Raw genomic sequence first — 72,089 nt, forward strand, 5'->3', positions numbered from 1 at the left:
AAAGAACCTGAATCATTCATATTAATATTGTGAATTTCTTATAAATAATTCATTAGTCTAAGGAGTCTAGGCAAAGCCAAGCCATGACATTAATTATACAAAGTACCACACCTGGAACTTGTTCTGACTTATTGAACACAGAGCACATTTTTGATGCAATAAATATTTACAAAATTTACAAAATATGAGCCTAATATTTAAAACAAAACAGAAAATGACATAAAGAAGTTTGTGCCATGTATTTTTACAACTCAGGCCTTTTCAACAAATTTTATTACCCAAAATTCTGCTGACTTGGACGCAAGAAAGGTTGTGTTTGAATCTGTTAACCCCAGGTTACGGGGGTGAGGGGGGATTTTTTTTTTTTTTTATCACTTTTACTTTCATAATGTTATACATTATCAGTATCGATATATCAATAGCACTGGCTAAAACTTAAGCAAAGTGATGAAAAAATACGGATTCACAACAGTCCTAAATTGTATAATGTACCTTGAACACTGAAATCCCGAGGTATACCAAAATTTTCAAGCTCATCTGGGAATGAATGAGGTGTTGAATGTGTGAAGTTTTACTGTCCATTAAAATGATCCTTTTAAAAGACCCTAAAATTATGCGAGTCCTGCCATGTCATTCTGTGGCTCTGGGAATGAATTTTAAATTTGGAGGAAAAAAGGAAATAATCTTATCTTCTAGAATGTGAGCTGAGAACGGGCAGAGAGACGATGGTATCTATGTTTTCAACAGGGCACCTAGGGCTAGGCACTCAGATGCCCCAGTGCATACCTGAGCTCATAACTTAGTCCAGGAGATATCTTTCTGTTAAAGGCTATTCTTATAGCCTGGGTCTCCAGGCTTCCAGAAGACCATCTGCTGTCATATCTTACTGTTTGGTAGGGGAGGGTGGGAATGGGGAAGGGGTTCTACCCCTTCCTGACACCTGTTCTCCAAAGAATCCGAATTCAAAGAAGGATGTCTGGATTGACTGTTCTCACTCGGGTCTCTGTATATGGCTGTTTGCCAAGGTTTTTTTCCTCCTTGGTTAGTCACCGAACCAAGTGGGAAATTCTTCCCAGGGCTTCCAGTTGCAACTGCATTGTGTCTCTGGGGGCAACCAAACGGACGGACTTCCTCGTCCACCTGCTCTGTGCTACGTTTCAGCCTCTGCCTGCCGAGTCCTTCACTTCCGTGCTCAGAAGCACCTTCCATGCCTTTGTGTGTATCCCTGAATCAGCCTCCTGGGTAGCTCGTGCCTCTGGACAAAGCTAGAGTAGGGAATGGGGCTGTGAGTAACTGTGAGCTTAATTTCTCGCATGGGCTGGATTTGGAAAGCGGTGCTGAGCAGTGGAATGGACAGGGTCTTGAGAGAGATCCAGGGCCACGTTAATACTCTGCCATTCCACTGTGCCATGTGACCTCGGGAGAGTGACGGGATCTCCCTGAGCCTCAGCTTCGTCATCTGAACACTCTCCAGGGTGCTCGTGAGCGAGAATGGGAATGGGCTCAGCACCGCATTCGGCACATCACTGGTGCCTGGTGAAGTCGAGCCCCCTCCTTTCCAGTACTTCTTGAGCCACAGAGCTCCACTGAGGTTCCACACAGATACTGTGTGTGCTGTGGCTTGTGTTTTTACTCCCCAGGCTCCCGCCCTTCGTCTCTTAGACTTCTGCTTCAGTGTCGTCAGCGCTGGTCTTCGGTATCACAGAATGGCCGTGAACACAGATGAAATCACATGACGGCGGACCATGTGAAATCACCCTTTTGTAGGTGGAATATGGTTCAACATCTGAGCCTCATCGTTCCTGGGTCTTTTCATCTAATCTAGATGGTCACTAGTAAATGCCATTTACAGATTTCCATAGTGAAGGATGTTAAGCAACTCTTTGGTGAGCAGGGAAGGCTTGGATAAATAATCGTGGACATGCAATATTTTAACCAGGGGCTCTTAAACTTCTAAAAAATCAGATAAATTCCACTGAGTGCACTTCTAATGTGGTTTCAGAAAGGTCTGTTCCTGTGCGCAATTTGTGGACTGTGCTGGGTGTATTCCGCTGGCATTCATGCTCGGCCCCTGCCCAACAAAAGGATGTCTTTGAAGAACAAAGTTATGGTGAGAGGTGGTTTGATATTAAAGTTATTGTGTTTGTGTTGGGGGCTGGGGGCTGGGGGCTCTGTCGGGGTGGGGGCCAAGAGGAATGACAGTCACAGGCAGGATAAACTTGAGCTTGTTAGGGCTTGGTTTCTTTGAACAGCGGACACAAAACCTGGCCCCAGGAGAGTGACTGATTTCTTTGTTTTCAGCTGTTAATCCATTTTATGAAAATTCAGCTGAACTTGAGACAACGTGCAAAATGTGCTCCACTCCTCCCAGCAACTCAGGGTTAGTTCAGAGCCACTGTCTAACAACAGCTCCTCTGGGACCTGGATGTGAAGGGCAGAAATGGCAAGAAAGTTTGCCACCATCAATTCCCCCACCCCCCTCAAACTCACCACCACAGAAGTGAGCACCGCTCATTCCGCTCTCATACGGTCCCGGTCCCGGGGCGATCATTTCTATCTGACTTTTAGGAAAGTGACTTAGCCACCTTTTAGTCCACAGATTGAAGATGTCATTCAACGTGTAGTCCCCAAACAAAGCTACAGTCTATTCCTAGAAGACATCTGGTACAGGATAGACTCTGAAACCACTAGCCTCCTCTACTTTGGGTGTAAATGAAAACTGTAACTTCAGTGTGCCCGTGTCCCATGGCCAAGTTCATTTACTTCTGTTCAGCGTGCGTTTTCATAACAAGCTGAGTTTGGGTCATCTGAAGCAGCCTCTAAACTGATTCTTTACCTAAGGGTTCTCCATCCTTCAGGATGAAACCAAATTGTGTGGCAAAGAGGGAAATCCAGGGCTCGTTAATGAGGCAGAAAACCAGGTGCAGTGGGGGGAGTGAGGGCAGCCAGAAGAAGAGGGTTAGGCCATCCACATTTACGGGGACTCATCAGATCGCCAGCAGGGAGGGGTCTCATCTGCGCTAAGCGGGGAGCATCATCTCGCTGTGGAATATCGCTCCTAAAAGCCGCGGCGCCTTCCCTGCCGGTAGCAGCCGCTGGTGGGAAGGCTGCCTTGTTTATTGCTTAATCTATCACTGTTGAGCTGCCTGCCTCAGGGAGGCTCAATTTAAGATAGATTGAAAGGTAGTGTCTGTCAATTGAATAAACACAGATGGTTTTCCACAGCAAAAATTGATTTTTTTTTTCCTCGCCAAAGACATAAGTGCTAAACCTGATTATCTCTGGAAGCCAGGCGTGAAATGTCTTAGCTCCAGCCCCTGCCATGCTCTGCCCTAACAGGGAGGTGATATCACTTGGGGGCTGGGGTGTCTCTCACCATAATTTCAGGTTCTTGAGGTGGAATAAGAAGTTGCTGTCCCTAGAGAAGGGCCCGGCTCAGTCCAACCCAATAAAAACGTTTGGGTCTATCCATCAGTTGATTCACAGAAGTTTTACCAGTCCTGGCTCACTGGCGGGCAGAGGCCTTCTCCGACCCTTTCATTTTGGAGTCCCAGAGAGGTGGTAAGATTTGCCTCGGGACATGGAACTTAACCTAGACTTCAGTCTCCTTGCTGTCTGCAGAAGCTCGGGAGGAGGCCGACCGACTCAGTCTATGCCACGGTGTTCCCTGAAGGAGACATTAAGACAAGTCCTACTCCCAAAATGTCTTTGAAAGCAGGTCGATCAGAGATGCTTGAACAAGTCACACTACGCACCCAGAATGCTAGACACTGCAGCCCTTAACTAGGTACGAATCTATGGACCTTGGCTTCATACTCAAGAGTTTTGAAGAAATCCAAGGGTAAAATCGTGGAGCGTTCGTTTACGATGAAGGGGGCACGGAGGTTGGAGGTGAGCGGGAAGACGACCCTTTGTGCAATGAGGAGATCGACCAATATGTTTTCTTATGTGTCTTTCAGCTTTAATTCCAAAATGTAATAAGCTAATGGGAGATTTTTCACACAAATGGTTCCAGTGAGCTCCTGGAAGTGACGGAATAGTCGGTCTCCTTCCGTTCCACTAACGGAAACAGGACTGTAGCATGCGGGTTGAAGGATTTCCCAAGAGGAGTTGTTGCAAAGGTAGCAGAAGCCGGGCAGGTGTGAGCGGGAGGGCTGTATAAAAGGCTTTAGAGACAGAGCTAGAAACAACAACAAGACCCAAGGATGTTGGCAACAGAGGGGCCTTAATACTGACCTCTCCTGCTAGAGATGAAAACATGAGTCGAGAACAGGGAAACTGATAGGTAAACTCATAGCTAGAGACAGAGTTGGGATGCCTAGCTAAGAATCTTGGTTCTTTTCAAACTGTCCAGTGTTGTTATGGAGTACCAGGAAAGCAGGTGGGTACAGAAGTGAAGAGGTCTCACTCCAACTGACAGTTCCTTCTCACTTGGACAGAGAAAACCAGAACTAAAATCATCTTTGGATGTGAGGGATACACCTTAGGGCACATTTTGCAGAATGTGGGTTAACATGTTTGCCATCTGTCAGAATCAGCCCTTTCCTGGAGTCAAGAAAAACTTGGTTCAGGGTTTCCAAAGTAAGATTGTCAAATCTCTTTGCTCAGAAAAATAATAAGATTTCAGTCCAGTATTTTTCTGCACATGACCTTTTCATAAATGCTCCTCTTAACTAGAAACTTAATGTAGCTGTAGTGTTTTATGACTCTTTCTGAAAGCTAAGCCCTCTGTAAATTACTTAGACATATTCAAACAGAACTATATATTACATACATTTATTCATTTCCTCCCACAGATTTTAGGTAAGCATATGTTAAATGTAAACATGTTTCTGTTTCCACTGAGATGTGATCCCCCCCCTTTTTTTTTACATAAGAAATTACTGCTTCGGTAAAGTAAAACCTGTTGTACCAAGTACCATGTACTTGTAAATGATGCATTGAAAGCATGACCAAATTCTTCCCCACAAGGACTTCTCTTTTATGGTAGAACTAACTATACCATGGCTCTGAGTTAGAATTCAGAGTCTGAGATACCAATCCATAGCCTCGTGTGGATCTTGGTATATGTGTCTATGTGTTTGGTTGTGTTTTTGCCTTAAAACGATGTGTTGAGTGTTTCTCCGATGTCCCCAGTAACATCTTTTAAAAACAGTCAACACTCAGGGATTTGTTTTAAACTGGCTTCCAGTGTTACCAGTTTGGGAATGGTCCCTCCTACACGGGACTTTTTCACAGGGTTGGCTTTCATGTTAGGTGTGTAAAAAACAGTTCCTTGCTTTGTGATTATAAATATTCCTGAAAAATTACTCAAATCATATTTTTAAAGCACTAGTTTCTGCTTCAAGAAACGATAAGGTGAAGTCTTTCACTTCACTTTTAAAAGTGAACATTTTTTTTTTTTCCAACAGAGATCACAAGTAGGCAGAGAGGCAGGCAGAGAGAGAGAGGAAGGGAAGCAGGCTCCCCACTGAGCAGAGAGCCCGATGTGGGGCTCAATCCCAGGACCCTGGGATCATGACCTGAGCCGAAGGCAGAGGCTTTAACCCACTGAGCCACCCAGGTGCCCCTAAAAGTGAACATTTAATACATAATTGTTCTGCTATATAAATCTGGTGGTTCATATAGTTTCTATGACTTAATTGGCCATACTTGTATATCAGGGCTTGATGCTTAAGATAATAATTTCTCAGGCGCCTGGGTGGCTCAGTGGGTTAAAGCCTCTGCCTTCGGCTCAGGTCATGATCCCAGGGTCCTGGGATCGAGCCCCACATCGGGCTCTCTGCTCTGCAGAGAGCCTGCTTCCTCCTCTCTCTCTCTGCCTGCCTCTCTGCCTACTTGTGATCTCTCTCTGTCAAATAAATAAATAAAATCTTTAAAAAAAAAAAAGATAATTTCTTATTCCCTTTTCTAAAAAGGGACAGTTGGCTCAACATCAGAAGAACATTCAGAAGTTGAAATGGAAAATATAAGCCTTGATGGGCCTTTCAAACACCACAGCAATCCATTTGAGCTTCTCTGCAACTTGCCTACAAATTCATAGCCTTTCGAAGGGTCTTTGGAGGGTATAGAGACAACAACAGATGTTGTTACTAGCCATAAAGCAAAAGCGGGGCCCCCGGGTGCCAGGGTCAAGGATCAGCCTAGACGTACCCTTCATGACAGATGTTTCCGTTGATGAGGCTGAAGGTGGCCACAGAGGGGTTGGTGCTCTTGAAGGAGGTCATGCACGTGGTACTTCTGCCAGTGCTGTGAGAGCGGGTCATCAGGCCAGGCCGACAGCAGAGGAGCTGGGTGTTGAATTGTTTCCTGAAACTCTTGCTCAGCATGTAGAGGGCGAAAGGGTTCACACAGGAGTTGGTGAAGGCCAGGAGGCGGGCGCAGATGCTGGTGATGAAGTGGAGCATGGAGGTGTCCACCTCAGAGTAGTGGTAGGAGCGGTACAGGTAGATGATGTGGTTGGGGAGCCAGCAGAAGGCAAAGAGGCCCACGAACACCAGCACTGTTTTGGCGAGGCGCTTCCGGGATTCAATCTAAGGAGACAGTCACACACACGGAGACAGAGGGACCGAGGGACAGTGTGGGATGAATGCAGAGAGACAAAGATGCAGACAGAAAAAAATAGGGAAAAAGAATCGGGGGAATAGAAAGCCACAGAAAAAGAGTTCAGTGGGAGAAAGAGGACAGGAGAAAATCCGGTAAAACGAGAGAAAAGCAACAGAAACAGATGGAGAAAAGGGGGGAAAGTCAGAAACACAGAGATGGAAAAGCCAGGAAGTAGAAACCCATGAAGTGGAATATAGTTAGAATGTGCCACTGAGAACAGATCTTTAAACAAAGTTGATTACATGCTTGAATGGATTGCACAATGAAATTTTAGTAAGTGACCTCTTTTTCCTCAGGAGAGCCCTGGTACAGTTTATCAGCCACATGACTTCATGTCTTTATTGGCTCCACAGTTAATCATTTCTTATTTCCTCTGATGCTCAAAAAAGCAGCCAGCTTTGTTCTTTCTCATTGGCCAAGCCAAAATAACTTCGTATTATTATTTTTTTCCTATTATTATTATTTTTTAATTTCAAGTTATTTCTGGGCTATACGATACAGGAGGGTTCTTAGAACTTTTTGTTCCCAGCACCCTCTGCTAATTACTACAAGGGAAAACATCTTTCTCGTTTAAGCATTTGAGGTACAATGGACGTTCACTATTGAGAGGTCTTTCGAATGTAGAGACAGTTTCACTGAGAACTGCCACTCTCTCCTCATAATGGAGGGGGAAAAAAAGAGGGGTACTTTAAAGGGTAAAGCCACCAACTGAGTCAGCTGTACATTTGAACGGATGGGGAGTCTTTCTGCTTTTTCTCTCATAAATACCCCATGATCTACGTTTTGACGAGAAAGCAAGAACTGACACAGTAGAGAAAGCCGGAGCCCCGGGTTTCTGCTAGTCATACCTCAAGTCTGACATCATGCGGTGTTACGGGGAATGGGGACGGAGTCTAACATGTATGGAGGGCATTCTGCATTCTGTGCTCCAGGTCACACAGCCTCACAATCCAGGGGTTATCACCCTATATCATAGGATATATCACCCTATATCACCCTATATCAGAGTGTGTAAGCAAGTTAGTCATTAAGTTTGGATTTGAACCCAAATCGATGTGAGCCTGTCTTAATCAAACTACTTCTGTTTCTTCAACCAGCCTCATTTTCCTGTTCCCTCTGCTTTGTCCCCTTGTGGTAACCGTCTTCCTATCCAAAGAACTTGACTGGAGTTTAAAGAAGTCACATCCCTAGGAGTCTCAATATTTTATTTTGTTAACCATATTTATTCAGTTGTTTCTCAAAAAGAAGCCCACACTTCAACTCTTCCAGAGTCTCAACACCTCCCTAGCTTAGGTCTTTAGTAAGAAAACAAGATTATAAAGAACGCCTGAATTCCTGGGCTTCTGTGACTAGGAGTTTCCATTTACCATCACCCACCTCCTCTAATTACAGAATCAGGTGACGTGACCACCTAAATAATGTGGTTGTCCGTGGAGTGCAAAGGGGACCAAAGCCCTGAAGAGGAAGTGAATCAATCCTAAACACTCACCTGCTTCTTGACATGTATATTCCCTTCCACAGGCAGATTGTAAGCACTCTGGATCAGATTTCTAGCAATGAAGTAGTAGTAGACAGAGATAATCGACAGTGGGATGATGTAGAAGACCAGGAAGGAAGCCATGGAGTGAATTTTGGGGTGCAGCTCATTAGAGTGTGGGTATGGGGCACAGCTAATGAAGGTCTGGTTGGTGCTTTCCTCATGGAAGGGATGTAGATCAGAAAACACAGCCTCCGGGATGGCCAGAAGCATGGAGATAATCCAGATCAATGCGGCTTTGAGGCAGATCTTCATCAGAGCGTGAGAGGCCTGGATATCCATTGGTCGGACGATGGCTTTGTACCTGGGGCAGAAAAGAGCCAACGTCATGTATCAGTTACCTAATATTATTGTGGATGCCGGGGCTGGGACTAGGGTGAGGCCAGCCAGGCAGCTGGGCGCAGCATTTAAGGGTGTGCTCGCTCTCAAGTTCACGCAAATGCTGACTCTGTATTCATACAACCGCGACAGCGAGTGCCTCCTTTAATGTTATACCCGAGTACCTTGCTCTCCTTATCCTAGTCCTGGCTCTGAAGGATGTGTTCCCGTTTCTTCCCACAGTCCCTCCTGAGTTTAAGAATGCTTCTCAGGAAAGCTGAAGCTCCTTTTCTTTTCTTTTTTTTTTTTTAAGGTGTTATTTATTTGTAAGAGAGAGTGTGCGCACAAGCAGCAGGGAGCCCGATGCGGGGCTCGATCCCCAGACCCCAGGATCATGACCTGAGCCGAAGGCAGAGGCTTAACCGAATGAGCCACCCAGATGCCTCACTCCTTTCATTTCTCTTCTTAAATCATAGAAATTAGTAACAAGCATGTTTAACGAAGGACACAGCAGGCACCGGGCACCTGGGTGGCTCAGTGGGTTAAGCATCTGACCCTTGGTTTTGGCTCAGGTCATGATCTCAGAGTCAAGGGATCAAACCCTGAGTCAGTTTCTACCCTCAGCACGGAGTCCGCTTGAGACCCCTCTCCTGTCCTTATGCTCTGCCCCTGCTAGCACTCTTTCTCTCTAAAATAAGTAAATAAAAATCTTTTAAAAATATAAAGAAGGACACAGGGGCAAGAAGGTTGGGGGGTTTTGTTTGTGTTTGGTTTTCAGCAAAGCCTTCATTTTGAGTATTCAAATGCAGTTTAGGAAACCTGAAGTCACTGAGTATTTACATATACCTCTTCGCTTTTTCAAAGGGTGCAGAACAAACAGCCCATGGAAAAACTTATACCAGGAGCATCACTGTAATTGTCAAATTAATCTTCCCCTGCTCTCCTTTCAGTCTCATCTTCTCTTGGAGTATTTAGGTCCCTCCTGGGTTCTGTGCTCTATGTGCCCCGTTTTAAACTGAGTGCTCAGGGAAGCAGACACTGAGATGGAACCAGGGGGACAAAAATTTATTGGGGAGTAATACCCGTGAAAGGCAAAGGGAAGGAAGTAATATTGGATGGTAGAGAGCTTTCAGACTCTGATGCAGACATGACAAGGTCTACACCAGGGAAAGTGACCAACCACCTTAATTTGCCTGGAAATTTCCCAAGTTTAGCACTGAAAGTCCTACATCTTGGGAAATCTCTCAGTCCCGGCAAACCAGGACAGCTGGTCACCCTATACCAGCCTAATGGGTAGCTTGTGTTAAAACTGGTTCTACCACTGATACTCTTTTATGTGATGGACTTTAGTGATGGGGGAACACTTGTTTCTACTTGCTTCTGTGTTGATTAAACTTCCATTGGGTTACCACTCTTTGCTGCATCCTGATTCCTCACTCTCTCTGCCTCCCTCCAGGGAACGGGGAGTGAGTTATTAAGAGGTTAGTTTGAGAAAAATAACGTGGCCTATACACTGGGCTCAGAGAGGCCTATGGTTGTCTAATTGTCCCTGACTAGGGGAGTGGCACATGGAATATAGGAGATCAGGTGTTTGCAATTCATTATTGTTGTGGACCTAAGTCACAGTCTCCAAATAGATTTATCAGGCATAGAAGCAATTATTTGTATTGTTCTCGATTTCTTTATCTAGCTCTCTGTTCCCAGCTCAGGTAGAGAAGAGAGGGCTCTTATTTCATGGGTACCCCCAGCACTCCCAAACAATACTATAGTCCTGCTTCAGTGTACCTCAGTTTGCTTTTTCCATTCACAGACTATATTAGTTCATTTTTAAAAAGATGTTATTTATTATTTTGAAAGAGAATGAGAGAGAGAGCCTGAGACGGGGGAGGGTCAGAGGGAGAAGCAGACTCCCTGCTGAGCAGGGAGCCTAATGCCGGACTGGATTCTGGAACTCCAGGATCGTGACCGGAGCCGAAGGCAGTTGCTTAACCAACTGAGCCACCCAGGTGCTCCTGTATTAGTTCATCTAAAACAATTACAGAAAAACATAAAAATTTCAGAGGAAGTTTTATTTTCTTTTGGCACTTTCTCTACTCGCTAGTCATCTCAAACATTTGTGTTCCTAGTTTAGAATGTAGGCAAGGAATTTATCTTTAATTAAAGGTATGTCAACATCTTCAGCCAAAGATGTATACGACTAAAGCTATCTCTGATAGATCAATTATAGATAAAGTAGTAATTACGACTTCTATCTGCATTTTCTGGCAGAAAGCAGTCATAAGTACTATTAAGTCTCCAAGTGAAGGTGATTGACTTCTGCATGAGTGACTCACTTCTGCATGAGGCAGAAACCAGAGTGAATGGCTTACCTCCTTTTCCCTTGGGAATCTTGTACTCCCAAGTGCAAATGCCATGGGAACTGTTGAGCTGCTATTTCAAATTCACAACTTTTAAAACATAAAAGATGGTATAGGGATGCCTGGGTGGCTCAGTTGTTAAGTGTCTGCCTTTGGCTCAGATCATGATCCCAGGGTCCTGGGATGGGCCCCACATCTGGCTCCTTGCTCTGTGGGGAGCCTGCCTCTCCCTCTCCCTTTACTTACTACTCCACCTGCTTGTGCTCGCTTGCTCTCTCTGTCCAAAAAAAAAATAAATAAAAATTCTTTAAAAAAAAAAAAGATAGTATAAGAACATTACTTTTCTAGTTTTGCCAGAAAAATAATTTGAATCTAAATAAGCCTCTATAGCTGTGTACCAGTTTTCAGAAAATGTGGGGATAAAAGAATCTGCTAAATGATGAAGATACAGGGGCGCCTGGGTGGCTCAGTGGGTTAAAGCCTCTGCCTTCGGCTCAGGTCATGATCCCAGGGTCCTGGGATCGAGCCCCGCATCGGGCTCTCTGCTCAGCGGGGAGCCTGCTTCCTCCTCTCTCTCTGCCTGTCTCTCTGCCTACCTGTGATCTCTATCTGTCAAATGAATAAATAAAAAAATCTTTAAAAAAAAATGATGAAGATACAGTCAAATCCCAAACTGGAAAATTCTACAGAAATGACTCCATTTTTTCCCCCAACAAATATATGGCATAAAAAAGGAGAAAAAGAATTTTTAAAAAGGAAGGAGGAGGGGCACCTGGGTGGCTCAGTGGGTTAAGCCTCTGCCTTCAGCTCAGGTCATGATCTCAGGGTTCTGGGATTGAGTCCCACATCGGGCTCTCTGCTCACAGGGAGCCTGCTTCCCCCTCTCTCTCTGCCTCTCTCTCTGCCTGCCTCTCTGCCTACTTGTGATCTCTGTCAAATAAATAAATAAAATCTTAAAAAAAAAAAAAAAAAGGAAGGAGGATGTTTATAGACCTACTGGGATGTGTAATACATATTAAGTGCAATGTGTAGGCTCCTGTTGGATTTGATTCAAACCAAACAACCATATAAAAAGATATCTTTGAGATTATTGAAGAAAATCAAATATAGATTTACTACTGGTAATATCAAAAAGTTATTTTTAATGTACTGGGTGTGATAATGGTATTGTGCTTCTGTGTTTTTTAAAAAGACATTATTTGTTGGGATGCCTGGGTGGCTCAGTGGGTTAAGCCTCTGCCTTCGGCTTAGGTCATGATCTCAGGGTCCTGGGATGGAGCCCCGCATCGGGCTCTCTGCTCAGCAGGGAGCCTGCTTCCCCCTCTCTCTCCCTTCCTGCCTCTCTGCCTACTTGTGATCTCTGTCTGTCAAATAAATAAATAACATCTTAATTAAAAAAAGACATTATTTGTAAAAAGCACACCCTAAAATATTACCATGAATATATTTACAGTGAAATAATATAGTGTCTAGGAATTGCTTTTAAATATCCAGATACATTTCTGTATCACTTGTGCAATTAAAAAGCAAGTAAAAATGCACTGCAATTTTCTGTTAATGGCATATTCATAAAATATCAAAAGTAATTAAATAAATCTCATTTACTAAGCTCTTGCTTTATGCCAAGCAGAGAATAGCATCCACATTATCTCATTTATGTTTCAGACAACAGATGGGTGCCATGATCCCCATTGTCCACGTGACAAACTGAGGCTCACTTTCAGAAGTGAGCATTCAGTTGAGGACCAACTCCTTTCAGGATATCATAGCTCTTTCAGAAGAAAGCTCCAGGTAAATCCTTCTTAGAAGCGGAGAAACAAACCAGAAGTTTCCCAAATGGGTATGGAACACACCAAAGGTTCCCTGGAAGTCTTATGGTTCTATAGAGCATGGGACATGTCAGTCTGTTTCTTCTTCTGGTTTAGATAGCTCTCCCCAGAGCGCCCAATGCAGGGAGACACCACTGGGGTGGGGGCGGGGGTGGGGGTGGGGGTGGTGGTTCTTATTTAGGAGTGATGGCTGGTTGGACTGGGGTGGATACTTCATCTAAACCAGCCAGTGAACTGCCTGACCAGCTACTAAAGAGCCTCTCTTTCTCTTAAGCATTTAAACTGAAAAAAAAAAAAAAAAAAAAAGGAAAGAAAAAAAAAAGAGAGAGAGGATGTAGTTAGTCAATAACAGATGCTGGAAATAAAAGATTTTGATGTCAAGAAAGGGAGTGGGCATATTTTAACCATGTGCAAGATAATAAGCAGAGTAGGTAGATTGAGAGAGAAAGAATGAGGCACACTTGAAAGAAGCTGATGGGGCGCCTAGGTGGCTCAGTCGGTTAAGCGTCCAACTCTTGATTTCGACTCAGGACATGATCTCAGGGTTGTGAGGTTGAGCCCCAAATAAGGCTCCTCGCTGAGTGTGGAGTCTGCTTAAGATTCTTTCTCTCCCAAGGGGCACCTGGGTGGCACAGTCAGTTGAGCGTTTGACTTTTGGTTTCGGCTCAGGTCATGATCTCAGGATTGTGAGATTGAGTCCTGTGTTGGGCTCTGCACTCAGCGTGGAGTCCGTCTGAGACATTCTCCCTCCCTCTCACTCTGCTCCTCCCCCTCCTCCCCAAAAAGAAAAGAAAAAAGAAGCTGAGACGATGTGGCTCTAAGTCAAATGGAGGACCCCTGGTTCCTGGCCCATGAACTGCTTATGAATGTACAAGAGGTCTCCTGTTACAGTCTTAAACTCTACCATTTCCTTTTCACTTGAGTTAGTTCGAGTGGCCTCTGTTCTTTGTCAATGCAAGAGCCTTATCTAGAACAGTTAGACATGATGGACATTTAAAGTTATCATCAGATTTATTTCCAGCATCATTTTGCATGCATTATCCCCCACTTGCTGCCCTCTGAAAGAATGAGCTATCAACCTTAATTGTACCCAAGAGATGAACTAGTCTATAGTCTGTTCCTAAATTGTCCGTCACTCTCCTGCCTTCCTCCTTTCTTTCTGCCCAGTCCCGGAGTCTTCATTCATCAGAATCCTATCCTTCCAGATTCCAGCTGATAAGTACCATCTTGATGAAGCTTTTGCTGCCCAATCTAGGCTTCCATAATTCCTGTTCTTTCTCCTAACCTGTTTAATTTTATGACAGGATTATTGATTTTTTTTTCATTTTATGTTTACTAGGCACCATCTTAAATTCTCTGCTAGCTTTCCATGGGTATGTCTTTTCTACCTGACTTCCTAATAAATGTCCTGAGCTTAGAAACTTAAACATCTGTTCCTCTTCTTCTGTCACTAAAAATGCTCCAGGTTCCTTGTTCTACGTACCATTTAATTCAAAGTAGAGGCTCAGTGCATATTGCTAATTAATTAATAATCTGTGACTTGCAGGTGTGTCTCTTATTCCCAACTTCTCAAAAATAAGAGTAGATTCACTTTTACATATTGAGTAAGAATCATTCTTCTACAGACTGACAGATTCACTCCTCTGATACCATGGGGCTTGAGACAGTTGCTTCCACTCCTAAAAACATCTGTGCTTCATTTTTCTTATGCAAACATCAGAAAGGTCAGAAACTTTCCGTGTCATAAGATTAAAATCTCAAAGAGATTTTTGGCAAGTAGCAGAAGTGGACTCCCACATCCAGGGTTAGAAACCTTTGCCCACAGAAGCATATGTCTTTTATTCAAATATGGGCAGTGTGTTTATTTTTAAGAATGCTGCATTTCAGCCCTCCTTTGTCCATAATTACCTACTGAAGTCTGTAGGAATTGTTGAACAACAATATTTTAAAATCTCCTGAGGAGCGGACTGAGGGGAAGAGAAAAGTAAAGGAACCAAATGGTCTAGGTCATTGGCACATTGTTAGCATTTAAATTAGAATCCCAACACCTAATCAGATTTGATGAGGCTGTTAAACATCAGCTTTATTTTATCCTGAGAATAACGTCAGGAAGTCTGCTGAAGAAATGTGAGGTGATTATTAGCTGACTTGTAAAATGACCATAATCCAGAGCAATGGCATCTTATCTCCCTTTGAGCTATTACTCTGCCAGTGCAGAACGTGCTGGTCCTTGGTGCACAGCCAACCATTATCTTTAAGTGTATAACACATTATAGTTATCCTTTTCTGTTCTCTCCAGGCCAAAGAGCTCCAATGCTCTTTTTTCACTCCTTCTTGATATACTCTGGTTCTCTCTGGCCTCTAATGTGGACTTGGGAGCAGAGATCTGGTTCCTAATGGTGATACTACCAAGTAGATTTACGGTCTTGGACAAATCATAGACTCTGCACTTCAGTATTCTCATCCCTCCACAGGAGATGATAACTGTAGTCTTCAATGTAATAACTGATTCTGGCAAAAATGATAAAACCACTGAAGGAGAGGTTTTAGGGGAACAGGATATTCACATAGACTCAAAGAGTCTCCCCATAGACTACTAGCTAATTGCAAAGAGGAAAATGTACCTTTATGTTGGGGAGATCCAGAAGTCACTCCTTTCACTAGGTGGCCAAACCCTGGGTGAACTTCTCTACTAGTTAGAGTAGGCACAAGGCCTATGGCCCACGATACTTTTAGGGGTTTAGGAAAGTGTTTCAATTTCTTTTGGAAGTAAAAGAAAAAAAGATGAATATAATCCATCTTGGATTATATTTATCTTTATGCTGAGACAATTATAAAATATAGCTATTAATTTTTTTTATGGAGAAAGGGTCCCGTGAAGGTAAAAGTGCCAAGGGCCCATGAAATTCATAATATGGCCTTGATTAAATTTAGCATCACCGATAATGGGACCATCTGAGATCATGTGCCTCCTCATAAAATGCAATGGGAGGAACACAACATTGCGTATGCAGTCATCTTCCCAAATTTTTAACCTGAATCTATATATGAGGAAATAATCAGACAAATCCAATTCTAGCACCTTCTACAAGATAAGTTGCTTAGATTCATCAAAATAGTCAGCATCATTTTTTAGAAGAATATAGGGGAGCTACTGTTAACACCTTAAAGGAAATACAAGAGATAAAACAAGTAATCCTTTTCATAATATGTACATACAGCGAATTATGCATCTTAAACGTATACAATGTTATGTGTCACTTGTATCTCGATAGGACTGGAAGAAAAGAAATATAACAAACAAATGCAATGCATATGCCTTAATTTGATCCTGGATTTTTTTAAAAAAGTAGTAACTTCTGGGGCGCCTGGGTGGCTCAGAGGGTTAAAGCCTCTGCCTTCGGCTCAGGTCATGATCCCAGGGTCCTGGGATCGAGCCCCACATCGGGCTCTGCTCTGCGGGGAGCCTGCTTCCTCTTCTCTCTCTGCCTCCCTCCCTGCCTACTTGTGATCTCTCTCTCTGTCAAATAAATAAATAAAATCTTTAAAAAAAAAAAAAGTAGTAACTTCTTTTTTTTGAAAGTGGGGGAAATGTGATTACATATTACTTATGTAATGTTATGCATGTATGTATAATATTACTTATGTAATATTCTTTAATACATAGATCATATTAAGGAATTCATTGTTAATTTCGTTAGGTGTGATAATGGTATTGGGGCTCTGCAAAAGACTGTCTGTGTTCTTAGGGAATGCACACTGAAATACTCAGGATATCTGCACCTTACTTTCCAGAGTTCAACAAAATAAAATAAAACAAACAAATGTGTGTGCACATGCATGCACACACACACGTACATACCACACACACTGGATTGCCAAGAACAAAGTCTAGGAAATGTTAATTGTTGAATTTGGGTGGCTATTATACAGAAGTTCATAAACAAGGGAGAAAACATGTTAAAATACAGAATTTTAAAAAGATAAACTAGAAAAAGAGATAAACTAACAGTAAAATAACAAATTCAAAATAATGTGTTAGGGGCACCTGGGTGGCTCAGCTCAGGTCTTGATCTCAGGGTTGTGAGTTCAAGCCCCGTGCTGGGCTCCATGCTGGGCGTGAAACCTACTTACATAGAAAAAAAAAATAATGGGTTATATAATTTATTCTGTTTTACTAACTGTCAACCTGTTTGTCGTCAGAAAAACTTTATTGTAATTCTAATGTGCTTGAATGTGTCATATCTGATTAGTGCCTGTACCAGGAAGGAGGGAACGATCTTCTTTGTTATATTCATATTGTTGTCTTAGGCTTGCAATTTTATTTTATTTTTTTTTAAAGATTTTTTATTTGACAGACAGAGATCACAAGTAGGCAGAGAGGCAGGCAGAGAGAGAGGAGGAAGCAGGCTCCCCGCTGAGCAGAGAGCCCGATGCGGGTCTCGATCCCAGGACCCTGGGATCATGACCTGAGCCGAAGGCAGAGGCTTTAACCCACTGAGCCACCCAGGCGCCCCATTAGGCTTGCAATTTTAGTATCGTTGACAATCTGTGGGGTTTTGTTTTGCTCTCTTTTGTTTTGTGGGAATATTTTAAAGCTGCTTATCCATTTGGGGATGTTAGTTTAATTAAAAGTAGATCATGCCAAAACCCAGCAATCTGGGAAGCCTCTCCAAAACCCGAAAGTGCGGGGGAGAAGAAGGTGCCATGGTTGACCCTTCTATATGCTGGGCCTTGTACTCCTGCTGCCTGAGCTGCACGCGATAAGGGATCCTCTGATGTGGTCTCAGGGAGACAGTGAGCCTCAATTTCAAGAGTACATATTTCTAATGTTTAATTCATCTTTGTTATTAAATAAAAATCAGTATAAATAGAAGTTTTGATACCTTCCTCCCTTATCTGTTAAACCAGGTTGCGCCTCTGCTGAAGGGCATGAACCCCACTTTGCAGTCCTCGCAGATGAGAGTTCCCTTATAAATGTCAGTGTCTCTTCCAAAAGGGTAACTTTAAGATTTTCAGAGCCTGTCCTGTGTCTGCTGTTTCTTAAAAAATTAATCAGCCTAAAATAAACCTAACGCCAAAAGGGCACATTTGGAAGTGGCGAATTCTGCCCTTCGGCTGGTATCGAAATTAAAGGAGAAGAGCAAAAAAATTATGAGAATGTCCATTCCCCACCTGCTCCATCCATGGTGAAAACATGGTGGTTCGAGGCAGAGACAAAATTCCTTTCTTCCTTGAGTCTGTTACACGGACTCTCCGGCCGCTCTCACTGCCATGTGCACACCCTCAAGTTCGCTGTGGCCTGGGCCTAGAGTGAGGTCTGAGCTCGGTCATCAAGTCAGAGGCCGCTCAGATGAGACTTGGGAGCCAAGCTGGAAGTGGCATCAGGGAAACTGCAATCCAGAGGCTGGCACGGGGCTAGAGAAAGGGGGACTGACACGGAGAAAGTTCAGAAGTGCAGGTACTGTTTTTGGGCTACGAGGGATGCAGAGGCTGAGGTCGAAAATGGAAAGAGAGCTGCAAATAATTGTTGGACATCTCATGGTGCCGTGGCAGAAGGAGTTGGGAAAATATTGACGCTTAGGGCCCAAATGAGTTTCAGCAGGATGACCTAATTCCAAAGCTCCGTGCTAATCCTATAAGGGAATTTGTCAGAAGGGGTATAAGCAGGATGAAACACTACAGTTGCCGGGGGTATGTTTCAAATGACAAAGGAGAGCGGTCACCTAGTGCGGTTTCAGTCGCCGTACACACATCCTGGCACAAGCTGTTCGTAGGCCATTCCTTAAAAAATGTTACGGAGGGAAGAACATATATTTATAACTTGTTAAACTGTTTCAGTAATTTATAAGCCCCAAAGTTTGAAGAATGTTTATAAATCCCACTTGCGAGTTGTAGTTAGACATGGCCTGCATTAGCTCAACTGAGTAACAGAGAAGCTAGAGAACAGGGAGGACTCACAAAGAAGAGAAAAATCACCCGTGCTCTAGGGCAGAAGGTAAAATAGACTGGGGGCAATAAACTGTCTCCAAAAATGGTCATTCACGGCCCAATAGGCCCCGAGACAAGGATTTAGGGGGAAGTAGTTTGTTTGAGGGGGGGATCCCAGGAAGCACAGGGAGGGAATGGAACGGACTAGAAGCCAATGAAGGGTGCCATTCTGGGCAGCTGGAGCACAGGCCTGCTGGGGACACCCTGAGAGACTGGCGAGCCCATTCCAGAACTGTGCCACCAAGGCATGAGGAGGCTGAGGTGTTTCTCACAGACTCCCATCCCTCTTTGGTTGAGAATGGTCCTCCATTGTTCATTCTGGAGCACTCCCGCCTGCTTCAAACCCTCCCATGGCCAGGTATCACTCTTGGTCCGAGAAAAACAGCAAGTCTGGGTCTGTAAGGGACCTCCAAGGAGTGCGAGGGATATGGGTGGGCCACCAACAGCAACGACGATGCAAATTCTTCTCCCGGTCCCATCAGTTTACCAAATGCATACACAGAAAATGAAATATCAGAGAGAATGCCGGTTTTTTAATATATTTCAAATTATGGGGGATAAAAAAAGAATTTCTAAGTTATCTCAATAAAATGCATTCTTTTTTTTTCAAAATAGGAATTATTATTAAAGCTCAAAAATAGCATCATGGGATATGACTCATTGTATCTAAGTATAAACATTTAATGGCACTATATTTAAATAACCTTTTATGAGAGGCTTCATACAGGGTGAAATGTTGACCTAACTTTGTAGCTTCTTGGGTCCTCTGGCCCAGAAGGTTGATCCTGACGGTGTTAGCAAGGTACCCCTGGGTGGTAAAGGAGCCCAAGACAGTGAGACGGAGGGACCGGAGGGAGACTGGGAGCCCTGGCTTCTACGCCCACTTCCATAATTAGCTATTTTTGCATAAGCATGCTGTCTCAGTTTCCTTTATTTTATTTTATACTATTTATTTAACAAAAACTTGTATGAGACTATGTGCCTGATATATCTCTTAACACTTTTCAGGAATTAACTTTCTGAATCCCTTATAATGACGCAAGGAAGTAGGTACTATGGTGGTCATCGTCTTCTTACAGATGGAGAATCTACTGCACAAGATGAACTAGGTCACCGGAGCTCACACAGCCGGCAGGTGGCAGAGCGCAGGTTTCAACAGAGGTCCTGGGCCCAGACCTTAAACCATGAGACTTTCAGATCTCCATCTCCTAACTAATGATATCAACCTTACTTGCTATAACGAGGAGCTAAATGAGGTGTTTCAAAAGCACTTTGGAAACTAGGAAGCACGATTTAAATAAAAGGCTATTGCATTCCATGAAAAGAGATGACTATCCCGGGACACCTTGTTGAGATTTCAACAACATCCCCTCAGCTCTGTTATGAACAGAAATAACAATCATGCTAATGGTACACTCACTTTTTTGACTAGGAATTCTAACATTTCATAAAGAAGTCAATACATTACCTCATTTCATCATTATAAAAATTATATTTAATATATCACCGGAATCTGTGATATATTAAAAGTAAATATCCTTGTCCCCATTTTAAGATCAGAAAACTGAGACCGTAGAGTGATTTGCCCAAAGTCACACAGTTGACAATGAGAAGAGCCAGGACTCCCAATTCAGACACCATTTCAAATTTAGTGCTTTTGAACTTGTCCTCACTATGAATAGTGCTACACTAAATGTGACCTCCAAAAATTAACAATAAAAGAAAGAGCAAAGAAAAAAATACAATGAAAGAAAGGACAGTGATTATTTAATAGGGAATTTCAGATTGGGAAGATGAAAAAAATCCTGGGGGTGCATGGTGGTGATAGTTATACAACCATGTGAATGTACCACAGAATGCCACAGAACTGAGCACTTAAAAGTGATCAACATAGTCAGTTTTATGTTATGTATATTTTACCACAATACACTTAGGAAGGAAGGAAGGAGGAGGGGAGGAAAGGCGGGAAGGAAGAAAAATTTAGAAGTTTGTCACCAGGCAACTTCGGGGGCATCTTAATTAAGAACCAATTGAAAAGTTTGCTTTGAGTCAGCAAAGCTATCATCAAAGAAAATGGTCTAGACAGTGCATCTGAATGACTTTTTTCAGTTAAAAATTTTAGTATAAAAGTGCTAACAGCCTTCTCCCAAGACATCTGCCATGACCCAAACACTTCCTATTTCTCTAACCATTTCAAGCCCAGACACATCCCTGGATATATTGAGGAAATGATTCTCCCTGAGAACAATTCTCCTTTTACATAATTTTAAAGGGCCTTGCTTACAAGAGAAGAATTTAGAGGAGGCAGCACTGTGCATGATGGTGAAACCATCTGGAGGAGGTTGGGAGAAGTGCAGCATCTGGTCACATCTTCACTTCTGCCAGGAGCAACAGGAACCCTCTGCACCCCCCCCCCCCCCCCCCCCCCCCCCCCCCCCCCCCCCCCATCCCCACCAACCAAGAGACCTGGGATCTGGGAAGCCTGGAGTTAAACTCTCTACTTAAAAAACCTATCTACTTTTCTTCATTTAGACAACTGTTAGTATCCAGTGGACCCAGGGCATGCTGGAAAAGACACATATCTTAAAGACTTAAAGACTCTCAAGTTTTTGATTCGAAAGCAAATGCGCATGACTTGACAGTACCTCATACTTTAAAGCACCACAGAGCTGTGTGATTCATCTCGTATTGTTTTTTTCAGATCCCCTAGGATAGTCCATCCTGGCTAACTGGACAGGGGTCGTGGATTCCCCTAGGTTCTACTTTGATATTGTAACAGTGATTTAATGGGACGGGTAGGTAGCTGTCCTTGTGGTGAACATAGCATAACGTAGAAACATGTCAAATCATGAAGCTGTATGCCTGAAACTAATATAACATTGTGTGTCAACTCTACTCAGAAAACATATAGTAAAGACTGACTGCTTAATGACCACGTCAGCAAGCATGCACACACTTCTACATCAGGAGAGCAAACCAAGGATCTATGGGCCAACTCTGTCCCTCTGCCCATTTTCGTATGGCCCACGAGCTAAGAGTAGTTTCTGTTTTTGTTTTAAAGATTTTATTTATTATTTATTTGACAGAGATAGACACAGCGAGAGAGGGAACACAAGCAGGGGGAGTGGGAGAGGGAGAGCCCAATGAGCTGAGCAGGGAGCCCGTCATGGGGCTTGATCCCAGGACCCCGGGATCATGACCTGAGCCGAAGGCAGATGCTTAACGACTGAGCCACCCAGGTACCCCGGGCTAAGACTAGTTTTTATATTTTAAATGGTTGGGAAATGGTCAAAAGAAGAATCACATTTTGTGACATGTGAAAAGTACATGAAATTCAAACTTCAGGGTCAGTTGGTAAGGTTTCACAGCAACACAGCTATGCCCATTTTCTTACATAACATCTAGAGCTGCTCTCATGGTATAATGGCAGTGTCGAGTGGTTGCAACAGAGACCTTATGGCCCACAAAGCTGAAAATATTATAGGGCCCCTTGACAAAAAATGTTTACTGGTCCCAGCCTGTGTGCACTGAATGCGTGAACACGGCTAGCATTTCTATTGTTCTCTGCCTGTTTATACGAAAATTGCTGTTTCCTTCTTTAATGGAGGAGAGAATCTGTCTTCATTTTACACAGCGCTCTGCCTGTTAGGCTTATTAGTTTGTGATAATAAGACAACAGGCCACTGACCTTTGCCGTTGGTCTTCCAGTGCTAAACGCTCATTGTCCAGGATGCTTCGTCAATTTATTGGAACAGGTAAGTGCTAATTTAGTACCTCGGGCTCTCCTTGGCACTATGGACATAAAAATCCTTGACCACGAAGGACTTAAAATCTGTTTGGGGAAGCAAGCTAGGCCCAGGTAAAGCCCTGAAAGAACAGAATGATACTTAACATATTACATCCCCCTTCGTGAGGCGCTCTTAGAACAGACGATGCGGGGTCAGTCTGCGAAGTGCTTTTACCACGGCGCAGATATGTGAGTACATGCTTAACGACAAACCTGTTTTCTGTATAATTGTGGAATTTACAACTTACGAGTCATTAAGTGCCATTCCCTTCATATTACAGAATGGGAAACTAGTGCCCACAGAGGTCCCACGGTTGGTTAGCTGAGAACCAAGACTTGAACCTACGTCTCTGGATCCCCTAGTTAGTTATATTTGACTATAGCTCTTCAGTCTCAGGTCTTTTTAAAGCATCAGTGAAGAATACTTTAAATATTTACTATGCTTATCTTCATCCTGTGGTACTTGTTTCCCTCAAACCATCATTTCAACCTTCAATTGCACCTCTGCTGAAAAACCTAGGAAAGAAAAGATGTCAAATTCTGATTTTTCTATTCTTCTGTAGTGTTTCTGATCATTTAAAGTAGGAGGGGAGGCTTCTACTGCATGGCTCAGTCAGTTGAGCGTCCGACTCTTGATTACAACTCAGGTCGTGATCTAAGGGTCATGGGATCAAGTCCAACATTGGGCTCCGCACTCAACAGGGGGTCTGCTTCTCTCCCTCTCCTGCTGCCTGTCTCCTGGCTTGACCACACATGCACACACACACGTGCTCTCTCTCTTTCTCCAATAAATAAATAGATCTTTTTATTTTATTTTATTTTATTTATTTGACAGAGAGAGATCACAAGTAGGCAGAGAGGCAGGCAGAGAGAGAGGGGGAAGCAGGCTCCCCGCTGAGCAGAGAGCCGGATGCGGGGCTCAATCCCAGGACCCTGAGACCATGACCTGAGCCCAAGGCAGAGGCTTAACCCACTGAGCCACCCAGGCGCACCTAAATAAATCTTTAAAAAAAAAAAAATAAAGTAGAAGGGGAAAAGAATAAATAATAATGAAATTCTTAAAAATCTGTTTTGATTGTCATTTATTTAAAAAGAAATAAGCATTTCCCATAGGCTCTCAAGGAGAAACTACTATAATTTTGCTCTTACGTAATTTTGTATTATTTTTTAATTGTGTCTAACATATTTCTCAGAGGCCCAACCCTGCTATGATGAAACTGTCTGATAATTAAACAAAACACAACAAACAAAAACACCACCAAAGGGGGAAAAAAAGAAACCTTGAAAAGCTTGAAGTCGACCTGTAGTCATTCTATTTATATGTAGACAGCATAAAGAAATAAGTGAGTCACATGGACATATTATTATTGTCACAATACGTTCTTCTCACACTGGAAATAACTTTCTTTCTGTGCTGCACTTTGCATTTTCTTCCTGCTTTGTTCCTATGTACCTTTAGCTATTCCCACTGGCCCATTGGTCTGAGTACAATACAAAAAAAGAAAAAGTAATAAGGAAGTAAAGTTTAAAGAAATGTACCTCAGGAACATTTTGGCTCTTTCCTTGCCGTGAAATTTTAGCTGTTACCAATCACTGCATAACTCAATGTCGGCTCTAGCTCTTGCTTATGGGGCCTAAGAGTCCTGGCTTAGTTGAAAGGTCCCAGAGGCTTTGAGGTACCTCCACCACTTGGCAGTGTCCACTGCGGCAGGCCTCAGCCGAGAGTCCCGACTTACTCGCTTTGAAGTTAGCCAGAGCTCACTTCTCCGAATCTAAACTGCTAAGACAATGTGAGGCTGTGGGTGCTGGTCCCACAGGCCCCACTGGGGAGTTCTGCACTCTTCGTTAGAGGATCTGGGGTATGAATAGCTTCGAGGGCTGCAGATCAGGTCTTTAAGAGAGGTGGGATGGGATTTTCCACTTATGATGGCAAAGCAGTTTGTTGCTGAGTAACTCTCCTAAAATGAAAAGTTAGAAGATCTCTTTGAAAACATCAGAGAAATACCAAGGCAGTGAGGATGTGAGGGGCCAAAATCCTGGAAAGAAGGGAAGCATAAAGAGATGAAGCTATTAGTACCATTTTCCCCATAAGGCATTTACCAAGTTGCAAACAGCAGCAGAGAAATAAAGTTGAGCAGAGCTTCTAGCATTTTTAGGAGGAAGGAGGACAGTCAATGGAGTTCAAGGCCCGCCAAGGAGAGGAGGCCAGGTAAACGCTCCAAGCACTCAGTTCGGATTCCCAAAAGGGGAACACCTTAGTAGGAGGGGTGAACTAATTCTTGCAAAACCAAAGCCCGGCCTCCAATCTGCTTAGTCCCTAATTGGGTCAGATATCCTGCCGCCTCTAATGATCTCCAAGAAGCAAAAGCTAATCTTTTCTGGAAGATGATAATATCCAGAGCCTCAAATTATTTACAGTTCTTCATCTACAAAAATCAGGTAGTCAAACAAAGTTGCCTTGTATACCAGGAGGCAAAACAAAATGGCCAATAAACAAGAAAATTTGTAATAGAAACCGGCTTATAGAGCTTCTGCATGTTAGAATTAACCAGAGGGGGATTTTAAAATATATTGGGACTCGTTCAAGAAATTAGATGACAAGATGGAACCAAATGGAAAGACTAGACACAGCTAAAGAGAGGATTTGTGAGTGAAAATGGCCACAGTGAAGAACAATGAGAAAAGGAGAAAGGAAAACGCAGTAAAACATAGGAAATTTAGGGGACCTGGTGAAGGAGATTGTGTTTAAAACAGTTTCTAGAAACAGAGGCCTGACCCTAGGATGACATTTTCTGCCTCAGGAAAGGCAAAAAACAAGCAAAGGAGGAAGAAAATTTGAAAAGCTTAAAGTTCCCCTGTAGTAGTCTGTTAATACCTAGACAGCATAAAAAAGGCGAGGAAAAAGAGAATGTGACAGAAGCAATATTTGAAGTTGTAATGGTTGAGCACTTGACAATACTCTCAAGCAGGAAAAATACAAAGAAAACCACAGCTAAGTGCACCATGGTAATGCTGCTGAAAACCAAAGATAAAAAAATCTTAAAATCACTCAAAGAGCGGCAAGTCAATAATTCTAAAGAAGCACCAACAAAACTGACATCTGTCATCATAGTGGAAGTCCACGTACAATAAATGCAGTGTCAAAGTGTGAAGGCTCAGAACTACTGGCCTAGAATTCTATGCCCAGTGAAAATCTCCTCCCCAACTGACATCAAAGAAAGGCATTTTCATACACACCAAACCAGAAAATGTATCCCCATTAGATTTACACTCAGTAAAATACTGAAGGGCATTCTTTGGGCAGAAGTAAAATGATCTCAGGTGAAGTCAGAGTTGCAGGAAGAAATAGAGAACAGCAGGAAAGGTAAATACAGGAATAAATTTAAATCTAAAGGTAAATATGTGAGTAAATGTAAAGTATGTGTAAACAATGAACATAATGAGTTGTGGGTTTTAAAATACAAAGAGAATTAAAATATAAAAAACCATAGCTCCCTCCACCCTACCTCCCACAAAAGGCAAGATGGAATTAAAATTAAAGTGTCCTGGGGCGCCTGGGTGGCTCAGTGGGTTAAAGCCTCTGCCTTCGGCTCAGGTCATGATCCCAGGGTCCTGGGATGGAGCCCCGCATCGGGCTCTCTGCTCCGCGGGGAGCCTGCTTCCCTTTGTCTCTCTGCCTGCCTCTCTGCCTACTTGTGATCTCTCTCTGTCAAGTAAATAAATAAAATCTTAAAAAAAAAAAAAAAGAATTAAAGTGTCCTTGCACTGCAATCTTTGAATTGTCCTGGAAGTAGGAAAGTACTAAATTATAGCAAATTCTAGTAAGTGAAGGATACATGTTTGTAAACTCTAGGGTAGCCCTTGAAAGAATACTAAGAAGAGAATATATAATTAAATTCATGGGGAGGTGTAGAATAATTAAAATATTTCACTAATTTAAAAGAACGCAAGAAGAAAGGGAGAAAGGATAATGAGACGGGTGAGACCAATAACAATCAAATAATACAACATGGTAGATTTAAATCCAAATATATCAGCAAAGTCAAATTTACCAGTGTCTGTGTTTATAGGACAGAAACCTGTAGCCAAGTTACAAAGAGCAAAGACATTTGTGTGAAGTGACTCATGTTATGCATATCCTCAAAATGCCAACATTGATAAGGAAAACTTAAAACTTATAATGCAATGGCATTCATGGCAAACAGGTTAATGGATGTTAATTAAATGAGCTCTTAAGATTACTCAAGGCACAAAATTTTAAATACTGTGAAACTGTATAGCCCATATAGGAAAGAAATTTGATAGTGGGTTTCTCAAATAATCTTAATCATTATACAATAATCCTAAATAATACTAAACATATATGACATAACCAGTAATGACTTATGGAGCTGAAAGAAACTTTTCTAACTTCTTAATAATAAGCCCATTTTAATCAACCATGCTACAAGTCTGACTCATCTTTCTCATGTCTCTACAGAAAAGGATATCACCAAACCATTGCCATTTTAAGAGGAGACAAATGAGGATGAACCCAAAATACTTAAGAAAACAAGCGTGATGGTCATGTGTCAGGCAATGAATAATAGATATTATGTTATTTTTCTGGATTTTGTGATGTTTGTAGAATTTATCAACTTATTTACATTTTTAACACCGTGATTTCGAAATCTAATATTTTTCTAAATCTTTTAAAACAGCCAAATTTCTACCTAACTTTGCATTCATAATTTTACTTGTTTTTTCTTAAAAAGCATCCTCCGGGGCACCTGTGTGACTCAGTTATTCAGCGTCTGCCTTGGGCTCAGGTCATGATCCCAGGGTCCTGGGATCGAGCCCTGCATTGGGCTCCCTGCTCAGCGGGGAGCCTGCTTCTCCCTCTGCCCACCCCCTCCCCAGGTTGGCTCTCTTGGGGAAAAAAAAAAAAGTCATCCTCCAAATAGTTCCCATAAAACCTGGATAAGGTCTTTTCATCTAGAGTTGGGATGACTGTTTTGCTGCAGTCATTCTGTTAACCATCAAAGGAGATGAATATAGGGGCGCCTGGGTGGCTCAGTGGATTAAACAACTGTCTTTGGCTCAGGTCATGATCCCAGGGTCCTGGATCGAGCCCCGCATCAGGCTCCCTGCTCAGTGGGGAGCCTGTTTCTCCCTCTCCCTCTGATTGCTGCTCCCCTTGCCTGTGCTCTCCTGCTGTCTGTCAAACAAATAAATAAAATCTTCAAAAAAAAAAAAAAAAAAAGGGAGATGAACATGATTCACAAACCATAATCGAGCCTTTCAGGTTCTCTCAGTAGGACCTACCAGAATTCATTCATTTCTTTACTCCTTCCTTCATGTTTCCATCCACTCATGTATTCAACACTTACCAAGCCTCTACTGCAGGTTAGGGATGGTTTTAGTATCAGAGAATATGCTACTGAATGAGATAGCCTCCCATTTTGGGGAGGGTTCTATTTCTAGTGGTAGAAGACAGAAAATAAACAAGTGAGCAAATAAATGAACAAAATAATCCTCAAGAAAATAATACTGGATGATATTTACCTAAGAAAAATGAAGACATTCATCCATACAAAATCCTATGTGAACATTGATGACAACTTTATTCATAATCACCCAAACTCAAAACAACCCTAATGCCGGCTGACTGAAGGAGAGATAAACCAACTGGTATACCCACGCAGTGGAACACTACCCAGCAACAAGTAGGAATGGGTTCCTGATACACACAACAATGGGAGCTGAAAGAAGCCAGACTTAAACAACTATACACCATATAATGTCATTCATACGCTATTTTGGAAAAGATCAGTGGTTTTCGGGAGCTGAGGGTGAAGGAAGGGGACAGACCACACAAGGACATGATAGTATCTGGGGTGATGGATGTTCTGCATCTGGACTCTAGTGGTGGTGGTTACCTACTGCATAAGTTTGTCAAAATTCAGAGAAATGTACACCTAAAAGTTTACTGTACGTAAGTTACACCTCAATCAACCTGAAAAAAGAAACTGGATGATGGAGTAGTGTTGGTCATTCCTTTAGAATGAATGGCCAATGAAGACCTTCCTTAGAAAGTGATATTTATTTATTTTTTTAGAGGGTGCAGAGGGGCAGGGGGAGAGGGAGAGAGAATCCCAAGCAGACTCCAAGCCTGTACAGACCCCAACGTCGGGCTCAATCTCACGACCCTGAGATCATGACCTGAGCCGAAATCAAGCGTCAGGCTCTTAACTGACTCAGCCACCAAGACACCCCTATCGTGGGGCACCTGGGTGGCTCAGTGGGTTAAAGCCTCTGCCTTCAGCTCAGGTCATGGTCCCACGGTCCTGGGATCGAGCCCCGCATCGGGCTCCCTGCTCAGTGGGAAGCCTGCTTCCTCCTCTCTCTCTCTCTGCCTGCCTCTCTGCCTACTTGTAATCTGTCTGTCAAACAAACAAACAAAAAAAAACAAAAAGACACCCCTATAGAAAGTGATATTTAATGTGTAAAATGAAATAGCAGCCTCTTAGAGGTTCCTAGACAAATCAGATCATTTCAGGTAGCAGCAAATATCAGATACTAATCAGCAGAATTTCAAAGATGACTATAAGAAACAAAATCCCTTGTTCCATGACTGGGAGGTAGAAAGAGAGGAATGGAGAATTTTTTTTCTTTTATTCTGCAGAACATGTGTTTTAATTGAGAGAATTTATGCAAACCCTACACACCAGGAGGATTTACAAGTGCAAAAATGCTAATCTAGTCTATTTTTCAAAGGATGTTATTGACAAGCACAGTTCAAAAAACCTCACCAGGAAGCCATTTCAGGCTGTTCAGTATGTTTCACGATCAAGTTTGTGCTTTTTCTCCTTTCTGCCTCCATGCATATTAAGTTGCCAGGAATGATACTTAATTAATCACACGTAAGTTTAACACTTTCGAAGATAAAGTGTGAGAGACAAGGTCAAAATCCTTTTCTGCCCTTCTGTCCACAGCACTCCAGTTGAGAGAGCCTTGCTGGGAAACCCCACTTCCGCTGCACCTGCCCTCTGGGCACCCCAGAGTCTGCCAGCATCCGTGGCAGATCCATCACCCTGAGGAAACACAAGATGAGTTTCCTTCCAGAGAGGCAGTATGCCTCAGAACAGTCATACTATCGAGAAGTGACGAACTGGTGACTCATGTAAGCCCCTCCAACAGAGGGACTTTCTGGAAAAGATACTTTACAAGAAATTAAATTGTCCTCTCTTGTGCGAAAGTGTCCATCTCCTTGAAATCAATGAAGCTGGGCCTCTAGAACATTAGAGGAGCCTCTGGCATCACTGGGGTGACCTCCTTAGGAAGGCACCACTTTGGGGCTACTCAGGTTATCCTCCCTCAGAACAGTAGGGTTTGGAATCAGAAGTTCCCACTGTCCAGGGAAGGGAAATGGAATCAGACTCTGTGTTTTGATGGTGCGTAAAGAAAAGCTTCCAGTTCCCCTGAACGCACTAGGACTTAAAATGAGGAGAGCAGGATTACAGTCTGACTGTATTCTGAATCTGCTGTGACAAGGCCAAATTCCATCTTTTGGTCTCTGTCAAACAAGGGCTTGAATTTTAAGATGACTTCTACTTGTCACTGCTCAAACATCAACCAAGCTGTGGTTATCGTCCTCTTACTTGATGTACCGTAGGCCCGTGTGTCATAGAAGACACAGGCCCCAAGGAGCTTCCCACATGATTAAGGATATAGAAAACACATCTACACAAAGGACCCAGTAATACAATGAGGGACAGATTGGGTATTTCATAGTATAGGCAAAAACATCTTGAGAATGGGAAAAATCAGTGAAAGCAAAAGATCAGGGAATGCTTCATAGAGGAGAAGTGACCTGAACTGTGCCTTGAACGATTCATAGGATTTGGATAGAGGGAGGGAATGGAAGCCAGCTCTTAAGGAGAGGGAAATAAAGTCAGAGAGGGGAGAAGTCAGAAGGCACATGTGGAAGCAATGAGAAGAGTTTAGCTAGAGGGGTGCCTGGGTGGTTCAGTCAGTTAAGTGTCCAACCCTTGATTTCTGCTCCATGATCTCAGGGTTGTGGGATCAAGCCCCCTATTGTTGGGCTCCATGCTGGGTATGGAGCCTGCTTAAGATTCTCTCTCCTTTTCCCTCTGCCCCTCCTCGCCGCCCCACCCCCACCCCGATCGCACACCTGTGCTCTGTCTCTCTCTCTAAAAATTAAAAAAAAAAAAAGGATTTTAGCTACAACAGTGTTTGTTCTGGCAAGCCTTGGGATAGGAAGATAGAAAGACAGACTGGCAGATGGAAGAGGGCCCAGCAAAAGAAAATGGATCAGAGAGAAGTTCGTAAAGCAGACCTGGAAGTTGAACCACACATGTATTCTTCAGAAGGTCTCAAACCCTCATCAGTGGGATGCCCCAATCCCCCAAGTCTGTGACTGGGATTGTATTAGGCTGCCTGGTTTCTCCCCTCTTCATTTTTGGTATCTTCTAATAGAAGATATTTGACAGACAGGAATAGCCCGTGCAGCTAGTTCAACTAGTTCTGTCCAACAGAACTCTCTGCCATGATGGAAATGTCCTGTATCTGCACTGTCCAGTAGAGTCACATGTGGTTACTGAGCCTTTGACACGTGGCTGGTGTGACTGGAGAACAGAATTTTTAGTTTTACTTGGTTAGGGGCTAAGATGCTGGACCATGAAGCCTAAGATGGCAGGAAAGGCCGAAAGTCCATTAGCTCATAAATGCCTTGCAATTAATTCAAAGAATCTATACTTCAAGAAGTTTATGTAAATGCAACTCTTTCCTGTTTCTGTATACATTGCCAGTCACAAGGTAGGGGAAGATATATGAATAGTGTTTTTCATGAAATCAAGGAAGGATCACAATTATAGTGTTACTCCTCTATCCATCTGCCTTTAAGATTCATTCAGCCAGTTCCATTCCAGCAGAACCTGAAGCAGGCACGATATAACTTGGGCATTATATGCTGTCAACATTACATCTAGTTTTAAACTTTACATTTATTGAAAAGAAAACACAAATTCTCCCAACCCTTCTCCAGTTGAGGGCCCAATTTTGGTCTTAAACTCCATTTACCTAACACTGAGGCACCTAGTACGGAAATGGGCATCTCATAGGAAAGACCAGTATGTAAAAAGTATATCTATCCATCCAATCATTGTCCATCCTTCTACCCATCCACTCATCCAACCACCTGTCTTTTCATCTGTCTGTCCATCCACACATCGTCATCCCCTGAATGCATTCACGGAAAGGTTTTTCTCACATTGACTCAAACAGGGAGAGCTTCATAGAGAGGAAGAGATAAGCTGGTGACTGTATGAGACATTTTAAAGAATGTGCTTTCCGATGAATTCTGAAAAAGGAGAAGAAGAATGAGAAGAAAAGTATGGTTTGAGAATGAGAAGAAGAAAGTATGGTTATGGAATGAGAAGAAGAAAGTATGATTAAAAGTAATTCATCAAGCAATGTTTACTGATCACCCACTTGGTGCCAAGGAATCATGTGAGGTACTGTGGAAGATAGAGGAATATATAAGAAATTTCCACCCTCGGCATCTTTTTTTTTTTTTAAAGATTTTATTTGACAGAGAGAGAGTGGGTGCACACAAGCAGGGGGAACAGCAGGCAGAGGGAGAGAGAGAAGCAGGCCCCCCACTGAAGAGGGAGCTTGATGTGGCACTCGATCTCAGGACCCTGGAATCATGACCTGAGTTGAAGGCAGAGGCTTAACCGACAGAGCCATCCAGGCGCCCCTGCCCTCAGCATTAACCTACTTGAAAAGTTAATGCGGTGAATATACAAAAGGCTAAAAAGAGACAAATGAGTGATATACTTCCAAAGAGCAAAATGAAAGAAGTCATGAGGTAATTCATGTCTCAGATAATAAGCTTTATGTTTGGGGGAGTGCTAGGAACTTGGGGCTAGAATGGTCCAACTTAGGGTTTTAAGGAGGAAGATTGAACCATATTCTGAATGATAGGCAAGATGATAGATAAGAAAAAATTTGGAGGGACCTTAGAAATAATGGAGCTCAACTCTCTTTACAGATGATTCAACTTAAGGTCAGAGAGCTAAGTGACTCAATCTGACTCCTTTCAATGGGGAGTAATGGCAGCAAATAGCCTAAAATGCAGGACCATTGATGCTCATTCCAAGCCCATAGGTCACATGGGGAGGAGCATCTTCTATGCAGGGAAGGAGAAAGTGTTCTGGAGAGTGGGCGGGACACAGCATCAGCAAAGGAAGCAGAGCCAGGAATTCAGTATGAGGTATGAGGACATCAGTGCATGTCTAGGGGAAGAAATCATGGAAGGAGGAGGGCAGGGACCAGAAGTGAAGGGCTTGAATGTAAATCTGCAATTAGTCAACTGTGTGAAACCCAGAGTTCTGGTTTCTGGGACTGCCTTGAAGTCTCCCTCTGACACGGTGGCAGCAGCATAATCGTTTCTAGAAAACTGTTATTCCCTTCATAGTAACAAAGATTCAAGTTGGTCTGCGGGGAGGGAGGACTGCAGCGGGGAGGTGGGGATGAGTCCCGGCACTGCAGGTGAACCTACGGGGGCAGGGAGGCCTGACTCCACAGCCCTTCCCACCTCGGCACCCCTGAGGCTGTAGATTGAGGCTGGTTCATCCTTCTACCACCCCGTCAAATACAGACTAGCACTTTAGGAAACTCTTTGACGAAGCTTACTAAACAAATATGTACCCCCTATGATCCAGCAGGTCCATTCCCCAGCTCAAACCCAAGAGAAATAAACACGCATGTTCCCCAAAAGTCATGAATAAGAACACCCAGAGTGGGTTATTATGGAAACAACCCAATGTCCATCAGTATTCGAATGGATACAGAAACGGAGGCATATTCCTACAGCAGAATACCACACAAGAGTTAAGAAGAAACCATTGCTGTGTGCACCCACACAGGTGACTCTCTCAGACATGATAAGCATAAGAACCATGATGCCCTTTATATGCAGTTAAAGAACAGGCAAAAATCATCTGTGTTAACTGAACTCCGAAGAGTGACTGCTCCTCTCTGGGGGAGGGCATTCACTGGAACGAGGCACAGAAGAAACTCCTGGACGGCCGGAAGTGGACTGTATCTCCATCTGGGTGGCGGTTATGTGGTTACGAAGACATAAGTAAAAACCCCATTGAGCTATACACTTGTTCACTTTACTGTATATAGATAGTAACTTGTCGAGAAAAAAGGAGTATGTGTGTCTCTGTGATTGCCCTGCCATCCTCATGAGGTTACTGTAAGACCCTGATAGCTTTTAAAAATGAGATTCAACAGATAAGTACAGGTTTACAGGATTTAACTAGCTCAGTACTTAACTCTTGTCGAAATTGATTACACGCACTACCTGTGATTCACGGGACTCGTCAGCTTTTTGAAACCTCAGCGAAGCACAGAAGGTTAGGTACAGGGAAGCTTCTAGTAGGGGAAGGACACGCAGGAACTCTAAACTTGCTGGGAACACACGGGAGCTGGCAAAGGCTGCAACCGGACTTTGGAAAGAGCCTTTCTGCCCACAGGGAACTCGGTCTGCTGGGCAACTCGGGAAGGGGTCCCCTGCAGCTGCCTCTTTACATTCCACAGCCTTGCCCTCCTCTCTGTCCCCCCACCCTGCCCCAAGAAGCCTGTAAACCCCCACTACACCACTGTACCCACCAGTCCAGAGTCCAGAATCTTACCCTCCCATCAGGAAAATTCACCGCTATCCTGAGATGCCCTTAGCGTCTGTGGAATGAGCCACGGACCTTCTGCCTGCTCCAGAGTCCGCCTGGCCCGAGACAACCGGCGAGGCTGCCTGTGGCCACGAGTACCTGGTGGGCCAAAGTTCGGGGGGCAGCCAGCTGGGAATGGAGGAAGCCCCTCTGGCCGGTTCGATGTGCAAACCTTGCCTCAGGGCTCTCATTTTTCCATCTTTGAAAATGAACAGTGTACTTCGGGCAGCTAACTATAAACATGTGTCTATAAATACTGATAACACTGTCTTTATTCGGCCGTTACTTGACAAAGCCAGATCACCGGGGGACTGTTTGCTCCTCTATAAAATGAAAATCCACTACCGTCTGTGTTCAAATGTGGGAGTTTTCTTCAGAGCATAAACTTTCGAGAGCTGCTTCTATGCCTTTCCTGGTACGTGCTCAAATCCTCATCCGTCTTTAACGGCATCACATACAGAGCATTTTCGAATCAAAGCTTAAGAGTCTCTGGTTCATTGTTCCAGTTTTTCTTAATTTGACTGTATGCCCTGTGATGTTTCTGGAGTCTATACATTACTGCACCCAGTTTCTAGAGCTCAGAAGCACGTTAGATCTAGGCAGCCATGTGTGCCAACAACCTGCACATATTTCCCAACTGGTCCACTCAAGCAAGTGTTTTTTTACAAAATAGATGCTTGGTACATGTTCGAGGAATGATTATGAATCTTTAAGAATGAATAAATGTGAATTTTTAACCAACATGTTCACACAAGAAATGCAGTTCACACATACGAGTGTTGCCCAGAAAGAAATGCAACTCCCTCTCCTACCGACCCCCCTCCCCAAAGGCACTGTATGTGCAAGTACATCAATAAAGATATTAAAATTCAAAATCAAACTTGAATGGAACTTTCTCAAGGGGGAAAAAAATCCACATAATGCTTGATTTCACTGAAGGGATACTTAACAAAAACCAGCTTTCTGGTTACAGAGAGCCAAATACAGAATCAGCTATGAGAAAAGTTAAATGGTCTGAGGAAACTAAATTTCAAAGAAATGCTGCTTATTTTCTCCTCTTGTTTATTTCTGAAAGAATATTTTGAGGAAGAAATTCAGTGGGACTTTTCTGTTCTCTGAAGCCTTTGAATTACTTCTAAGAAATGTTTGCCTGGGGTGTAAACTCTATTAGGTGTGATTTTTTTTTTTTTTCTCACCAATTAATTTTGCAGGGAGGGAGAGGGTAGGAAAAAGCAATGCTAAACCGATTTGTCTCCAGAAAATACATGTCAATCTTATGCTCAGAGATTTTTTTTTTTTTCCATTTGTCCTCTTTTGTCCCACGACCCCCTCACTTTCCTTTCTTAAGCCGACATGTCAAACTCAAGAAGGAATCCCCAGAACAACGTGCCTGGAAGGGAATCTGAGTTTGAGTGAAACTTCCCTTTGTGCAAACAGCTCTGCCTGCCCCAAGCGGGTGGCTCATTTCCCAAGGCATCTGCTACCCTCAGAGGGAAGGTGACTTTGCTCCAGAACTCACCTGTCCGCCGAGAGAGCCGTGAGCGTGAAGACAGACACCCCCACCGAGGTGAGCTGTATGAACGGGATCAGTTTGCAGCCAATCCTGCCGAACAGCCATCTGTCGGCCAGGTACCGGCTGGCATCCACGGGAGCGCACGTTACCAGGAGGAGCAGGTCTCCCAAGGCCAGACTGGAGATGAACAGGTTGGGCACATTCCGCATGGCCTTCACTGTACAGAAGATCTTGATCAGCGTGACGTTGCCTATGAGGCCTATCAGGATGATGACCCCATAGACGGCCGGGATGACATAGAAGACCCCTGGGTGGAACCAGTCGTCGTTCATGGGTACATCTGCACTGTGATTGGAGACGTTGCAGTACAAGAAGTGCTCCACTTCCAAGTTCAAAAGCAAGCAATCATTCAGAGCCATCCTCTGGGTTCTTTCCCACCTGAAAAGGGCTCTCAGATGCTGTTGCTTAACTCTGATTTTGTAGTTGGGCAAAGATGAGGCTACAATCTAGGCTGGGCTCTTTATCTTCCTTGACACAGATACTCTGAGGACACATGCACTGTGGCATTCGGAAGGGTCTGGCGCTATTTGGATGCTGGTCCTGCTCTGGTCCTCACATGGCCAACGGAATACATGTCTAAATTCAGTAAGTTGCAACCAAACGACAGCAAAAAGTCAGCCGGAATTAAACCCACTCTGTATCAACTCCTTCTACCTCCATTCTAGGCTGAGTCTCTCCGGCTGCAGTTTGCTAGGAACTTTTGGCCGGCTCTTTTCATACGGCATGTCCTATCCTTCCTGATATTTCGAACCTGAAGGTTTAAAGTGGGTAGAAAAAAAACTGCACTGAGAAGCCCTCCAATCCTCTAGGCAGGATGCTGTGCACGTCACTGACTTCACCAGCAAACAGCAGCGGCGCTGAGCCGGGGCTCTGCGGGGGAACCGGGGCTACTTATAGACAGAGAATGCCAGCCCCCTGCTGGACACTTCCATCACTGCCCGGCAGCCCGCTCTTCCCAGATGGGAACCGGCCTGCAGACTCCATCCCGCAGATGTCCTGGGCCTCTCATTTCGGATGTGGCCCCCTCTGAAAGGCACTGCAAACCTTGCTCATGCTGAGCCCATGAACCCAGATAGAACTCACAGCCCCATTTCTCATCTCTTCCAGTACGTTAGAATGGCATGTTCAAGTTGCTATAAAATGCGGTCTGTATCTGAATTAAATGCACACGGACGCACGCGGAATGCCCAGGTGGGAGCTGTCCCGCCAGCCCTCCCCAGGGCTCTTTGAAGGCGGGCGGCCGCTGAGGGGAAAAAAATGGGCATGGGATTTGTGCCTTAAACCTTCAGTAACTGACATCTGGGAGGGCCGAAGCAGAACACACACACACACACACACACACACACACAAAGCAGAACACACACACACACACACACACACACGCTTTTCCCCACAGGCCGTTATTGTTCCCTTTACCAGGGAGAAATAAAATCGGGAGCTGGCTGCATTCTCAAATCTCAAAGATCAGTAGTCTTTTCCAGAAAAATGGGATTTTTCTCACTGGACCTAAAAATTACATCAACTGGCATTTTGATGCAATTACTCGCAATTTTTTTATCGACTGCCTGCCATGTTTTGTAGCAACTTTCCCCTTACGCCCTGAGCGGAAAATGAACTGAAAAGGGCTTACAGATAGAATACCAAGGAATGGGGGAATGGTAAGATATAACTCTGAGTGGCCTGGGGGCCAGAAAAGGCTCTGTCGAGGAGGTAACGAGTTCTGAGTTTGGACCTTTAGCCAACAACTCACACAGACGTGATGAGGGTTTATCTTCAAGACTTCGGAGGAGCCTGCTCTCCCAGGAATATCACAGGAAGCCAGTTACTGACGGGTTCTGCCATTGAAGGTTTGGCTTTTGGGGATCCATAAGGAGTGGAGAAGCTTGCACTTAGCACCAGGCCAGAGGCCACCCAAAAGCCTCCAAGCTTGTTGTCATGGTAATTTCCAACGGCCCGTGACAGCACTAAGATGGCCGCCACGCTCTTCCACAAATCCAAAGGGCTTGTGCTCCCCTCAGCCAGCCGTAGAGAGTCTGACTGCGCATGCCTGGAGTGGGAAGAGCTGCGCAGGGGAGATCAGTATCACCTGTAATGAGTCAATAACCACGAGCCTGGTAGTGTTGAGTCCTTGTTAGCACTATACCTTCATAATGCTCTATATGGCTTCCGGGCTTCGATCTGGCCTTCTTCACCTACTGCCCTGGCAACTGACGTAGGCAAATTAAATGACTTGGTGTCTTCAACTTCAAGCTCCTAATCTGAAAAGAGGGGATAATTTGTGAAGTTCACTGAAAATATCCATGTTAAGATTTCACAGCGCTTGGCACATAGGAAGTGCTCAATTAATATTAGCTGCTCTTGCTATAAAGCTGTTGTTATTGTTGTGATTGAGAGAGATTAGTGTTGTGGTTTTACTCTGGAAAAGCCCAATAAAGTCAGAAGAGGGATCGACCTTGCATTAATTGGTGAGTCAGCAGCTCCTCCATTGACTTGAAAGACATCGATCCCACGTCTGCCAGTTTTCAGGCACCATGCAAGAGCTTGAGAAAAAGAATATGAAGATACAGGTTCTTACAAGATCCGTCATGATCCCAGCTACTCTAGCTCATAGTCACAGGACCTGGTTTCAAAGAATAATGCAAGAAGGGTTTTCATACAGATTTTGCAAATGCTTCTGTTTGTTTTATACTGAATTAATAACTTTGCTTCTTGCAATTGCTATGGTGGCTTTCTTCTCTGGTCATTTACCTTTCTTCCTCTCAATGACGATGACTGCTTCTGGCATTGTTTTTGGTCATCATCACTGGAGGGATAGCCTCGTGTGAATTACACCAAAACTCAGAGGAATTCACCACTTGTGGACTGGGAGAATTAGTGAGATGTCAGACCACCCAGGGTTGTCCTGAAGATTTCAAAACTGGCACCTGGCTATAATATTATATTAAACCAGCTATCTTTGGGCCTTTGACCTTCTGAAAAATTCCTTGAGTATTGTTTTAACAGAAATAAACTCCATCTTAAAAAAAAAAAAAAGTGGCAGCAATTCAGAACCCATTCCCTTCCCAGAATGAAGCCACTACCTTTTCTCCAGAGGTGACATTTGATCTTAAAGGTTGAGTGACTGTGTGGCAGGACCTCTTGAACAAAGAAATTAGTATGTGCCTAGAACAGAGGCATAAGAGAAAGAGCATGGCGGTGGGCAGGGGACAGCTTTAGGTCCGGGAAAGTCACCTGGATTAGAAGAGAGGGGTTGATGAATGAGCTAGAGGCAGGTTTGGGTGACGTCATGATAGATCATGTATTCTTGTTAGGCTTGGTCCAGAGAGCCTATTTTTGGTTTAGAAAGAGGATTCCTGGAGGGGCGCCTGGGTGGCTCAGTCAGTTAAGCATCTGCCTTCAGCTTAAGTCATGATCCCACAGTCCTGGGATCAAGCCCCGCACCAGGATCCCTGCTCCATGGAAAGTCTGCTCCTCTCTCCTGCTCTGCCTCCCGTGCCCCCTCTGTGTGCTCTTTAGCTGTATCTGTGTCAAATAAATAAATAAAATCTTTTTAAAAAGGAGGACTCCTGGATGTTGTTTCTCTGTCTTTAGACATCCCAGGATGCTGAGTCGTGCCTTACTTCTCAATTCCACCTGAGCCAGAAGTGTTTCTTCCCAAGTAAGTTAAGCGGATGCTGGTAGATTCTGATTTCTCACAGCCAGTGTTAGCCTTACGTGTTCCGTGGCACTGTAGGCTGTTCTAATCCTATTTTAGGAGTAAAGATGTACTGAGGTACAACACCTCATGTTTTCCTGGCACAAGGATGTTTACAAAAGCTAATTAGAAAATTTTGATGTCATTTAAACTAATTAGCTGTAATGACTCTCTCCATCCCTACCATTATGTGTCACCTTCTGGCAGATCACCAGACACACTCAGACATTTGCTTAGCATTTCATTTAATGGTGAACATGAGATGCTTTTGATTTATGAAAATAACACAGAACAAATACAAGACAAAGTCCCTGTCCCTGGGGACTTGTTTCCAGATAGGACTGAAGTGTGACTCAGCATCCTTTCTTATGTGTCAGGACAGGGTGTCACTTCTATTTCAGTCAAGAGAGTCACATTTTCCATTCTTCCAGAAAAGTGCATTTCCCATGGGACTTGAATATGGGGGTGGAGGCAGTGACTTGGTAGAATTGGGGAGGACGCTTGGACTTGACAGGGCTAAAGAGAGTGGAGACAATCTCTTCCTACCAGCTGTGTGCGTAGCAGTTTGTCTTCCAGTAGCTGGCCTTCTTGGTGGAATGACAATGAACATACACAGATAAGACAGAGTAATTCTAGAGTGGGTAGAATTTACAGGTGGAGCCAGAGTAAAGAGGAGGGAATGCTTTGGGTCTTTTGAAGAGATAGCCTGCCTGGAACAAAGGTTTGGAAGGGACTAATTAATGAGAAATAAAAGAGATTGGATCTGCTGGGGAAGACTCTATTTAAGACTTCAGTTTGGACTTTAGTCTGTAAGACACTGATTCTTAAAAAATCATTAAGACTGCCTGGGGTGCTTCTTAAAAATATAGATTCTGAGACCTTACCCAAGACCTACTGAGTCAGAATCTTTAGAGGTGAAACACAAGAATCAGTATTTTTCATGACCTCTGCAGGGGATTTGAGCACTGTCCTATGCTGGAGACCAATGATGCTGGCGGTGTGAGATCCAGAAAGCCTGGCAATCAGACAGCACTTGTGTTTTCCCCTTTGTGGAGGAAGAAGGTGAGTGAGGAAGCACATTTAGGAGAGGGTTGCTGTGAGCCCTTACTACTGAGTGTGGCCCTGGAGCCAGCAGCATTGGTATTACCCAGGAGCTCGTTAGAAATACAGAGCCTCAGGCACCGCCCCAGCCCTCCTGGATCAGAATCTGCATTTTAACAAGATCCTCAGGTTTTCATGTGGACATTGTAATAGTCTGAGAAGTGATGATCTACATGTCAGGGAGATATGGCAGAAAGCATTAATTTAAGAAACTAGGGCAGGAAGTGGGGACAGATAGGAAACTGGAATCTCAAATTCAGAACGGAGCCAGCAATTGGACCAATCTGAAGCTACTGAAGAGCCACGGAACTGAGGCTTTTTGATGTCCCTGATAATGGCTGGGAACCATGCCAGACTGAGCGGCAGATGAGCTCTTTTTGACACAATACAGGGGCAAGAAGGTCATTACAAATATAAGGGAAATAGGCAACAAAGAAGCCAAAGCTGGTGAATTTTTCTCAATAGGCTCATGACTCATAGAATAAAGAACAAGGGCAAGGAAGAAGCTACTGTGGAGAAAAATGCTAGATCTGGTTTTAAGTATACTGAGTTCACTAGCTGAACAAGGGAACGTAAGGAAGTCAACAGAAATGAGAACTGAAGTCAAGTCAAAGAGGTAAATAATTAAGAGGACTTCCTGAGAACTAGCACACTGAATGTCAAATAGTACAAATGTATAGAAAAGGACTTGCCAAGAATCAAGTAAAGTCAGGGTTCAAGGACAAGGTCAAGGGGTAAAAGTCAGTGGGTACCGAACATAACTTCAATGTCATTCAGTGGCAGCACCACGGAGAAGCTGCTGAAAGTTGCAGCGACCCTTGCCTGAGAAGAATCAGAGATGTCACATTTTAGTGCGGCAGCAAGAACAAAAGAGACAGGTGACTATATCCGGATCCTGAAAGGTTGGGATCGTTTCAAGTTCCCTTCTCTTTTCTTGGCGTTCTGTGACTTTTCATGGGGCTTGGAAACTTGGAAGAGCAATGGGGGGAGTCTTCTGAAAGAAAGCCAAGTTTCACTTTGAGCCACATGAAACTGTGGGAGGAAATGCGGTTTCCCAGAGAAAGCCGAGGGTAGAAAATCAAACTTCCAGTCAGAGTCACGTCTAAGAGGGCACCTGGTGTGGTAGTTTGAAAATATATCTATCAGTTCTTGGTACTTTTTCCCTCAAGAGGTGAAGATTAATTTCCCTCCCCGTGAGTGTGAGCTGCACTTAGGGACTGGCCTCTAACAAACAGAATGAGGCAGCAATGATAGTGTGTCCCTTCCAAAATTAGATGACAAAGGATGTTGCAGCTTCCTCTGTGCAACGCTCTCCGAATCACTTGCTCTGAAGGAAGTCAGCCACCGTGTCATGAGGACAGTCAAGTGGCCCTATGGATAGGTGCATTGGGTGAGGAACTGAGGCCTCCTGTCCACGGCTATGTGCGTCTTAGAATTGGATCCTCCAGCCCCAGTCGAGCCTTCAGATGACGGCAGCCCTGGCTGCCATCTTGACTGCAACCTCCAGAGATGCTTAGAGCCAGAACCACCCAGTCAAGCTACAGCCAAATTCCTGACCCATGGAGACTGTGAGTTAATACATGTTTTTCCTTTTACTCCACTGTGTTATAGTCATTTGTTATGCAGCAATAGGTAATACCTGGTAAGCAGAATGGAGGAAGAAGGTGAGAAAAGAAAAACACCAAAAAGACAAAACAAAACAAAACAAAACAGAAAAGAAATACCAGAGAAGGCAAGTGCTAGAAACCTGAATTGAACCTTGAGTAGTGAGGCAGAGTATGAGGGGGGAAAAAGTATGATTGAATCTAGGAAAGTTATGGAGACTAAAATCCACTTGTTATTCAGTAACACCAAAGCTGCTTTTCTGGATGAAATAGATGGATTTTTAAAATATTGTGAATGAGCTGATCTTTCTTATCTAGCCACCACATACCTGGAAATTAGACAACTAATATTCCATTCCCCTCTTTGCTCAGTGAGCTTGGGCAAATCAATTAATTCAATGAACATTATTTGCCACTGAACTGTTCTGTGCCATTAATTCTCCCTCCATTAGATACAGGGGCATTCTCCCCTTACCTATAACTCCAGGATGACCTGAGGTATTACTACCACCCAGTGGCACCCAATGCAGTGGAGAGTGGCAGCTTCCTTCAGTGGCAGCTTCCTTCTACCCTCAGTCATCTCTCTTTCCAGCTATTTCTTCGTTTCTTCCAGGAGAATCCAACCAGTATAGCCCCCAAATCCCCAAAACACATCTCTGTATTATCCCCACCCTCCCCATAACAGATCTGATGAGATAAACATTACTGGGCGGGATTCCTTTTTAAACATTTTATTTTGAAATAACTTTAGGTTTACAGAAATTTGCAATAATGGTATGAAGAGTTCCAATATACCCTTCCCCCAGTTTCCTCTATTGTCGATGTCTACAAAACTAAGAAATTAGCATGGGTACAGTAAGACTATCTGAACTACAGACTTTATTCAGATCGCACCAGTCTATCACTGGTATTCTCTGTTCCAGGATCCAGTTCAAGATGCCACACTCTATTCAGTCCTTGGGATTCTTTAGTTTCCTCTTTTCTGTGACACTTTCTCCAGCTTTCTTGTTTCTCATGACCTTGACACTTTTGAAGAGCACTCACGAGTCAGGTATTGTGTAGAGCATACCTCCATTTGGGTTTGTCTGATGTCTTTTCATTATAAGACAGGAAAGAGAAACCACAGAGAGTAGGTGCTCTTCTCATCACATTATATCTGAGAGTATGTCTTTGTTGCTGCTGTAACAAATTACCATGAATTTAGTGGCTAAAAGTGACAGAAATTTATCCTCTTATCATTCTGAAGGCCAGAAGTCTGAAATGAGTCTTACAGGGCTAAAATCAATGTTGGCAGGCCTGCTTCCTTTGGAAGGCTCCAGGGAGCATTGTTCCTTGTTTCTGCCAGCCTCTGGAGGCTCCCAGCATTCTTTGGCAGTGGAGTGGAGTGGTACAGCTCTCCAGTCTCTACTTCTGTCATCACGTTGCGTTCTCTTCTTCCATAGTCAGATCTCTCTCTCTGCCTCCCGCTTATAAGGCAAGCAGTGGGAGCGGCAGGCAGAGGGAGAGGAGAAGCAGACTCCCAGTGAGCAGGGAGCCCAATGCAGGAGTTGATCCCAGGATCGCAGGATCATGATCTGAGCTAAAGGCAGACACAACCAACTGAGCCACTCAGCGCCCCTATAAGGACTCTTAAGATTACATTGGGCTCACCCAGATAATCCAGGATAATTTCCCTATCCCAACTGCAACTGCAAAGTCCCTTTTGTCACATAAGGTTTGCCATACAACACAGTCACGGGATCCAGGGATTGGAACCTGGATATCATCGGAGGCCATTATTCAGCCTACCACAGGCTATGTGATATCTACATGACTTATCAGTGGTGATGTTAACCTTGATCACTTAGTTAAGGTGGTACCTATCAGGATTCTCGTAGAGTTATTATTTGCGGGGAAAGGTTCCTTTTGGTAACCAGAAGTATGACTGTGCTCAGATCTGAAGTAATGATGTTGATACCATGTAGCCGTTCAACACCACTTACATGAAGCGCCCTACCCCACCAGACCCAGTTCGAGGCCCTGCAATGGTCCCTACTCTCAGGGAGCCAACTGCCTAATGAGGACAACATTTTCAATTTCTTAAAGAAAGCTAATTTATAAACATAAACAAGCTTTCCTTTTAAATAATCTGGACATTGCTTGGGTGATAACCTTTGATTATAGAGAGTTTCAGGTCATGTGAAAATGGTAACTAATTTTCTTATTGTTTCTGAAATACAGTTGGACTTTCTATGACTATTTCCCACTATTACAAGCTCCCTTGGATTTTCTTCCTGAAGATGGAGTATTATCTCAAAGGCAAACCAATAAAAATGCCATCAGGTTTCTCATGAGAAAGACTAGTTTTTATTATGTTTCCAGCCAGCTTTATGGGACAGAAAAAGTTGGGATGCACCCCCAGACTCTGGGTACTCGCATAACTAAAGTGAATTTCCACCCCTCACATTTCACCCTTTTCCTTTGGCCTGTAAAATGATACACCATGTTCTTCTCTAAGGAAGATGTGAGGAAACAGGATTACCCATAGATTTTTCTCCAGACGCCACTGTAGCTCTTCAAACGCAGAGTGGTTCGATGGGAACTCATCACCCAGTATAAAAACTCTGTTATTTTTACTGCTTGAAGGAGGTTCGCCTTAAATTAACTCCAAGTCATGTCTGAAATATATATGCCACCCCAGGTTCTTCAAGTCACGTACTCATGAAATAGAACTGAGAAGCACACAGGAGTTTATCAGTCACATACTGCAGAATTCAAACTTCCCCTTGACCTACCACAATGTATCAGAGGCAGAGGCTTATTCAAACTGCTTATTAGCTGCCTGGCTTTGATGAGATCACTTTTAAATTCTCTATGCTTCCATGTTTCTTCATACAGAAAAGGGATTTAGATGGCATTAAAGTTTTCCAGCTTTATCTCAGGGAGTTGTTGCGGATTCAAATGAAGTAACAAATAGGAAGGCACTTAGTAAGGTATAAATTCCTAAACAATTTCAAGTTACTGCATAGTAAATTACTGGTAATTTTTGAGGTGTGATAATAGTATTCTAGTTATGTTTTTTTAAAGTCCATATCTTTTAGAGCAGGGATGGGGCAGCTTATCAAACTTTTTCTTAGAGGGCAAATAGTAAATATTTTGGGCTTATATCCCATAGGGTCTCTGGGAGATGGCAACGGACAAGAGGTAAGTGAATGGGCATGGCTGCATTCCAGTAAACCTCACTGATAAAAAAGGAAGTTGATCCATGGGCCAGAGTTTGTGAACTTCTGTTTCAAAGAAACTTACTCAAATACTTAGGGATGAAATGATATGATAGCCTGGATTTGCTTCAAAATCATATGGGAATTAGAGAAGTGGTTTGGGGTAAAAATGAAAACAGGACCGGCCCCAAAATGATAATGATAGATGTAGGGTACGGGGCAGCTCATGTTATGCATGTGTCTGTTTTCTTTAGGTTTTAAATCCTCCACAGTTAAAAGCTTGTACAATGTCTAAAACATAATCTAGGACTGACAGGATTAATAATGCCAACCAAGTGACTCTGCACATGTCTTTGAGGCCTTGGCTTGAGGCATACATTGGAGCTTTCCAGAAAGTTGGCAGCATCATTCCGGCCATTCAGATATGCTTTTCTTTTGGTCTACATCAATCTGGGGGCCCAAGATTGAAGTACCATGGAGCACCCATGATTTGGGATGGAACTGACTTCAGATTGGCCAGCGGATGGTCAGTCTACGAAAACACATCTTCAGTGCAGTGGGGAAAGGGACTGAATTGCTTTTTTTTACTACCTTCTCTCTCTGTCATCCTTTCCCATTCCTCCCCACAGCTGTATTAATGCATTTTAAATTCTTCTTCTGTCCTACAGAAGCTGAAAGAGTGCGATCCATTTTTAGTCCGAATTCTTTTCCAAGTGGATGTAATAAAGGGGCTCTCTATCATGGGGTCAGAGAAACTAGATATGGCTTTGCCTACATCCCTATTTTCCTATATGAGTTATATGAGCTCAAATGATTATTCTAGACCCTTATGCAAAAATTCTAGAGAGTGCCTTCTCATACTTCAATGACAACTAACACTCCACTCCTCCCCCCACTCGAAAGCTACTATACCAGCATTCACCTTTTTGTTTCTTTTAGCCAGTTTTCCTTACTTTACTAAATTATTAATAATTAATAATAGTCCTTAAATTCCTTAAGTTGCTAGTTAATGAGTGATCCTGGATTTATGGGAAGGAGTGAGGACAGAGGATATGTAATAGAGCTAACAGTGATTCGGATGCTTTTTACAGATGAGGACACAAGCTAAGAGAAGGGGAAGCAATTTGCCTGAACTTACATGCGCTAGGAAGTGTGTTCTGATAACTGGGTACTTAAGCATGCCTCTCAGGGGACAAAGGGTAGAACTGAAGAGACTTCAAGGTTCTCCTAGGAGGTGAAATTGACAGATAGGAAGAAGGAAAAAGTCTGCTGAAATACAAGTGAGTAGAAACTAGGGATAAAAAATTAGGGAGCTGAAAAACAAATGGGAAAAAACAGAGTCCAGCAGCTGTGCTTTCTATTTCTTCCTCAGCAATGGCGTCCTGTATTTTTTGTTTTCCTGTTTTTCTTTTCTTTTTGTTTTGTTTTGTTTTGCCTCTAGGGACATAAACAGGATGCTCAGTTCCTGTCTCGTGACTTCAGGCACATTTCTTTAATATCAAAGTAATTTAACATGTAGAGAGAAGGGATTCTGCTCACTGGTTCCCAGTCATGAAAGGACCTCAACTGTGCTCCCTCTTTCAGTAAATGAAATGAAACATCTTTATGGAAACATAAAACAAATTATGCACCATTTTTCTGAAGGCACTGCTATGCTTCCGGATGACTATTTTTTTTAAGATTTTATTTTTAAGTAAACTCTAGACTCAACATGGGGCTCAGACTTACAACCCTGAGATCAAGAGTCACATGCTCTACTGACTGAGACAGCCAGGCGCCCCCTGGTTGACTCTTAACAACCATGAACATTTGCCATCTCTGATCCCATGGCAAAGAAGCTACTTGTAAGATCAGAGCAAGACTTGATGTGTTGTTTTTTATTTCCCCCTCACACACCCTCATCCCTGCCCTAATTCCACTTCTGTATCCTTTTGCCAACAGTGAGGATGTCCTTTCAAAAGGAATAGCCCTGCTGTTCTACTGCAATGAGAAAGACCTCATTCCAATCATCCAAACATATAATCCTCTTCGTTCACTTGGAAGCTCCACGTTTGATGATTATGATTGACAACAGTCTTTCTCTTTGGGGTCTGTATCATCATTGGAATCAATTTTGAAAATATGGGAACCTTGCCTTTAAAAAGAGATTGGCCAGACCCCCACCCCCACCCCTGCTGGGAGGCTGCCTTCCGGGTGATGCCCCATTAAGGCCGTAGCAAAGGAAGCCTGGTTGTCAAGCATCCAAAAAATAAAAGAATAGAAAGTTAATAGCTCTGAGCAGGTTGTAGCACATGATGATGTTTATGGGCTTCTAAAGCCCAGAAGAGACTCAGTGTTTGCTTGAGACTCAGTGACTTCGAATGGTCAGAGGAGCAGAACTCAATTAACAAGTTTTAAAGACCTTCAATTAAAAAATCATTGAGGTGCAAACAATCAGATCAGAGAATGAATGAGAAGAGATAGCCCAGAAGCAACACACGCTGTACTCTGGGAAGAAAAATGCTTTCTACCCTTTCTCAAAAATGAGGATATTCAAAAAGCAGGGCTAACGTTCTTAGACGCAGCTGCAGCCCAGCCTAACCTGGACCATTTGCCCCTGAAATTCTCACTCTAAGCTTGGAGTCCTTTCAAGAGTATTTGTGTGTGGGGAGATGTGCAGCGAGGGGACAGGAGTTATTACTAGCATCTGCTGACTATTCACTGTGTGAATAAATGCCCCCTTCTCTTTTGATTTTCACCCCCATTAGGTAGATATGTACCATTATTCGTCCCATCTTAAGGAGGAGGGAACCAAAGTCTAGAGAGATTTTTATTTCTTAATTTTCTTTTTTAATTCTTAAGATTTTATTTATTTGTTTGACGAGAGAGAGACAGCGAGAGAGGGAACACAAGCAGGGGGAGTGGGAGAGGGAGAAGCAGGCTTCCCGCCGAGCAGGGAGCAGGGAGCCTGATGTGGGGCTGGATCCCAGCACCCTGGAATCATGATCTGAGCCGAAGACAGACGCTTTATGATTGAGCCACCAAGACGTCCCGCAGAGAGATTTTTATGATTTACCTAAAATCAGTGCTAAAGCCAGATTTCAAACTCAAGCCATCTGCCCTGGAGTCCATGCTCTTAATACCATGTTAGTTCCATGGAATTTCTAGATCAGAATTCATGCTATCTGGAATCAAATATTTCTTTGATTTCAAATAGAACCCCCTCTCCCTTTCTTAGCTGAGGAAACTGAGACCCAGAGAGGTTAAGAGATGGTTGAGTGGGGGTCAGTCAGAAATCAGGTCTGCTGTGAGCTTACCTGTTTCTCTTCTTCCATCTCCCGTCCACGGTGTTCTCCTAGGAGACATTTCATCGGAAGAACTATGGTAGCCATGGAGAAGCACTTCTCAGGTCTTCTTCAGACAAAATGTATTGTTCAGCTATAAGGAGTACAGTTAGCTGAGGACCTCCAGCACTTAATCGCCTTCAAGACCCACTTTAACTTCTGAGCTGGGGCCACGGAGCAGAGCCTGATCCGGATGCTCAACAGGCCTGGTGGGGGGGAAGAGAGACAGGGCAAGAGTCTTTGCTTCTGCCATTGATAAAATTAATTCTGCAGATTTCCCAGGGCCTTCTTGTCTTCCATTGCCTTTATGTTCCTGTCTCCTGAGTTTCCTCTCCTTTTTACTCCTTGATACTCTGAAATGTGAAGTAGACAACTATAATTGTTATGGCTCCTGGGTTCAAGCAGTTGATGTTACTAGGATCTACAGATTGGGGAGTGGAGGACAAACCTAGGCCAATTTTTCTCTGTTTAAAGCTTTCTTCCTAGCTCTCACTGCTATGTGTCCAGGTATGCACCCCGATGTGGTGAGAGCAAAAAGTGTGGGTCTGAGCCGTGTTTAATTGGTAACAACTGTGCAACTCTCAGTACTGTTTCCCCCGTATATGAAATGTGCCACCTTGGGCTAGATTCACAACTTCGGTATATTTTTATTTTGTCGTTTAGAAAATAGGAATAATAATCTCTAATTCAGAAAGTAGTTGTGAAAATTAAATGACACATAGCAGTGCTCAATGAACAGTAGTTCCCTTTCTCAGGATCACTGTCAAATTTTGTGTTTGACCTTCATAGTCCACTCCATTATAGTCTCTTGAGCCATATATATATTTTTAAAATATTTTATTTATTTATTTTGACAGAGATCACAAGTAGGCAGAGAGGCAGGCAGAGAGAGAAGTGGGGGACGTAGGCTCCCTGCTGAGCAGAGAGCCTGATGCGGGGCTCCATCCCAGGATTCTGGGATCATGACCTGAGCCGAAGGCAGAGGCTTAACCCACTGAGCCACCCAGGTGCCCTTCTTGAGCCATATTTATATAAAATTAGCTAATTCCCACATTTTATGGGGATACTTGATTTTTCACTATAAGCATGCTGCCTTTATGTGACTATAGAATATAAAATACATTATAATAAAAATTCGATGTCATAATCAATATACTTATTTTTTTAGACAGACAAATCAAATTATTTGATAGGGAGAATGATTTGATGTGTAAAACTGACTGGGAGAAGCAGATCTTATTGGTTACTAGGAGATTTTGTTCTAATTCATGGTAAGATGAGAAGGGATGTAAGAGTTCTAATAAGGCATGGAATGGTAAAAGGATTGTTAATTGGAGGTAACCCCTCAGTAATTTATGACTATGAGGGACTAAAATATCAGGAAAAATGGGTTTTCAAACTGCTGTAACATTTATTCACACATCCACTCACTCATCCGTGTACCTCTTCATCTACCCATCCATTAGTTACCTGTCCTCCGTCCAATGCGTCGATATTTTTACCCATCCAGCAGCTTGTTATCTAGCCATTCATCTACCCATGCATCCCTGCTTCCATTCACCAACCCATTCGAATAATCCATTCAAGCTAGTTAACACTGCAGTGTATAGAAGCCCGTGTAAGAAACGGTCTGTACCATATGAGAACTTCCCATTTAATAGGGAGAAAAGAAAGGAGGAGGAAATGAGATAAACATTTGCAAAAGTTGTAGGATAAGTCTGCAGATGTCTCAAGCAGGAGAAATGACATCTGACAGAGGAGAAAGACAAATTTCTTCAATGGAGGAGATAGAATTTATTTTGGGTTTTGAAGATTCTTGAAGAATTAGTAGGATACCATAAAGAGAAAAGAGAGTGCATCTTGGGCCAAGAAGGTGGTAGAGAGAGCAAGTCATAACTCCGGGAATGGTGAATATATTGCTTTAGCCAGATGATAGTGATAGAAGATTAAACCTGAAAGGCATGTTAGGTGGGTGGGTGGGGAACAAGGAAGGTCTACAATAAAGGTCTGAGAAATTTCATATATTCTTGGTAACCACGTAAGGACACAGAGATTTTTAAGTAGTAGACTGATATAGTCAAAGTTGCATGTGCGAAATATTTTTTAATGAATTTCAATTTTCAAGTAGCTATATAAGTAGCTAAAATATAATAAACTGGAGATTCCAAAACTTCCTCAGTTCACAGTACTCTGTGTCTCTGTAGTTTCTTTCATGGGATTTCTAGGCCAAAAGAAACACCTAACAATTCCATTTGTTAAGTAACTAAGTCCAAGTAACTTATTGAATATTTATATCCTAACAATTTAGCAGCCATTGGGAAAAAATAATGCATATAAATAATTTTCAAAAAATTTCAGTCTTCAATAACCACAGTTACTTCCCAGCGGGATGTGTGCACCTACTGGGCACTGCACAATTTCTCAAACCTTGGAATCAGATCAGCTATCACCTCCCCCATTTTCTGTTCTGCATTGATTTTCATTTGGTATTTGGTTTTTACCACAACAACTGGTGAACACCAGGTTTGCAAAGACATCATGTTATCAAAAGTAATGTCACCAGATCTAACCTCAAGCTTGTCGTTTGCATAGTGTCCAAAAGATGTTGTATAGCTCCGAGTTTCCCTCAAAAATGTAAAATATCCTGCTGATCTCACTCCTGGGTTTGTATCCAAAGGAAAAGAAATCAGTATTTCAAAGAGATATCTGCACTGCCATGTTTACTGCAGCATTATTCACAAGAATGAAGCTATAGAAACAATCTAAAAGTCCTTTCACAGGAAAATGGATAAAGAAAATGTGATTATATATAATGCATATACACACTACATATGCACACCGACACGCATACACATACATACAACAAAATATGACTTGGCCGTAAAACAGAGGGAAAGCCTGCTAGTTGTGACAAAATGGATGAAACTGGGAGCTATTCTGCTAAGTGAAATAAGCCAGGTAGTGAAAGACAAATACTATATGGTACCATTTATATGTAGAACAAAAAAAAAAAAAAAAGAGAGAGAGAGAGAGGCTAATTTCATAGAAACAGAGAATAGAAAGGTAGTTGCCAGGGGCCTTGGGATGGGGGAAATGGAGGGATGTTGGTCAAAGGGTACAAACTTCCAGTTACGAGTAGGTTTGGAGGATCTAATATACAGCCTGATGACTATAGTTAATAAATGGTACTGTAGACTTGAAAGTTGTGGAGAATAGATATTCTCACCACTCACACACAAACATACAGGAAAGAGTTAACTATGTGAGGTGATGAATGTGTTAATTCTCTTGATCTCTGTAATCATGCTACAATGTATATGTATATCAAATCATCACACTGTACACTTTAAATATATACAATTACATTTGGCAATTAATCCTCAATAAAGTTGGAAACAAACAGACAAACACATAAATAGCATATCCTGCTGCACTCATAGTGAATTTCCCACAGTGCTCCAGAGTACCTCAGTGCATGACTTAGGAATTCAATATTTAATTGCCAGGTGCTGTTCCTACGCATTTTATATTCACTGTTTCATTTACTCCTCACAATGCCCCATTTTTCAGATGGTAAAACTGAGGTCCAGAGCTGAAAAGTGATGAAACTGCCCATTAATCCTATGTAGCACCTCTATTAATACATATCAGAGGACACTGTGCTTACATGCTTCAGCCCATCTTCTCCCAAACTGACTCTAAAGAACCCAAGAGTAGGGACTATACCCTACATATATTTGTATTCCCAGTGTCCACAGTATTCTACCAGATGCTGTTATCAGGCTGTAATGTGTTTCTTGGTCTTATCCGATTGGTTTCATTTCCCTAGAAGCAGGCCTGGAGACATGAATTTTAGGGCAAATAATTTATTTGTGAGATAATTAAGGAAGTTCTGGCAGATGAGTGGGGATGTGTGTCAGGGAAGGGAAAGAAGAAATAAAGTGTACACTACCAAACACACTGGGAAGTCTGGGACCCAGTGTAGAACACATGGCTCAGAATGATCTTACTGGAGGGACAAGGGAGCCGGGGTATTTACACACCAATTCAAACTGCTAGGGGAATTGGAGGGTGTTAATTTCTTGGCCTGCCTTGTGAATTGTCAGAGAGGGCTTCAGTGGCCAGAGACAATTCTCAGGGAAAGAGATGAGATTTTGTCAGCGAGAAATCAGACCTGTCCACTAAAATGGTAAGACCCAGGTAGATATGGGTGAGGTATAGACAGTAACTGCTTCACTGGTAGTCTGGGATAGGACTTAAGTACTTTTCCACATGGGTGAATCAGAATACCTGGGAGGCATGTACAGTTTGTAAAGCCATATTTAATAGATGATTTTATATTTAGAAAATAAAAACAATTTTTTTTTGCTTTTATCTCTTCGGTGGATATATAGAGAAGATAGTAATTTTTAAGAGTTCAGCGTAAAAGTATACCATTGAGATAGATGAGTCTCAAAAGTGTTTTTTAGTTTAAAATGTTTGAGAAGGGCTAAACCAGATCCCTCATGGCAAAGTGGTGCTGAAGGAGGAAAGCATTTGCTAATGTGCACTTTCCATTTTGTTTTTCTAGCCAAAGGGAAAGAAGGCTCAGATCTCTCAACTGAAACAGAAAGCTGAGATTTAAATCCCCATTTCATCTACATCTTTAGGACCATGTTGAAAGTTTATCTCAACAAAGAAAAAAAAATGACCTTTGGGAATATTTACAAGCATTTAGCAGAAAGACTCAGTTTCTAAATGCATTCTCAGCAAAATTAAATGGGTTTGCCATGTTCCAATTCAACTTAGCTATGCCCCATGAAACTGAGAAGTTTTCTATAAATTGCATTTTAGAAACCATTTAAAAATGTCAAGTAATAATCTCTAAGGGAGAAAAAAATAAGAGAATTACAAAGCAAGTCACTAAAACCAGCTATTTGTCATTAATTTCCGTTTCCTAATGGAAATGATGGACTCACGCCTTTGCTGAATTCCATTTTGGGCGACAATTTTTTTATGATAATCTGTGGGCTCATTCTTCAAACAAAATATGTGAAAACAATCTGAGTTTAGGCCTTAACTGTGATTCAGATATGTCTGGTGAATTTATATCTATAAACTGATTTGCATAAACACCCTTGGCTGAATGAAGAGAAAGTTGCTCTGTGTCACCTTAGGGAAGAGTCAAAAATGGTCCTTTGAACACAGGTCCCTGGTCTGGCTCTGTATCCTCATGTCTCAACTCTCTGGAGAAACAGGATAACAGCGAGAAAGTCTGAAAGGTCCAGGAGGCACTGTACTGTCACTGTAGAGTCACAGCTCTGGGGCACCTGGGTGTCCCCGAGAGGCTGGCTGTGATGATGACTAGCACCAAGCCACAGATGTTCTTGAGGGGCTTGAGGGGGCAGATGAGAAGGCTTCTCCTGAGCCACTAGAAAGGATTTTGCAAAACCAGTGAAATCTGAACTTTTCTTCCTAACGTGACCACTTTAGTACCCACAGGCTGGAGAAACTTGGGTTGGCAATGAATGAAAACAGTACCACGCTGAACATGCATCAATGTCATATGTCTTTGCAGACAGTGATTACGGGAACGTATGAATGGCTTTTAATGATGTGAACAGAAAATAGAAAAAACTATATAATATAAATGTAACCAGTTAGGCAGTGTTGTATCATTTTGATAATTTACATTTCCAGAGAGATATTTTAAATATATTTATTGTACACTCCGCTGAGTGCCTTCCTGGTTACTGGAAAAAGCCCTGGATGGGTCAGGGGTGGGTCAGGAGACCTAAATTCTAGTGTCTTGAATGAGCCATTGTGTAGCTCTTTGACCACAGGCAAATTTTGCATGGATGTTTAAATGGTTGGCTCTATCTCTCCATCACTTCCTCAGTCCATACCCTTGGCAGGGCCTTATCATGGCCAGAGAATATTTCCCTGCCCCATGACTTTGGGCTTGGCTGTGTGACTGATGTTGGCCAATAACATGGGGTTAGAAATAATAATCTTTCAATTCCAAGTCTGGGCCTTAAAAACCTCCGGTGCATCTACTCGCTTTCTTACGCCTCTACCATGACCAAAGGACAACCTCCTCAAGGTGGCTACTGGTTCAAGGAAGGTGAGAGTCATTTGGAGTAAACCCAGGGACCTAAAATGTGAAAACAGAACTACTCTGGCCACAAGAAACCTCCATCAGCCAAACTCTGAATAAGTGAATGCCCAGAAATGCATTAGCTAAATACATGTTTACTGCAAGCTGCTAAGAGCCTGTACTTGTTTGTTATGCAGCCATCATTGACTGATACATCTTGCGATCTCTCTGGGCTTCAGTTCCCTCATCTGTGAAGTATATAACCTCAGGTCTCTTCTAGTTTTAACTTTTTCCCTAAAATAAACTTCTCTTTGTTTCTCTATAGTTAAATATTTTTCTTTATCTTTTCTTGTACTTCTAAAGTGCATTGATTTCAGGGAGTGCTGCTTTCCTGGCTGGATATGTCAGGTCTGTGTTAATAAAACTCACTGGGCAATACAAAGTCTTTCAACCATGTAGCTAAAGAGCCACATGAAATGTGCAGAGAGTGAGCCTGAGATACACAGTATACATTTAATTTCTGACCTTCAAAGTAAAAGTTTCAGAAAGAGTGCCTTGTTTCTTTATTGACTGAAAAGAAGTACATCTCCTAGACAGACAGGTGTGAGGGGAAGAAAACTCAGCATCTCCCAGACTCCTTGGAAGCATTTACACTTTTCGCTTATAGAACTCCAACCAAAAGCTTCAGTTAAGGCTTACCTTTGGGGACCAGCAATCATTAGCCTCCTCTCTGGTAAGGTATTTCTCTACTCATTTTTTATAACAGATTCTTGACTATACCATATGATTTAGTCACAGGGCAAAATAACAGTATTCAACCTCTTTCTATATAGAAAGTTAACTTTCCCCTTTGTTTTTCTTCCTCTTTTTTTTTTTTTTTCTGCATTAGAAGTATCCATAAAAAACTACTTCACCACTAACACTGCTACTACAGGTAGAATGCAGACACAGAGCCCTCCAGGCTAATAAGTTCTAAGTTGCTAAAGATTTGGTTTACCAACCTCTATTAAGAAAAAAGAGAGAGAGAGAGGTACGTGCATGTGGGTGTGTAGGTATGTGTGTTGGGGGTGTATGTGTGTGATAAATAGGTAAATAGGGTATAGGGCTCTGCTGAACCCTGGAAGAAGTAGGGGTGGAACAAGATATTGGGTGTGGTAGGCTGAAAATGTCCCCCCAAAATATATCAGGTTTTAATCTCTGAAACCTATAAATGTTACCTTATACAGAAATAAGATCTTTGCAGATGTGGTTAAGAATCCTGAGATGGAGAGATTATCCAGGATTACCAGGGTGGGACTAAATGCAGTCATATGTGTCCATATAAGAGGAAAGTAGAGGGAAACTTGACAGACAAAAGAAGAGAAGGCAATGTAGCCATAGAGGCAGAGACTGGAGTGACAGAGCCACAAACCATGGAAGCCAGCCGCCACCAGAAGCCGGAAGAGGCAAGGAATGGACCATCCCTAGAGCCTCCTGAGGGAGTCTAGCCTTGCTGACACCTTGATTTCCTCCCAATGACACTGTCAATATCCTTAGGTCAAGCCTATCTGCAAAGATCCTGCTTCCAGATACAGTAACACCTCCCTCTCTCTCCCCCCACCCCACACCAACCTCCTACTGCCCAAGCAGATGCTAAATTGGGGAATGAGATAATGGCTTCTCCTCATTGTAGCCTCTCCATTCTCTACGAATGGTTTTATTCCTCCCATGGCTTCCCATGTGAAAGAAAAAAAATAGTTTTATATAGTCATATGATATATGATATATATATTCATATGATATGTATTATATAGAGAATACTACATATAGTGTATACATAATCTATACATTATAGTGATTAAGTCATATTTCCCAAGACAAGTTTAAGAATATACGCATATATATTCATCAACAAGCAGAACTTTCAATGCAAAGATAGAGTGATATTTTTCCTTTTTTGGAGAACCACTACCCATGTCCTAGCCTAGAGACACTAAGGAAATCCAGTGTAATCTGACTTTTCTCATTGTCCCAGTTGCTCTAACACTGCCCAGAAGCTCATTCAGTTCTTCCTGGTTTGTGTAAGGAAGATTACAGTCCAGGCTGATCTTCTCTCTCTCCCTAATTGTTAGAAGGCACAGAGAGTCCTGAGGCTGTCCCCAAATCTAGCAGTCTGTTTGATAATCACTCCTCCTCAGCTGCTAAGCACTTCTTTTTTTTTTTTTTTTAAGATTTTATTTATTTATTTGACAGAGAGATCACAAGCAGGCAGAGAGGCAGGCAGAGAGAGAGGAGGAAGCAGGCTCCCCTAGAGAGCAGAGAGCCCGATGCAGGGCTCGATCCCAGGACTCTGAGATCATGACCTGAGTCGAAGGCAGCGGCTTAACCCACTGAGCCACCCAGGCGCCCCGCTGCTAAGCACTTCTGAGAAAGGAGGAGATCAGTCTCTGACAGAACCAGCTACTGTGTTATGGATTTATTCTCTTACCCGCTTTAAGTGCTCAAATAAACCTTGGATGCAAAAAAGACTTGTCAGGGGTTATAGAGAAAGCTCTATAAGCTATAAGTTGTCAATAAAACTCTATTGAATTCACTCTCTCATTCTTCTTCTGCTTGTCTTTAAAATCCCCAATTGATTTTTTTTTTCCCCCCAATTCACAGTGTCACCCAGCTAGGGCTGTTTCTAATTGTAGGCAGGGAGTTCTCAATGAAATAGCAATTATTTGGTGCTGCTTTTGCAAAGTCAGCAAGTATATCGCACAAAAGCCCACTCCCAATCTTCTGGGAAGGCATGCGCATGATTTCTTAGCCAAATTCATTTCTCTTGCTCACTCCCTTTTGGTTGTGCACCTGCAATCTGATTGTGCACTATAATAACTCAATTTTGCTTAATCTGATGATACCTGACTGAAAATGAAAAGTAGTGTTGATACGATATACTGAAGGATCTGTAAGAGGAAACTTGGAAATTCTAGCAGACTATGTTAGTTTCAGTGCAGTTTCTTTGCCTTATCACTGTTGTTAATTATAAATCCATTTTGAGAAGATGCCTGGAACAGTCAGAGAGATTGCATTGAAAACATATATTAGAGGGACACCTGGGTGGCTCAGTTGGTTAAGCCTCTGCCTTCAACTCAGGTCATGATCCCAGAGTCCTGGGATCGAGCCCCACATCATCGGGCTCTCGGCTCATCGGGGAGCCTGCTTCCCCCCACCCCACCCCCTCTGCTTGCCTCTCTGCCCGCTTGTGATCTCTGTCAAATAATTAAATAAAATCTAAAAAAAGAAACCAAAAACATTTATTAGAAAGTGTGGTAGCCAGCCTCCAAGACGACTTTCAGTGAATAGAACTGACCCGTGTAACTAACTGGATATTGTGAAACTGGCAGAGTGCGATCTTTTAAGCCAGGTCATCAGAAACACTGCTGTCTTTGATTACTTGCTCTAGGGAACCTAGCTGCCATGCCATGAGGACACTCAGCAGCCTTGTGGAGAGGTCTACATGGCAAGAGGCTCATGAGAAAGCCACCTTAGAAGTGGATCCTCCAGCCCCTGTCAAACCATCAGATGACTCCATCCCAGCTAGAGTTTGGCTGATCTTGGCTGGGCACGGCTCCAGGACATGTGTTCAGTTCATCTCTGCTTCACACATCTCTCACCCTCCTTAGACCAGCAGCTTACCCAAGGCCTGCTCTTCTTATGGCTATGGCAGAAGCTCAAGAGTGCAAGCAGAAGGAAACACATCTGAAGACCTAGATTATGGCTGTCACTTCTGCCCATACCCCATTGGCCAAAGCAAGTCTCATGGCCAAGCCCAACATTAGTAGGGAAAGGAAATATACTCTTCCCATGAAGTTTTGGGGAAATGGGTAAAAGGAATGAATACAGGCTAACAACAGCCTAATCTCCAGGTTGCGTTTTCGGTTTTCTTCTTGTCTGTATACATTTATTCTTCTTATCCCACTGTAGACAAACACAAACTTATGTTTCACAATTTACAAAGTTGATTACATGTATTATAAGGCTTCGCTTTCGATCACTTTGCTGACAGGTACCATATTTTTCCCTTTGGTCCATCAGGCTATCATATTAAAACATTATGGGGGGGTAGCGAGGCATACACCAGGGAGGGGGGGTGTCATTTGGGAATGCATTTAACAGTAAGTAGCTGAAATTCAGCTTCTAGTTGTCGAAGCAAATAGTTTATTTTCTCGTGACAAACTGTTCAGAAGTATATAATCTTGGGTGAATGACATCATCAGACACCCAGTTCTTTCTACTCCATGGATGAAATAAGTTACATTGGCTTTTGCCATCATGGTTGTAAGATGTCTGGTGCAACTCTACATGTCAAGTTTATATTCCAAGCAGAGAGAAAGGACAGAGGACTGTGGCAGCTGACAGTCTCCCCTTGCATTCAGAAAGCAAAACTTTCCCAGAAAAGCCCCCAGTAGATGCCCACTTATATCTCATTCGAAAATGAAAATAAGGTTTCAAGCTTTATAGCCTTTAAAACAAAAGAAGGCAAGGGTGGAAGCCATTGAAAAGGGGTGTTGAGACAATCTATAGTATCTACCACAAGAGGACACCCATGATCCCCATACCCAACCACCCCTACCTATCCCTAAGCAATCTTTACCTTCATGTATCCACTTGTAACAAGCACAAAATATACATCCGATGGGTACCCCCTTACTAAACAAAAACCTTGCCCTGGGGCCTCTGTTCCGCTTAGGAATTTACCCATCTGAGGTTTTCTTTTTTTTTTTTTTATAAAGATTTTATTTATTTATTTGACTGTCAGAGATTGCAAGTAGGCAGAGAGGCAGGCAGAGAGAGAGGAAGGGAAGCAGGCTCCCTGCTGAGCAGACAGCCCGATGCGGGGCTCGATCCCAGGACCCCGGGATCATGACCTGAGCCGAAGGCAGAGGCTTAACCCACTGAGCCACCCAGGCGCCCCCCATCTGAGGTTTTTATCAGGCCACACAGAAATTGATCCTGAGTTTTCTGGATTACTTTAAAAGTTCTGATATTCTCAAGCAATGCTATATCTTTTAGTGATTTGAAAAAAAAAATTCTAGGAAAAGCTATTATTTTAACATTGTGTCCTTAGGCAGGTTACTTAACTACTCTGGGCTTAGTTTTTTTTCTTTAATAACTATCTTGCAGGGTTGCTGTAAAGATAATATATATGTCTGAAAAAAGGGGCACCTGGGTGGCTCAGTCAGTTAAGCATCTGCCTTTGGCTCAGGTCATGATCCCAGCATCCTGGGATCAAGCCCCACATTGGGCTCTCTGCTCAATGGGAGCCTGTTTCTCCCTCTGCCCCTCTCCTCGACTTGTACTCTCTCTCTGGCTCTCTCATTCTCGAATAAATAAACTAAATCTTTAAGAAAGGAAAAGAAAAGAAAAGAACAAAACTTTACAATTTGCCCGGCATATACAAGTTGAGTTTTGTTACTTACAGCCAAACAAATTCCTAATTGGTATACTCATTATGCTTTCAGCATCACGATCTATCACAGTGGTTTTTTTTTTTTTTTTTAAGATTTTATTTATTTACTTAGAGAGAGAGAGAGAGCATGAGCAGGGGAGAGGGGAAGAGGCAGAGGGAGAAGCAGACTCCCTGCTGAGCAGGGAGCCCAATATGGGGCTCAATCCCAGGATCCTGAGATCACAACCTGAGCCGAAGGCAGAGGCTTAACCCACTGAGCCACCCAGGTGCCCTATCACAGTGTTTTGATGTAATACTCCGATGAACCAAAGGAGTAAAATATACTTGTCACAGAGGGAATACATTGTGAAGTTTTATAATTAGCAGCTGATACAATTATCATTATTTGTTCTAGGACACTTCAACTCATTCTGATTATACAGTTCTCCCTCATTTAAATATTTGGTAACTTTGCAAACGGTTTCAAAGAATGAAAAGGCTACCAATAATATGTCTTTCATTAGGCTGCTAAATCTGCATCATTATTATGTGGCAGGTTTCTGCACTGGTCTAATTAAGAGGATGAGTGGATGGCACTCTTTAAAATATGAAGGGAAAATGGAGAGCAATATAAGAATATTTTGCCTGAGGTATAACCTGTAGACCACATGGAAACTGTTTTCCTCCTTCCTTTCCTGTCCCTTCATCACTAAGGCTCATCTCTACTCCTCCTTAGGATGGAGGTAGGGCATTGGGAAAGAGCAAGACAGTTTTTGTCTGCACCATGTTCTTATTCCTCAAATTCTCTGGTTGTAACCCTCACACATGTTATTTTCCACTCACTGCTCTCATTGGGATTCAGGCCCAACCACTCAGCTATAAAGTTAACTAGAGCAATTATCAATTAAGAATATTCAGTCATTAATTGCATGTGACATTAACCCAGATGAACAGGCACATGACCTGTTACAAACTCATTGGGTGGTTGAGTGTTCATGTTGAATTTCCCTTGACTTCACACACTAGAAGCAATCATAGGTTCTCTCCCTTCATTCATAAAAGATGAACCCCAGCAATGTGGGGGTGAAGAGAAAGCTGCCATCAAAACTATTCAAGAGAAGTGGTTCTTCCTATTGTTTAATAACTAATGATTACTTTGAATGTGAGAGGGCTTAAGTTTAATAACAGCTCTCAAGTTAAAGGTGTCATTTAAAAATTTTCATTCTGTACATACTGCCCTGTTCAGATTAATTTTCATAACCTCAGTAAATAGGAGTGTGGATACCTCTTTTGTTCTTTGGCTAACTGAGAAGAAAGCAATAATGGTGGTGTCTCAACAAAAGAAAGAACAATTGGGACACTTCAGTAAGGTTTACCTAGACCCTGGATTTGCTCAAATCATCATAAAAGATCAGGGCTTAAAGATGTCTTAAGAATTACACTTTCATCATACAGATGGTTTGTGTGATGTTTGTGTACAGGTTACACCATATGGCAGAGACGATATGTGTGCAACACTTATGCCAATAGATCCGGTGTAGGAACAATGCTTATATAGAGGAGATTTGCTTAAATCAGTCCTAAAAAGTTGACATAGATGTTGTGTCCCATTCCACGTCCGAATACCAATTACACTGGAAGAGGTAAGACGTCACCTTAATGTCATGCTAGTGTTTCGTATAAACTTCTTCCTTGAGAGCAAAGTCTGATAGAGGAGGGTCAAGGAAGCATGAGGATATTGGGTAAATGAAGTGAAATGGGGAATGAGAGGAGGAAAGAAAGGGGCAAAGACAGGGGCAAGTGCAGGGAGCTGAAGTCAATGAAGCTGTGTTACCACACTGCCTGAATGCTCCTCCGTCCCAATGCATAAATACCCAAGATGAAACCAGTAGTTCTCCAAGTGTCATTTTCAGACCAGCAGTATCAGCACCACTGAAGAAGTTGTCTGGCCCCTACTCTAGCCCTACTGAATCAGAAACAACCCCTGCAGGTGATGCTGAGGTACACTCAAGTTGGAGAACACTGTGCAGTAAATGTTATCAGTGGTGTCCACCTGGGTGCAAGTGAGTTCCCATTAGACCACGGGCATCTCAAGGGCCAAGACCAGGGATCACCGATGCATCTCCCGCACTGGAGCGGGCTGGCATGGAACCACTGAGTATATATCGCTTGAATCAATAATTATTCTTATTTGGGAATAGGTAGGTCTTTTTCATGACAGCACAATTTAATATAGTAATGCCAAGTTGGAAAGAAGAAAGAAGGAAGTATGGAAGGTGGGGGGTGTGAGAAGAATACCAGTTTCACAGTTTGGGCCAGCATTCTCTCTTCCTGTTTAACAACAACAACAACAAACAACAAAGCACACTCAGAAATATCACTTTAAAAGTAGGTTCTAGAGGTAACCAGAAGGGAGGCGCGTTGGGGACGGGTGAAATATATGACCGGGATTAAGGAGCGCACTTGTTGTGGTAAGTACAGCCTGACATATGGAAGTGTTGAATCACTATATTGTATGCTCAAAACTAATATTACACTGTATGTTGACTAACTAGGATTTATTTTTTTCCCTTCCCTCTCCCCTCAACTAACTGGCATTTAAATAAAAACTTAAAAAAAAATAAAAGTAGGTTCTAAGTATTACAGAAATAATTTTAATATCTTCTCTCCTTTTTGTTTTCCACTTGGGCAACAGGTTAAAATAGCAATCCATACAGTTTGTAACCTGTCATGAAGCCATGGACCAACATTTCAGATTTAATACCCTTTCTTAGTGGGTATTCTGTCCACAGAAAATATTAATTTACACAAAAAACAATAATTCTGCCTGACACCTTTTGGAAATAAATATTTTCCCATTGAAATAGTGTTCTTGAGATTGTCATATTAGGAGTTCAAGAAAAGGGGGAAGTGAATGAAAGTATTCTTGGTTGGTGATATTTTGGAGTTATGTGGCAGCCTGGTAAAGTCCGGCCGACTACTGTCAAGGTCATTGTCTAGTGCTGAAGTTCTCAACCAGGTGATTATGCTTCCCAGTGGACATCTGGCAATGTCTGGAGACGATTTGGCTGTCACAACCAGGAGTGGGGCTGCTACTTGTCTCTAGTGGGATGCTCTTGAACATCCTTAAGTGCATAGGACTCAGCTCCCTGCCCTCCACAAGGAAGAGTTATGAGGCACCACATGTCAGCAGTGCCACAATGGAGAGCTATTGGTCTGAGTTGGGAGGCCCAGCTCCGTATAGCAGGGGAACTTGAGATCAAGAGGGTATGCTGTTAGTAGCTATGCCAGGATGATGCACATAAACAGGGATAGTTTCAGGCAAAGCTGCTAGTCTCAGGACCCCGGGGTTATGTGAACCTGGGCAAACAACCTCCTCCTCTATAAAATGAGGTGATAAAATTAGCCCCAGGCCCCTTCGTGCTCTAGCATCCTAGTTTCAGGGACGTAAGGCTTTACTGTCTCAGACATATGTTATTTTTTATGTGTCACCTCTATCGGGTCATAAACTCTTCCAGAAGAGGCCTTTGTCCTATTCATTTTTCTCTCCTTATTCTCTTAACACAAGCCCTGCAGAAATAATGTTTGTTGAACCGTATTCTTTCCAGCAGATTTATAACTTCCTACACCAGGAAAATGTTAACATGAAAGATTTTAATAACAACCATATTTTGGTCATACTTTTCCATGGGGAATTGATGGGGCCTGACTTTCTCTTCTTGAGTTACTACCATGGCCACATAATTTATCTTCTAACCTAGGACACTTTTGAAAGCAAAAGGGAATGCTATTAATAACCACACCGGGATGATCAGCATGAACTGGGAAGTACAGTTGCCCTGACCAGTTTGAATGTCATTAGAATTCAGATTGTTCACTAAACAGATGTGTGTGGCTGGCAGACATATTATGCCCACCCTTTATGATTGCTGACCCCAGTTATATGGCCTCTTTGAAGATAAAACAGAGCTAGGTCATTTTGTTCACCTTGGATATTATCTGAATCTTCCCTTCACCCTTGCAAAACCCAAAGCTCATCCTTCCCCACATTAGACTAGTTGACCTTTTAAAGCAAATGGAAAAAGTCCAGGAGTCTGGCTCACATTAACCCAATCAAGTTTTATCCCATTCTTTAGCTTATATGATCAGCCAGCATATCCTGTATAGAATGTGGGGGCCCTTCGTGATTCATTCGGGCAGATGAGGAAGGGGAAGGCTCTGACCCTGTATTCTCCCTCCCGATGAAAATGGCCAAGCATTTATCTTAGGGCTGGGAGATTTTAAGGCAAAAACATGCTCCTCCCACTTATATGCATTTATTTTTTGACCTGGTTCCCTCTTTCAGAGTGTATTATTTACCTCTCTATCCCAGGATCTGGCACAAAGTGGATGATTCATAGGTATTTATTGAATGAATGGATGGATGGATGAACCACAGAGCAATTGCCTCTTTCCCCAGTATGGATAGAAACTGATGACCTCATGCTGAACCCCATAAGTCTTGGCACTAAAGAATACTTGAGCTGGAAAGTCTCTTCGTCTCCCTCCCTCCCCTGTCCTTCCTTCCTTCACTGAATTGCCAGTTCTACACAAGACACTGTAGCATTCTAGCCCTAGGCCGCTTGTTGGAGACACATATCTCAACCCGATGAAAGTCTATGGCCAATTGCAACCCAAAGAAAGGGAATGTAAACAGAACTACCCCAGGATCCCGCAAGTCCACTTGCAGGTATTTAATCTGAAGAAAACAAAAACGTGAACTTGAAAAGAGATCTGTACCTCCAAGTTCACTGCAGCGTTATTTACAATAGCTAAGACATGGAAGCAACCTAAGTGTTGTTAAAAAACAAAATTCAATGGAATAAATTTGAAGATCTAAGTGGCTTTATTAAATGATTCATAAAGGGGCACCTGGGTGGCTCAGTTGGTTAAGCGACTGCCTTCGTTTCAGGTCATGATCCCAGAGTTTTGGGATCGAGTCCCGCATCAGGCTCCCAGCTCCACAGGGAGTCTGCTTCTTCCTTGACTTCTCCCTCTCATGCTCTTTCTCACTCTCTCTCTCTCTCTCTCTCAAATGAATAAATAAAATCTTTTAAAAAAATAAAATAAATGATTCATAAAGAAGATATCATCCCACCTAGCAAAGCAGAGGGGAGCTCCGATGAGCTGTACAAAATGGAAGGTTTTTATTAAAAAGGTGGGGGGAGGGGCACCTGGGTGGCTCAGTGGGTTAAGCCTCTGCCTTTGGCTCTAGGTCATGATCTCTGGGTTCTGGGATCGAGTCCCGCATCGGGCTCTCTGCTCAGCAGGGAGCCTGCTTCCTCCTCTCTCTCTCTCTCTCTCTGCCTGCCTCTCTGCCTACTGTGATCTCTATCTGTCAAATAAATAAAGTCTTTTAAAAAATTAAAAAAAAAAAGAAAAAGAAAAAGGGGGGGCACACTACTAAGAAAGTTACTAGTAAAAGAAAAGGACTGTTCTAGGCAAGGTCGCTTTCCCTCAGAGGCAAGAGAAGGGGGTTTTATCATGCAGACTACTTCATCTTTCTTTGGGGGATAGAGAGGGCCCATGTGGCAGACTCACTGGTGCTGATCAGAAAATTCCTAAGTGACCAGTTATGACTACATTTTGGGGGCAGGTTGAAACTGCAATTAGATTAGGTATTAAACCCTATTTGGGGGACTCAGCCTAAGGGATGCTGTCTTGGGCCTGCGGTTTTCTTTTCAAGTGTCCATTGATGGATAAATGGGTAAAGAAGATCTGAGATATATATATATATGAATGTTATCCAGCCATTAAAGGAATGAAATCTTGCCATTTGCAACAACATGGATGGACCTAGAAGGCAAAATGCTAAGTGAAATGAGTCAGGAGAAAGAAAAAAAAAACATATGATCTCATTTATATGTATAATCAAAAAAAACTCAAGCTCACAGATACAGAGAACAGATTGGTAGTTGCCAGAGTCAACCACCTGCCCCGGGTGGGCAAAATGGGTGAAGGGAATCAAAAGGTACATACTTGCAGGGATAATATAAATAAGTCCATGATGTCGTGTACAACATGGTTGACGACAGTTAACAATTCTGTATCGCATATTTAAAAGTGGCTAAAAAAGCTTTGTGCAGTGGTCATATCGTAGCCAATGAGGTTTATCTGAGGCATGATAATTGCTAATTAAGAGTTGTTAAAAGAACAGATCTTAAAAATTCTTATCACACACACAAAAAAATGGTAACTGCGTGGTGATGGATATTAACTAAACTTATGGTGATCATTTCACAATATATACAAATAATGAATCATTATGTTATACTCCTGACACTAATATAATGTTATATGCCAGTTATATCTCAATTTTTAAAAGGAAAAAAAAAGTAAGGAAATGCCACACTCCCCATCTGGGATTATAATGAGCTGATGACTATAGAGGGGTTTCTCAGCTATAAAATAACCATGATCACAATTATCGTCACTAAAATTCTTTCAGTTTGTCAGCATTGGGTAATTCTTTCAGAATGCTATTTTCTAAGCAGAAGAGATAAGCCTGGAAGGTTGGAAAGTTCTGTGCATGGCACTGATGATCAAGCCATTGCCTCTTCGTTCCCCAAACACAGATTGAGGTCTTTGATTTCATATGTTCTGGGCACTGTGGAGAGTGCAAGGGTTAAAAAGTGACTAAGTAGTCATGACCCCTGCCCTTCACAAATCATAGTACTCAAAATTTAACTGCCCTGTCACTTAAAAGAAGCTTAAAAACCCAACTAACTTCCTCACCCATTTTTAAGTTGACATCTCAAATTTTTCTTCATAAATTAAATATCTGTAAAGGTTAGAATTACCAATGCATTATAAATATGAACATTTAAAAATACCCAACAGGGGAACCTGGCTGGCTCAGTCAGAAGAGTGCGCAACTCTTGATCTCAGGGTTGTGAGTTCAAGCCCCACGTTGGGTGTAGAGGTTACTCAAAAGTAAAATCTTTAAGGGGTGCCTGGGTGGCTCAGTTGGTTAAGCGACTGCCTTCAGCTCAGGTCCTGATCCCAGGGTGCTGGGATGGAGCCTGGAGTCAGGCTCCCCGCTCTGCGGGAAGTCTGCTTCTTCCTCTCCCTCTGCCCCTCCTCCCTGCTCATGTTCTTTCTTTCTTTCAAATAAATAAAATCTTTAAAAAAAAAAAATCTTTTAAATAAATAAAGTGTCCAACAGAATCTAATACCATTTGATACTTATCATCATCCATTTTTAAAATATAGACATTTTACAGTATTTCCTTTTCTCCTCAATCTCATATTTCCATTCCACTTCTATAGAATTTTATCCTAATGAAGTTTATTTTTATGTTTGAAAGATCCTGTCATCCTGTACCCCCCCCCACACACACACTTTTTGAACTCCAGTTCATCTTTCTCACCAAAGTCTAGCTGAGGCATGGTACTGTTGGGTTCAAATTCTAGCTCTATTGAATAATAGTTGTGTATTTAGGTAACCTATTTAACCTCTATGAACTTCAGTTTTCTCTTCCATAATATTGGGAAATTGATGTTGCCTATTGTATGTAAAGTTGCAAGGATTAAATGAATCAGTATATTAAAATACTTAGTTCAGTGCCCAGTGTATAGTAAACATTTAATAAAGGATGGCAAAGTATTAATCTACTACACATAATACCTCTCCACTCAACATATAAGAGAGCCACCCAGTGGAACATTTTTCATACAAACTAGATCCATGATACTTTGGCCAATCCTTTTTTATTGAAGAATAATTGACACACAATATTGTATTAGTTCTAAGTGTACAACATAGTGATTCAATATTTACATACATTAGGAAATAAATGGTCACCACAATAAGCCTAGTTACCATCTGTTGCTTTGCAAAATCGTTACAATACTACTCATTATATTTCTGTGTCTTATTTATTTTATAACTGGAAGGTTGTACCTCTTAATCCCCTTCACTTATTTTGTCCATCCAGCCCTGCTTCTTTATTCTTAGAATCCCTAACACAAACTACCAGTTTGCCAAGGATTCTTTTTCCAAAAGTACTTCAACATTTGATGGATGAGCAAATCACTAATTTCCTCCTGACTGTTTGCCCATTGCCACGACAAATTGCCGAAGTTTTAAATGTAAAAATAGCAGAAACTAGGGGCGCCTGGGTGGCTCAGTGGGTTAAAGCCTCTGCCTTCAGCTCAGGTCATGATCCCAGGGTCCTGGGATCGAGCCCCACATCAGGCTCTCTGCTCCGCAGGGAGCCTGTTTCCCCCTCTCTCTCTGCCTGCCTCTCTGCCTACTTGTGATCTCTGTCTGTCAAATAAATAAATAAAATCTTTTTTAAAAAAGTAGCAGAAACTAGAGTTTTCTTGACCATTTTAAGGAGTTATGAGAAAATGATAAACTATCATGTATGCTTTTCCCTCCATAGCTCTTTGAAAATCACACGGTAACTTTAAGTTACGTTAAGATAATTTATGGCTAATCCTTTTTTTTTTTTTAAGTAGGCTCCACGCCCAGCATGGAGTCCAAAGCAGGGTCCAAACCCACAACCGCAAGATCAGGACCCAAGGTGAAATCAAGAGTCAGACACCCAACCGACTGAGCCACCAAGGCACCCGTATGGTTAATCCTTAATCAAAAGTCACCTCCACATGTGATCCATGTGGTCTGTGTTTTGGTAATCCTATTAACTTAGAGTAGCTTTTTAAGTGAACCTTTGCTAGTAACAGGGATCATCTCTTTGGTTTCCTTAGGAATATACTCAAGGAAAATGAATGCATCTGATGAAAAGAAAACCAGAGTGGCCAGGCTGTGGAGCACATGGACTTCTCATATAGGGCTGGTGGGAGTATAATATGGAAAACTTTTGGTAGTTCCTTATAAAGTTAAAATCCACCTGTCCTATGACCAAGCAATTCCACACTTGGGTATTTACTCAAGAGGAACAAAACCATATGTCCCCTGAAAATCTGCGCAAGAATATTTATTCTGCTTTATTTGTACTAACCAAAACTCAAACATCCAACAACAAGAGAGTGAGTAAATGGTTTGTGGTCTATGTGTATAATGGAGATATAAGTAAGTACATAACACAGAGGTCCATTTCTATGAAGACCTAGGATCTGTGTTCAGAGAAATCAGAATGGTGGTTACCTATGGAGTGGGGACTTTGATTATAAAGGATTACAAAGACCTTCATGGGATGTGGAAATGTTCTATGTCTTGAATGGGGCAGAAGGTATACGAGGGTACATCTTTGTTAAAAACCCATCGAACACTATACTTACTATCTGTGCGTTTCATTAGAGGTAAATTATACTTAGGGAAAAAAAAGTGTTGAGAAAAAGAAGAAAACACAGCAGCATCCAAACTTACCATTGTAAGAGATCTTAAAGATAATTTCACCTTAATTTCCTCCATTTTGATGCCAGAAAATTCTATACAACAGCCCAAGTAGATGACCGCTAAACTTCAACTAGAGAAAACACAAAACCATCGCCCAGTCTTTTCCACTTTCTGGCCTCCCCAGCTGAATCACATTGCGGGCTTATGCTGGGCTTGTGGCTTTAACTAGTTCTTGTCCGGGCGGGCTAGGACTTCTCCCATGAACTCAGCCCCGGGCGCCCTCACCCAGCTGCTGACTTTAGCGCAGTACTTCCGCTAAGCAACATTTCTGCAGGGTCTTTAGAAGCCGCCCATGGTCCTTAGCGTCGTCATTACGAGTAGATTATCTTAGACATTTTTGGACAATTTGGGGTGAAATTTTCCCAAGATCCTTGAAAAATTAGTCTCAGATAAACACATTCTGCAACTTCCCCAGGCAAGAACCGCAGTACAGTGCGAGGACAGGAAAGCAGGCGGGGATCTCGGTTGCCTACGTCTCTTGTGTAGGAAGCCTTATAATTAGGCTGTCATACTTGAAACCGGGCTTGGGACAGCAGCACAAAGCGTGACTGATGTGGATGTTTTCCTTCCCATCTCATGCGACATTACAGCACCAAGCTGTACCCAGACGGCTGCTGCGGGGGAGGAGGCAGAGCCGAGACCTCCTCCTGCCTGGACCTGAGGGTCCAGGAAAGTCCAACAAGGCCAGGAAGGAAGGTGGGGGAGCACTGCTCTCCACAAGGGAAGAAAAGAAAGAGAGAGAGAGAAGAAGAAGAATACAGATACACTCCTAGGAAATAATGTAATTTCATCAACCCTCTCCTTCAGAAATAGGAAATGTTTCGCTTTTTCAATTTTCCTCTTTTTTGGTTTTGTTTTCAAATTAGACGGCAAAAACCTCACTGGGTACACACAAATAGATACTCAAATCTCAAGTTCTTAGTTCTAAGACTATGGTGCCACTGGGTAAGGAGGAGAAAGAGGGAAGTAAGTGGTTAAAGACAAACCCAGCGGTGAGGGAGCCATGGACAGGCGGGGAGGCTCCGCACAGGTGCACGGCCCCTCCCGCTAAGGTGATACCAGCCGCCGCTTACTAGAAGCTCACTGTTTGCCACCTGCTATGCCAAGCGCCTCACGGGACACTGTCTGACAAGTCCTGTTGTTATGCCCATTTTATAGCAGAGGGGCCTGCCGACTAGAGAGGCTATATAATTGGAATTGGCAATAGTGGGGAACCCGGACAGTTGACCCAGTGAGCTTGAACTTTCCATCACCACGTGATACTCCTCCCAGGCCCCAAACCCCAACACATCTCCGACACACCAATGTCTCTTCCCGGGGTCTGCAAGGCAAAATACAGCCCAAAACTGTCAAATCTCTCAGAGCAAAAGAAAGTAGTATCTCAAGTAAGTTTTGGACCTTTCCGCTGCCACGGGGCAAACAATAAAAGCGATCAAGAGGGTGGTTAAAAATTACAAGCTCTACTGAAAAGAGCACAAAAGAGCTATACTGTTTTCGTTTTAATCATTTTTCTGGGTTTCTGTTAAGTTAGAAGAATTATCGAGTAATAGTTTATTTTAAATTCAAAACTGACACAGACCGTTAGCGTTAAATGAACCCAAACTAAGGAGGAAAAATCAGCCCGCAGGCGAATTTTATTGTATCCCCAGTGCCCCTTCCTGATTACCAAGTTCGGGTCATTCCTGGCAGCCCTGCCTAGACTCACTGTCTCTCATCAGCAACTAAGTGTTCTTGCTATTTACCTCTGGTTCTTCCAGATTTGCTAAAAGCAGTTGGAAAGACTTTCGCACTGAGTGTTATTTTTAAGATTCTTTCTCAGAGGCCCAATATTTCTCCATAAAGATTCTGACTTAGGAAAGGCAGTATCAGGGGTTCTCGAAGTATAATATTTTAAATGTGGAAAACGTGACTCTCCTGCAAATATCAAGTGAGCACGAATCACAGGCTTATTTATCTCGTGAAATCAGAGAACAGCAAAGTAGTAAAGCTGGTTTGAAGGAGAATTCGAGAAACTGAGTATATACAGGCACTGAAAGAAGGAATGAGGGAGTAAGAGTACTAAATTAGATGTAAAAGGAATGTCCTGCAGAGCAACAAAAATGTAGTCTTTGGGGTTATGTATTTTACTGGACAGAAATTATTTACCTCTCAGCCAGATTAAAAAAAAAAAAAAAAGGTTCAAGTTATCACATAACCTCTCAGTGGCGAGGTTCAAATCATGAGTAAATAGTAAATCAAATAAAGGTATGCTTTTTGCTTCCCTCTGGAATGAAATAATCCTGGGATGAACCTGTTGGGAAAAGCTCCCATATGTCACTTAAAGGACACACAGTCATCCCTTTGCCTTATGTCCAAGTTTTAGATAATTTTTCCAAGCAAATTTTATTTTATATCTATAATATATTTATTATAGATATATAAAAATTTATATAAAATAAAATTTATTTTATATCTACAGTACTTCTATTCATTAGCAATAGGCATAGAATTTCAGTTTCAGTCTTCCAAATTCCCATGAGTAGAAGTATTCTTGGGAGAC

General features: G+C 42.6%; 1 protein-coding gene across 1 annotated transcript; it reads right to left on the bottom strand.

The window, feature by feature from the left end:
• Window positions 1-6,143: 6,143 nt before the first annotated feature.
• Window positions 6,144-36,095, bottom strand: LOC111157191 (gastrin releasing peptide receptor). The gene is made up of 3 exons (XM_022518480.1): window positions 35,683-36,095; window positions 8,096-8,447; window positions 6,144-6,533 (listed from the first exon to the last, which is right to left on the bottom strand). Exons 1-3 carry the CDS (start codon window positions 36,093-36,095, stop codon window positions 6,144-6,146), a joined length of 1,155 nt encoding a protein of 384 aa, XP_022374188.1.
• Between the last annotated feature and the right edge of the window lie 35,994 nt (window positions 36,096-72,089).

Source organism: Enhydra lutris, unplaced genomic scaffold (genome assembly GCF_002288905.1).
Source record: "Enhydra lutris kenyoni isolate GAN:26980312 unplaced genomic scaffold, ASM228890v2 scaffoldscaffold52, whole genome shotgun sequence".
Lineage (NCBI taxonomy): Eukaryota > Metazoa > Chordata > Mammalia > Carnivora > Mustelidae > Enhydra > Enhydra lutris.

What these genes read in the sequence shown, in the direction of transcription:
- LOC111157191 (XM_022518480.1), bottom strand. Translation starts at nt 36,095, where the DNA reads ATGGCTCTGAATGATTGCTTGCTTTTGAACTTGGAAGTGGAGCACTTC. An exon ending in ACGGCTCTCTCGGCGGACAG is followed by an intron (nt 8,448 to 35,682) that starts GTGAGTTCTGGA and finishes TTTCTGCCCCAG; the next exon opens with GTACAAAGCCATCGTCCGAC. An exon ending in ATATACATGTCAAGAAGCAG is followed by an intron (nt 6,534 to 8,095) that starts GTGAGTGTTTAG and finishes CTGTCTCCTTAG; the next exon opens with ATTGAATCCCGGAAGCGCCT.